This window comes from Juglans microcarpa x Juglans regia, chromosome 6D (genome assembly GCF_004785595.1).
Source record: "Juglans microcarpa x Juglans regia isolate MS1-56 chromosome 6D, Jm3101_v1.0, whole genome shotgun sequence".
Classification (NCBI taxonomy): Eukaryota; Viridiplantae; Streptophyta; class Magnoliopsida; order Fagales; family Juglandaceae; genus Juglans; species Juglans microcarpa x Juglans regia.
This window is the reverse complement of record NC_054604.1, coordinates 8,914,669-8,975,616: the sequence shown is the minus strand read 5'-3', so window position 1 is coordinate 8,975,616 and position 60,948 is coordinate 8,914,669. Positions and strand designations below refer to the sequence as shown.

Genomic DNA, 60,948 nt, shown 5'->3' with positions numbered 1-60,948 from the left:
ACCTTCTCTTTCCACTTCATTCATTTCAAATTTACTCCCTTTATTCTGGACATGTGTTCTACCTTTGTTGCACACACAATTTGTGCATTCCTTCTGTTTGATGGTTCACCTACCACCCCATGATTCACCTCACTTTGTATCGTGTAATCCGTTGGCTCGTCTGTCACATGTCTCCTATTGTAGTGTTAAATACAAGATTTGTTCGATGTGTTGTATATGCTTTTGACACATGTCATATTTTCTTTAGCTTCAACCATTGCGTTCTTTGTCGTCCCAACTTCTCATAACCATCATGGTCTCCTCTCTTTAACTTCTTCCATTCCCTTGTCTTGTGCCAAGTGTTTTTTGCATCTAATTAACCTTCCTCTTCCTTTTACCTTCACAGTCTTCATGCCCGCTTAAATCAATTTTCCAGCCTTTGAATATTTTCACTCCCTTACTCAAATAGCTCCCAAAAATTCTTTCTACTTTGCTTTTCGATCTTCTCAACCATGTAGGTCCCCAAACGATTCCATGATGATGAGTCTTTGCTACCAATTATTTTTTAGGGAGGTCATTGGACTGCGACCACTACTCAGGTGGAGTTGGATTCCACAAGGGATCGATATAGTCTCCCTAATTCGGTGGATATGATCCTTCCCCACTCCCGTTGCAGCATTGTCAATTTTGAGGGAATTGTCGAGCATGTTGGACTGTACATAGGCATGTTTGAAACATCTTTGCCTTTTTGGGCATGATCCCTACCCAACTTCTACCCAACGCCTGGAGGATTATGTTGTCATGCTGCATTGTTTGGAGGTTGTGGGATAGGAGAACCCAAACCTCACTGCTCACGAATTCTTCAATGTTCTTAATGTTAGATGGCATGATGGAAACTAGTGTAGCTTCTGTACAAAACGGGCTATAGGGTTGTACATTTGGAGTCACGTTATTCCCATGTAAAAACCTAAGATAGAATTTTTTTTTTTTTATTATTCCTAGAGTTCAATTATGACATGATCCTCACTCGAGAAAACATTGACCATTGCTTGGTGTCACCAGATCGGTCACTAGTTGTGGCCCATCAAATGCCTAGTTTAGTGGGTCCAAGGCCTCTTGTGGATAGGCGAAAGAAGTTTGCTCTTGCTCCGTCGAACCCTAAAGGAAAGATATCTTGTATTGGGGGTGACAGAGTCCGTGGTAGGTCACGAGTCCATCAAGACCCCGCTAGTCCAGAGAAAGGCACCGAGCATCCTCAGTCACCTACCATCCCTTTATCCAATGGCTACCGAGAAACTCAACACTCACATCCATCGGCGCATCTTGACCACATCGAATATGTAATTAATCAAGGAGCCCAACACTTCGATTCAATTCCTGATGTCTTCCTCCTTTCTCGAGGCCATGTATGAAAGGTTTGAGTCGTTGTCTTCCTCTTTGATGATAGGTGGATCTATTGAAGTTTGGAGGTTGGCAGGGAAGAGCTTGCTCCCTCCACCCCTAAGACTGTGGCGAGGGATGTGGAAGTTGATGTTAGCTTACCCTCATAAGAACAAGCCAACATTTCCAATGGGGAAACTCAAGATTGTTAGGGAGGTGACCACTTCTCATGTGAGTGAATCTTTGCCCATTGCTACTTTTGGTGAGGAAGTTCTAGGGGCTTCTTCCCTCAGGGGTGAGCTTCGCCCATCGTTACTTCTAGTTAGGAATCTCATGGTTCCGTTGAGCTTCCAGGGAATCAACTCATGGTTCCCTCGCCATGCCCAGGGGCACCTCCTGCTATGGCCTCTTCGGTTGCTTAGTTAGCAACTCCCACCAAAAAAAGGGTCCATCCTTTACCTGGTGTAGCTTATCTGGAGCGTGGTCTTTGCCCGGAGATGTTTGATCCCTCACTGACTCAACTTTCTTCATCTATTCTGCAAATGGGTGACTCTTCAGATCCTTTAGTCATCTGAATTGTTCAAGAACTTGAGCAGTTTCATTCTCTGGTACGTAACCTCACCATTGGTTTTTGTTATTTTTTTCTCTATGTGTCATTATGTAACCCAAGTTGTTCCTCACAGGGTTTACACTCTTTGGCCCAATGGATTGCTCATCGCCAATCTGGTGAGAAGCAAGTTTAGTCTTTCAATTCCTTCTTCTAACAAACCATTTCTGAGGCAATGGAGAAGGAACAATAGGGGGCCGCATACTCCCAATTGGGTTCTCACTTGCACGTCCAGGAGGCAGCAATTGTCATTTTGAAGGTCGAGGTATCTGGACCCCACACCTTGGCTTTGGAGAAGTCTTCTCTACAAAGGGTATAAAGTGATTTGGACCAAGCCTTGGAATGTGAATGAGAGGCTAGCCGTACCTCAACAACCTTGGAAGACGTGTTGGAGATAGAGTGCTATCGTAGTTACATGCTGGAGGTTGAATTGGAGAAGGCATTGAGGTATGCATTGGAGGCAAGAGAACATTGCTCTACGTACACGAAGAGAGTTTCACAAGTTGAAGAGGCTTGCTGGCAACTTCATTCAAACTTCGATGTTGCCCAAGGGGAGTTGGCCCAAGCTGAGACCAAGTATCAGTCTGCTAGAGAGGAGTTTGGTAAGGCTGATAGGTACCACTTTAAGCTCCAACTCATAACTGAGAATTTGCCGGAGAAACTTGCATAGTCTCAATGACGTGTTAACAAGATTGATACCAAGCCTAGATTTTCTAGGGACGAGGTTGTTTGCCTTCCCCCCAACTCTTTATAGCCCCTCAGGTTCGCGATCGAGCATGGGGGCCGGATACGACCTTGGACTCAGGACATTAAAGAAGTTCTTGTTGGCTTATCCCGAGGAAGATTTGAGGATCTTGGGACTATGGACTCTCCTCCATAACTCAACAACCTTAATCTTCCTTTATTTTCTTGGGGAGAACGTGATGCAAGACGCCTTCTTAAACCAGGTGCCTCCCCCTCCCACAAATAATGGCTCCACTCCTTAGGCTGGGGCTTATTCCTCATGTGACTTTGTGTTTTTTTTTTGGACTTGTAATGTTTTTCTTTGGATCTATATTGATAGATTTTTAACTTGAAAGACACTTGCAATGTTATGTACATATTCCTTTGGTGCTTGGTGTCTGCCATATTTTGTTTTGTATTGCCTTGTAAAGGCTTTTTGTTTATCGTGATTGCTTTAAACTAATTGATGATGTGTAAAGTCTTTCACCTTTTTCATATTTCTTTTGTTGCTTTTACCCTCTTGGTTCGTTGAGCAAAGCGCCGATTGTCAAGGTCAGGAGAGCGCTGGTCACCAAAGTCATGGTAACCTTGATTGTTGTGGTCATGATGGCTTTGGTTGCCAAGATTGAGCTAGTACTTAGGTTGGGCTCTATCGATTGGGTGCATGTCAGTTGCTAAGGTCATGGTATCCTTGATTCACCACAATGATGCGTTGCTCGCCAAGGTCATTAAGCCAGTACTTAGGCTAGGCTCAATTGATTGGGCTTATGTCAATCCTTACGGTCATGGTAGCCTTAGTCATCGAGCTGATGCGTTGGTCACCAAGGTCATTGTGGCCTTGGCCACTAGGCTCAAGTCAGTACTTAGGATGGGCTAAACTAGTTGGGCGCACGTCGGTAGCCAAGATCATGGTAGCCTTGGTCACCAAGGTCATAGTGGCCTTGCTTGCCAGGGTCGAGCTAGTACTTAGGCTGAGTCCAGCTGATTGGGCGCTTGTAGGTTGCTAAGGTCATGGTAGTCTTTGGTCGCCAAGGTCGAGCCAATACTTAGGCTTGGCTCAATTGATTGGGCACACATCAGTTGCCAATGTCATGGTCACTAAGATGATGCATTGACCCGACTTTTGCTATATGAAATCTCACGTGCATTGTCATAGAGAAAAACAATATTTATTCATCATTTATTGGTTACATGCGATTTGTCTAAGAAGAAAAATTTCCTCGAGTCTTCTTCCCCTATTTTAATTCCTAGACATAACATTCGCGTTCAAATACCTGCTCGCCACGAACCTCCCAGATACTCGCTTCTGTTGAAGATTTCATATTTAGGTGGTAGGTAGAGGTAATCACCCTTATCTTGTTTGGAGTCGGGCAATCAACGATGTCGTTGTATGATGAGTGGACTTTCACCATAGAAAGTACATCATTAAGGTTGTTGTACGAGCTCGGTGCCTATTGTGAAGGGTAATGTGATTGCTCTAATAGGCTGCATGAGCTCCCCTGAGAAGCCTTTGAGGAGCATGGGTGCCGGCGTCAACCGGTCTTGGTCGATGCCCATCTTCATGAGTATGTCACAAAACAGAATGTCGGTCGAGTTCCTATTATCGAAGACCTTTCATGTGGTATAATTGGCAAACAAAAGGGTTACCACAAGTGCATCCTCATTCAGGTACAAAACCCCTTCGCAGTCTTCATCATTGAAGGATATGAAGGAGGCTTTTTCCCCTTTGTTATGATTTTAAGGCCTCTCCACAACAAGAATTTCCTCATACCTGCCTTTCTTAGCATGTGCTTTCCTGGCTAACGACAATGCGCCTCCCCAGTCAAATTCTCCTACGATCGTTCGGGCCTCACTGTAAGGTTGGTGTGGTAGCAGTGGGCTGCCACAAGGGTTTTTCCCACTCTTGCTATTTCTTTCCCTTCTTGGACTCTCTCTGATGTCTTCTTGGTGATCTTTCTCTTTGTTTTCTAGTTGCCAATCCCTCTAACAGGCGATCTTGATGGGCAACAATACACCCCAACTCCCCATCCTCCTGCATTCTTTATATGATTTGCTTGATGTGGTGACAGTCTTCTAGGTTGCGATTCCCTGTTCTATGGTAAGAGCAGTAATGTCTGGATTCATGTCCCTCGTTGCTCCCATTCTTTTCATTTTTCACCCTCATTTCCTCATCTACCTACACACTCATACTCAAGTGGGCCATTCGGGTGCTTGAGTGGATCGCACATGAGCTATTTTCCCACTTTCGATCATTGTGCCCGCTATTTTCTTGTTTTCATTCCTCTTTTCCTCACCCCTGCTTCCTTTGGCCTTTATGTCTGCCTCATTGACTTTCCATTTTCATGGGTCTGTTAGTGCTCATATAGTATCTTTTGCATTAACAAAATCATCTATCTAATCCATAAACTCACGCAAAGTTGTTGTTTTTTTCCTTGCTAACTTCGTCATGAATAGACTTATGGGCCAGATCCCTCCTAGGAGTGTCGGTAGTGTTATTTTCTCATCTTGGTTGCCCACCTTTAGGCATTCCTTGTTGAATCGAGTAAGGTATGATTTTAGGCTTTTATCTTCCTGTTGTTTCATGGTAAGGAGGTATGCGGCAAGTCGTCTCTAGCGCCTATTGGCCATAAACTGCGTTAGGAACTGTTTATCGAGCTCCTTGAAGCTTGTAATATAGTGTGGTTGTAAATTTCCGAACCACCCTCTTGTCATGCCCTTGAGGGTTAACGGGAAGGCCTGACATGTGATCTCTCCCAAAAACTTGTGCAAGGTTACGTGGGCCTTAAACATTTCCAAATGGTCGACAGTGTCATTAGACCCGTCATATAGGTCGATTTGCTTTAAATTTTAAGGGGAAGGGTACTACCATAAGCACGCACTGTACGTTAGATTAGTGCTATTGAGCAAGTTATCGATTGACGACGACGTTCCCAATCGCTTCACCATCTCCTCATACTTGTCCACGAGGTTGTGCAGGCTATTATAATCCCCTTCTTTTTCTCTTGGCCGTTTGGAGTATGCTCCCTTCACTCTGAGAATCCTCATCAAGTTGTTTTGTGTAGTCTTGGCCTACGCCATCTTTAGACCCTGCATCCCTCCATTTTAATGCTTCATTCTTCTTTTGTAGGGCTTCCATCTTCAAAGACATTTTCTTCCGCTTCTCCTCCATCTCCATGAACCTCCTTTCCATCTTGTTTCTCACTTGCTCTTCTATTGCAGTCGCTTCCTAGCCACAGATCGTATTAGAACACGTAGTCCCAGGCATCTTGAAGACATTTTATGAACAAATCAATAAATTCCCACTGACGATACCAAATTGTTGATGCAATTTTAGTATACCTACAGCGTGCCCTAATGACCTGCAACCAAAAAAGAAAGCTCGAGGAGCCCAGTGGGGGATGCCTGCGATGTATTAAGGTCTTACTATAACCAATGAAAATTGTGTCTCAATAGTACGTACTTGGTAGCCTATTTAAAAAGGTTGGGGTGACCTAATATGGCAAGACATCTCCATAGGTACGATTCTCAGTACCCAGTTTTGCATATTATCTTCCAGAGTACGATTAGGCCGTTGATAGCACCCATCTAGTGCGGATATCTCGCTTGAACTTATTTGTATAAATCTGTATCTTGTTGGAATACATTGGTCAGGTTTTCATAATGGTTATGATCTTTTAGGGTTTTTATTTCTATGTACTATCCCCGATATTAGAAGAATATGGGTGCTTCACTTTATCCCTAAACTCATACAGTGCATTTGATATAGTTGATCCTTTAACAGTCCTCTGTCACATGAATCTCACGTGACCATACATTTAATCGCATGCGGCGCTTTCCTCATCTATTAAACATATTTATACCTAACAATACACAAACGAAGTTATAAGTTCATGAGCAGTAAGAAAGTCTCACAATGTATTCTTAATTGACATTAACACTGACATTTCAATTGCACTAATATCATTTAAAGTTTATTCATGCTTTAATTCCATTCAATTACTGTAAGATCGAATCCAAGTAGTTTCTATTAACTAAATCAATGCAAAATCATGCTCAAAAGCTTTCAAAGTATAAAAAATCCCTCCATGTAAATGGAAAATAGATATTGACCCAAAACACTATTAACTCATTAGTATCTGAAAACTAATAAGGTAATGTGTACCCTTTGTCCCCTTTTAAGGTCTAAAATGATCAAATTGCCTTCACATGAGTTTTTGTTGAGAATAATAGGATCATTTCAAGTCTTAAAAGAAGCAAAGATCATGCACAATGCAGCAATTGAAGTTTCAAGTTACATTGTAAATTATCAAAACTTTGTAATCCAGAAGTCACATTGCCGAATGAGTGCCATCAAAGGTAATGGAAAAATACGCGTCCCAATCATATGCTACCACGTGTGCAACTTTAATTTATTTAAATGATAATAATTCTTTAAAGTAAATATAAAAATAATTTTTTACAATAAAAATCCAAAAATTAAAAAAAAAAAATAGTAGGAGGAGGTGAGGAGGCCGCTGATGCTATCTTTAGGTTCAGTTTGGATTGAGAAATACTCTCAACCCATCTCATTTTATCTTATTATTACAGCTTTCACAAATTCTTACATAAAACACAAAAAATAATTCAACTTTTTCAAATATCAAAACAATAAGAATATTAAAAAATAATATTCTAATAATATTTTATTTAACTTTTAACTTTCATTTCATCTCAACTCACTATCCAAATCTAACCTTAATTATATTCTAGGACTCGTTGGGGTCAGAAGTGCACCGTTGTCGTGGTGGCTGGTGGCCAAAAATGGCCACCATATGGGTCACTTCGTTCAAGCCATCCCATGGAGGTCGGGGTGGCAATTAGAGCTGCTCCACCACGGTTTTGGTCACCTCGAGGGTGGCAAGTACGTGGCCAAGCACATATTTCCATTTAGTAGTGATAAGAGATGGTTTTTTTCTCTAAATAAATATTATTTCTTAGAAAAATCACAGAGAAACTTAATTTTAAATTTTCCATTTTGAAAAAACAAAGCACATTATCATAAAATCATAAGTTCATGGTTGATTTAATTTTGAAATTAAACTCTGAAGTTGTATAATGTAACCAATCCAAAAAGTTTCTCGCTAATAAACTAAACAATTACAAGGAAACTCATTTTTTAATGAAAAAATAATTCGGTCCTCTCGGTTTAGCAAAAATACCAACCCTTCACGTATAATTTTCCACGAGGCCATGTAAAATTTTATGAACAAAAATAAAAAAATAAATTATTTTTTAAAGTTATTTGGTGATTTTATTTATTTTTAAATGCTGCTGCTATTCAGTTCCATGAATTTGAATTATCACTAATACATTCTTAATCATTAAAAAAAATAAAAATAAAAAATATATAACTTTATTAATAATCATTTTCTTAACTATTAAATAAAAATAAAAAATAAAATATCCTCTCAAATTCACGGAGCATATCATTTTCCATTCTAAAACCCTCGTTTTCCATTGGTAATATAACTCGTACTCGTAGCCGTAGGTGTATTTGTGTGAAGATAACGGGACAACAGGCCTTATTCGTCAAGAGGAATCCAATCCGCGAGATTCAACAACATCGTCTTAGAAAGTTGGGTCTGTAAGATTTTTAAAAGTAAGCCTTTTATTTCGAATGTCAGAATCGTACTGAGCCATTTTGACATTCTTGTTTCTTTTTCTTTTTTTCTTCTTTTACACATCGTTCTCTTTTCTCTTACGGACGTCAGAACTTTCATCAACTTTATGGTGTTTAGGTATTCGGCTTAATGTCTGTAACATGATTGCTGTTCGTGTTTGGGTATAGTTTCGCGGTTTAGGATATTGGTTTCTGCAATTGATTACTACTAGAAAAAAGTTGGAATTTTAGTATGGTTCATTCTGAGCTTAGCGCATAGTTTCCTGTTTCAAGAATGATGGCATCCTTAGAATTTTGTGCTGAAAACTGAGACACAGGAAAACATTCCCTTGAATTGGGTTTTTGGTTCTGAGAAAGTGGTGGCTTTAAGTTTTCAGCACCTATTTTGAAGTGCAAGTTTTGGAGGTTTTTTATTGTAGATTCAGGGTTTTCAATTTTGGATTCATGGAAATTGTTGGCTTTGGGATCTTTATGCTGAGGATTGAAACGAAGAGGAACATTTCTGTTGTGGAATTAGGTTAGTGTATTTTCTGTGGAAGGGAGAGAGGAAATGGATTTGTGGGTGGTTGCAGTTGCTGCTAGTGCTGGATGTTTAGCTAAGTATTGGCGAAATCTGTTAAAGAATACTAATAGCTTACCCGAGTTGTCTCCTGGGGACTCTAATTGTGGGAAACCTGAATCCCCAGGTCATCCCTTCCACAGATTGGCACATAGAATGAAACTGGGAGATGGTGTTTCAACAGAGAAGAAATGGATTTCTGATGAGAGAGTTTCAGATATATACCAAGCAGATGGTGCTTCAGCTGCAGAAGTAGCTTCCACCAGTGGGTTTGATGTTGAGAAGTTGGGATATTTAGACGAATATAAAGATCATAACGTACTCTCTGTATTAGGCGTACTACCAAAAACCTCAACAAATGATGTTTTAGAGCATGACGCTGGAAATGGGCTTTGTGGTGATAATTGTGGTAATTCATTAGTGGGTCTTTCTGCTGGGATGGGTTCTTTTCATGGTTCTTCAAGGAATAGAAGCTCTCTTAGACCTAAATGCAATGAGCATTTTATTAAACCCCTAAGTTCCCTGGAAAGTTGTCTTATGGCTCAGCTATACAAGGAACATACTAAAATGGAAAATTATGTATTTAGTTCCCTTCCATCACCATCTGCACCAACTACAAGGCCACTACTTGGTACTGCTGGAAGCCAAATACTCGGCAGAGGAAATGATCGTTGTTTCAGTGCACCAGTTGGATTTGTGGAAGATAAGATGCTTGAAGAAGCCTGTTTGGTTAGGAATGAAAATGTGTCTGGCATTCCTCCACTACCGAAAATTGGGTCTTTAGAGTTCTTGAGTCAGATGAAAAGGACAAGAAATGATGGAAATGGAAGATTGAGCAGCTCCATCAAAATGGTCAGTGTAAAGAACACCCTTTCACAAGGTGGTATGGATCTCATTTCCTTGAAATTTTGTTCAAGTTTATCCACTAAATGTTTTTTCATTCAATGAGGAAAGCATTCTTCACTTCAATTGCTTCTTATTAATGCTAAGATTTTTCTCAGCTCTAAAAAAAAATGTTTAGTCTTTTTTTTTTTTTTGTTGGTAAAACTCAGGTCCCAAAGAATGGCACGTCTAATTGTTAAGTCTTGTTTTTTTCTCTATGGTTTTGGAAACGCCCCACCCCCCCCCCCCCCCCCCCCCCCAAAAAAAAAAAAAAAAGAAAGAAAAAATTAAACTCTTTTATGAAAAGGAAAATAGTGGAGCTGTTTATTTTTATTATATGAAAAGGGGAACAAATCTGCCACCATAAAATTATATTTACATGTACGCTTCATCAGTCGACAAGCCCAAGAAATTAGGAAAAGAATGCAAATGTAGAATTTGCATCCATCCCTGAAACAATAAATACTTCTGGTAGATTTTGAGTATCCACTTTAAGTAGAAATTTCTCTGTCACCAGGGAAAGGACTGTTAATGTTTAGTAGACCAATCCCATTTTTCCGTTTTCACTTTTGGGCAGACCACAAAATAATCCAAAAGAACATATTTGAAGACATAACAGAGAAATTCAGTCCAAGGTTTTCTAGACTCTTGGTTGTGTCTTAGAATCTTAGTTTATGTCCATAAGTTTGTATGAAGCTGGTTCAGTTTTATTTATTTCTTTTTAAGTTTTTACCAGTGGTAGTTTTTTAATTTGCAAAACCATGGTATGTGCATTAGCCATAGCCCATGAGTTTCGGGTCTTTTTTTTTTTTAATAAAATAATGGTGTTTGAAGTTTCCTAGTTCATTAGTTTCCTGATTTGCAGAAATTAGGTACTGTCCTTAGGATGGTTGTTAGATTATGTAATTGTGCTGAAAAGTTTCCCTTAGCTATTAGAGTCTGAAAATATCAGGTACACACTTTCTCTCTCTGACTTTCCCCAAGGGGAAGAACTTGCCACAAGTTCTTGGCAAGTTCTTTCCCTAGGGACCTATAAGCATCATTACTAAAGGTGGTTTAGAACTTGAAGCAACCTCCTCTGAAGATGAACTGGAAGCCCCCACCGTAAGGCGTAAACCAGACACCTTGACTTTGACCTTAATTCTCTGCATTGCCACAGGTTTCTTTGCCTCTGACACAGACAACATTGAGAGTCCACTGGGAAGAAGAAGCTCTAGCCCTTGTGATTATCTGTGAAGATCAGTAGATTAGGACTTCAGAATTCAGACCTTAGGATTTTTGGTCGTTTTCTCTAGATATTTGAGATTATTTATCAGCTTTTTATTTAATATTGAGGGCTTACAGATATGTGAAATCTTTAGAACTCAGCAAATCAATGGACTTGTGCCTTTTAAATTGTAAGCTCTCTTTCCCTCATTTACTTCTCTGCAATTTGTTTGCAATAAAGAGGTAATGCTTTTGTTTTGATGAATCCATATTTTCTTTTTGAAGATCAAGAGCTGTCAATGGATGAGCTTAGAAATTTCTTTTTCAATACTTTACTCCATTGGTCATTTGTAATTGATTTTCATGTCATGACTTTTCATAAATTCCTTGTATTACTAAACTAGGACGCTTAAGCGTTGCTCTTGTATATGTCACATATACTTGGGCTCTGGCCTATTCGTATAGTCAATAAATCTTGTTTACCGAAAAAAATTGAATCCATATATAGCTATGCTTGAAGCTGCTTCTAGGCTGTTTTTCTTTTCTCTTTTTTTTTGGGTAAGAAAGATTGGATGCTGTGAAGCGAAAATTATTTTAGCAATAAAGCTAGGGAATGGGATTATTTATTTTATAAACTCAAAAGTTCACTTATCAAAAGAAAAGAAAATCTCAGAGGCCTGGAAATGACGTAGGTTCTGTCCACAAAATCTCAGAGGCCTGGAAATGACATAGGTTCTGTCTCTTAGGCAGTAGAATTGTTCCATTGTGCTGACCTACCAATGGTGGTACAGCTTAGTTCCTAAATGGCAGCCTTTTCAAACTCTTTTAGCCTGTCAGTTTATTCAGAGATTGAGAGTTTTTCCTGCGGAGTGTTTTTAAGGTGTGATTGCGTTTGCATAGACATTTGTCCATTTGTTGTTCTTCTCTTTCTTTTCCTGTTTTAGCTGGATTTGTCTCCTAGAATCTTGGATTCAAACCTCCAAATCCCTTCAAGTCTTTTCCACATTTCATATTTAACTAAAACCCCAGCAATTCCTGAAACCATTTTGCGACAAGCCACAACCAAATAATTCTAATCAGTTAAAATCAAATATTCTATATCAGATGTGGTGACAACAATCTGTCCGGCATTGCTCTTCCATTTAAAATGCCTAGCTGTAGAATTTAGAAAACGTCCTGTTTATGCAAATATGGTCCTTGCTGTATCTGCAGCAAAGATTTGACATACCTTTCATTCATACTAGACAGTGAGTCTTCATCTGCCTTTGGCACACACTTGCTAGCTGATGGGAGCAAGCTAGTGGGAATGCTTTCTTTTATTGACATGCATCCTTTACTGACAATGGTCCCAATAAAATATCTGATGGAACTCTCTAAGCTAGAAAATAATTGTATTGGCCTTCCAGTGAATTAGGTTACCTGTTATCACACTTATTGATTATCTTCAATATTTATTTAATTTCATATTGTCTTAGTATTTTTATAATGCCATTATAATTAATGTCTTGGCATTAACGCTTTTACATTCATCAGGGTCACAAGATGGAATAAATCTTTTCTGTCTTGGGATTTATTTTGGTATGTTATATTCTTTCAAAACAAATAAAAGAGAAGTTGACAGCCTGAAAGAGAAATTGAAGCAGACTCAGAACTTCGTCCAAGATCTACAAGATGAGCTAGATATGAAAGATTCAATGATAGTGAAGGAGCTAGCTAATGAAGGCTATAAATCACAGGATACTTGTGACAACTCCTATGACAGGACACTAACTGCAGCTTCCCCTGAACTGTCTATAGATATTTCAACTAAATATGATGGTAAAAAATTATATGATCAGAGTGTAGAGGAGAGCTCAGAACCTATGAGTAAAATTGAAGCAGAGCTTGAAGCAGAACTTGAGAGGTTGGAGCTAAACATGAATGCATCTAGTTTGGACAGAAGATTCTCTGATCTTGTTGAGGTAAGCCTTCTTATCTTTGAATTCTTTGTAACTGGTTGATAACTTGGGTTCACGACTCTGGTGTGCAACATATGCATTGGACTGGATGTTTAGCTGTATCATTGCCTTTTTTCTGTATATTTGTTTTTATTCTATTTTGAAAAAAGGTATTTCGAAAAAAAGAAAACCCTTTTCGATAAGCAATCATGGGAATGGACGTGATCTTTCAGTGAAGACATATATGCCAAGAAACTTTTGCTATGAAGTTACTTAAACCTGCATTCTGTCCATTTAGTCAAAGTTTAGAAGCAAATTCATTATTATGCTGATACAATAAGCTACTTTCATCTTTTGAATCTAATACGCCTTATTCAACTTTCTCTCTTTTGATTCATAGACTCATAGATATGATATTTCTAGCTTTTTTAAAAAAATTATTTTCTAGATTTCTAAAGTATTCAAAATTTCCAGAATGCTTAATGTTGGGGCATGACTTGTCGAGTGTAATCAGATGATCTCTGATTTTGAAATTCAAGTAATAACAAGTTTCCTTTCTGTAAGTGTTATTGACCTAAATTATAGGCATAATAAATCACTTTAACTTGGCACTACAAAATCTGTTCAAGATTCATCTTCCATTATATAGTAGTTTAATAAATAAATAAATAAAACTGAAGTACAAGATATGGTGAGGTTCGTCTCGTTAAGTCCTTGTTCAATGGGTTCAACCCTAGAGCTATCTCTATAAAGAGAAGCAAAGGACACCCTTAATGTTCTAGCATCCACTCTATAGCTTAGTTTCATTTTGATTTCATTTGCCACCATATGCAGTCCAAAATGCAGTCAATCGATGTGGTAACATAAAATTAGCCACTTGTAGCTAGATTAGTGTTTTGACTTGATGAATGTCAAGTTTTATTATAACCATGTCCCCATTGCTGGTTCCGGCCTTTGCACGATATATTTGCCTTACAGAAGCAACCATGTTTTGCATATGGGAACGTGCTTAACATTAATCTTGAAGAATGGAAACACAAATCCAGAAACTATTCATCATCAACGCCATGGATATTGCTCTTTACTTGCATAGATTGCACGATTTCATGTTATATTTTGTCTACAAGTGTTGACAGAGCTTAATATATATGCAGCTTGATCCGGAATTTGTAGCAGATTTTGCTCAAGGTGAGTTGAGAACAGATATGATCCATGGCCAAGCTGTTGCACAACCTAAGTCAAATCAAGATGTGGGGGACACCTCCACCCCTCACTCTGGAAACTATGCTATTTCACCACGAGAATTGAGCCTGCGTCTGCATGAGGTTATTCAATCTAGACTCGAAGAACATGTACAGGAGCTTGAGGCAGCCCTTCAAAATAGCCAGGGACAGTTAAACCGCATGGAATCAGTGCGGACAAGTCCTTGGAATGGATTCTCAAGATATGAACGAGGATATTCCTCTAGCCCAGAAAGTTCAATTGCTCAAGAATGCAATCCTGTGGCCCGGCCTTTGATTGTGAACCTTTCAGGGGAAACTCCAGATGCATACAATGAGGCTTGCATAGAAAAAATCAAGACAGGTGATTCAGCATATCAGGATTTACCATCAAGGGTCAGTGAAAATAAGCATCAAGAGGGCTTCAAAATGTCGGATCGACGTGCATACACCCCTCAAAATGGTGGCATAGACGGTTCCATGCCACATCTTGCAATCGAAAATGAGATATCATCTATGGAGTTCTTTTCTTGCGAGGAGAGATCATTTGGAGGTCACACGACTGAGGTTCAAGAATTGAATGACGTCGGTGCAAGTGAAGATGAAAAAAGTGATTGGGATGATGAGTTTGAGAAGCAATTGATCAAGCAGATTGTGGAGAAAAGCAAGAAAGGTTCTCCTGTTATTCTAAACGCACAAAGAGTTCTGTTCTTAATGGACGAAAAATGAGCATTGAAATGAAATGAAATCAAGTTTTGCTGTGTTTAAAGAATATAGGAATCTTTACATTGGCTGGATTCCGCTTTATTCTTTAAGATTTATTCCCATATTCCTTTTTATTTCCGCTTGACTAACTGTAATTCCCATATTACTCTCATTTTATCTCATCTCTAAATATTACTCATACACAATACAATCAAATTAATCATTACAACTTTCTCGAACTTTCAAACAAAAAATAAAAAACAATTTAACCTTTTTCAAATAATAATAATATTAAAATATATATTTTAATATTTAAATTTTATAATATTTTTTATTCAACTGTTTTCTCTTTTTTCAAAATCCCATAAAATTCTCTCATCTCACTCTTAATTTTATCTCATCTCACTCTCCAAGAGAAGTAGATGAGTGAAAATTGAAATAAGAACGCACTACTTTACTTCCGATATGAAGGATAACATTAGGCTATATTTAGGTTTGATACAATACCTACAAAAAAAAAAAAAAAGACAAATAAAGGTCACACAATAGACCACACTATTTTAATATTAAATCACCCTTTACCTATCACAAACTCAAAGGGTAACATGGTTTGCCTAAAGGTTTCAAAGAAAGAAAACTGCAGACAAACGAGTGTCTACAGCAAGAGTATCAAATTGCAGTTGCAGGCTTATTAATTCGCTTGACTACGTATGTCTTGAAAATGGATCTCCTTTAATGAACATGTTTGCCTCCATATGCAAGGCAGAAAGCATCCTTTCAGACAAATGCACATACAGAAACAAAAGCAGACACGCACCCAACAGAATTGAGAAAGAAAGAGGGTCCTAGGGGCAATTGCAATGAATGCTTAGGCTGGCAACTATTTGCTGGAAAGTTTCTTTTGTTTATCATTTGGGAAAACACAGTTGAGAATGCATCAAAGTCAAGATCTCAGAACCAAATCCAACAAGAATAAAATAAATTGTTCACTGTGGAGAATAGGGGAGGACTAAAATACTAATGCAAAAAACAGTTTACTCATAATACTGGGTGGAGAGCAAGTTAAAAGTCCTGCTATCAGAGGCTTTTTTCAGGCTCTTTTGGCGAAATCACCAGTCTCATCGCCATCATCCCTTTGGTTTTCTTCCAATGGATCATCCTGGTTAAAATCTCCAGCTACATCACCCATGCTGCTACTCTCATTGCTACCAAATTGATTGACACCATCTGACCCCTGTCCAATACCTCCATCAAATCCACCACCACCAATGTTAGTGCTGTTACCAGCACCGACATAGTTATCACTACCACCATCACCACCAGCAACACCGTAATTTCCAGCAGTACTGCCATAGCCTCCACTGTTCACACCTTCGTAAGTGTTTCCACCTGCATAATTACCATCACCGCTATAGCCAACACCACTTCCACCAAAGCCACTACCAGCAGCACCACCTCCATAGCTGTCACTACCGTAGTTACCACCACCACCACCACCACCTTGATAATTCCCACCAGAACCATACCCACCTGAGCCATATCCACTACCACCAGCACCATATCCTCCACCACCACCATAAGCACTGTTACCATAGCCGCCGCCGCCACCACCATAGCCGCCGCCACCCCCACCATAGCCGCCGCCATAATTGCCACCTCCAAAGCTGGGGCGAGCCCTATCAGTAGCATAATTCACCCTTACACGACGACCATGAAGATCCTAGGAAGAAAGTTATTATCAAGAAGAGTTAAAAAAAGGGCCAACTAAAAATTCTCAACATATTAAAACGTGGAACTAATCCATAAAACATTCATAATTAGTGGGAATGAGACACAGTGGAGTTTGTGAACAGAATCATGATTCTTGTAATTTTTTTTTTTTAAGACAGGGAAACCATCCCACGAGCAGAGCCCTTAGGACTCACCCATGGAACTTAAACCTCTGGGGAGACTAGCACAGCAACCCAAGGCCATAGCCTCCCACTTGAATTGCAGTTTGATCCCAGGGGGAATCTAGTGACATGTGGCTCATGATTATTGTATTTACTATTCATTTCTATCCCACACGTCGCCAAAAATAATGGGTAAATACCAAAATTAACATCAGACTAGAGGTTAAAAGAATTATAAGTTAGCAAAGTTTCACTACAGTAACCATTTAGAGATTAGTTGCACTGCCTGGAGTCTCTCAATAGGAAGGAATTCTAACATTTGCCAGACAAGGCCTTTTATTTCCACAGGGATTTTCAAGCTTCAAAGATCTCCACGTCAAAAAAAATCAAATATAAAACTTGAAAGTCCTGTGACATCACCAATAATCTTCCGGGTTTTTCAATTCAAATATCTTAAACGCAAGTGAAGGTAGCAGTTGGAAAAATCTGGCATGCAACGAAAGTTACATTGTAGCACTACAAGTGAATAGGGCAAGTTAAGATATAGCCACTAGATGATATCATCGGAGGCAACAATGGCTGTCACGGAATAATTTCAGAGATGTAGAGTGAAAAGGTCATGCCCACACCAAAGAACCCAACTTCATCTGCTACAGGTCATAGACAAAAACACCCATAAATAAAGAGCACCAAAGCACTAACATTACCTGTCCATCCAATGCCTGGATAGCACTGGAAGCCTCTTCACTAGAAGTGTATGTAACAAAGCCAAATCCTCTGGATCTACCAGTCTCACGATCCATAATGATTCTTGCTACAAAAGCCACCAGATTAATCAGCCTGTATTGCTAGTATTCAAGCTTGTCTACCAATAATACAGTGGATATAATTCAAAATACAATGGGGGAATTCAGAAGGGGAAACAGCAATCCTCTACCAATTGCTCAAATTCATCCAAGCCAAGTGTACATGAGAAAAAAAGAAGAAAAACACTCACCGAAGATAATAAGACACAAAAAACCCCCCTTCAAAAAGATATTTCAATTTCCATAGTCATTCTTTTTGGATTTCAAAAAATGCAATTACATTATGCACAATATTTTTTTTATCAGTGTACAATATTTTATTTATCACTAGTGCAAAAGGAGACGGGAGGAACTTGAACAATAAATTTGAAATCCTATTTCCAGAGATCAAGGCCAGAATGCCATAAAACTTAACTTAAAATGTGATAAATGTAAGTACGGACCTTCAACAACTTCACCATATTTTGCAAAAGCTTCCTTAAGACTTTGCTCATCTGTGGCATATGAAAGACCTGAAATTGACAGTTATGAGAAATCTTAACACAAAGAAACGACTTCACAATTACAACTACAAATGAAGTATTGTTGCACCTCCAATAAAAAGTTTAGAAGTTGACATGGACGACAAACATCGTATAGCTTGATAGACTGACGGTTTCAAAGCACAAAATTCAGAGCTGATCTGCTTGCTCGCTCTCTGTCTAAGCATATTCCCAATTTTACTTAGGAAAGCCATTGTAAAAACCTACAAAAATAAGATGCAGGAAATTGATGCCTCAATATGGCAGAAATCATAAAATGCTACTCTTGATCCATAATTTATTACATAAAGAAAGATGGTCTTAAGTTCACTTCAACTTGTCCGGAGAATATTTAGAAAAAAAAAAAAAAAACACCAAATACAAATAAATTCTGGTTTAAAAAATAGATCAGCATCTACATTTAGTGATGATAAAACGATTTTACAAATAAGCATAAAAATGAAAAATGAAGGCGTGTTCCCACAAGCCAAAACAGCCATACTCTGGAATGAGTCAATAGAAAATATAAATAGGCTTCGTTATTCGTAGCCATCAGAAATGAGCTCTGCAGCTATGTATCCAAAAACCTTGAAAATGAAAAGTCAATTGAAAAAAAAAACCAAAGATATAAAACGTCAACAGCAAGAGTCCAAAGCTTTCTCATCTCCGCACGCATACCAAGTTTAGAAAAACAGCCATGTTGAATTTGATGAAATAGGGCTAATTAAACAAAACAACTACTATCTCGGACGACTTCACCTTACACTTTGGATCCTCAGAAGAGTAATGAGGGACACATTGATCTCCACAAAGTAATTCGTTTCCTAACATTTTCCTTTCACCACAGAACCAAACAAGCAAAACCGACGCTTTTGGTTGTGGAAAACAAGTTACCCAAAATCGTATCAACAAAAAACAAACAGAAGTCCACATATTTGTTCCAAATAAAACCATTAGGCCAAAACAACAAAGATTCAAAAGAGTGTCTTCCCCACATCCCCACGAGCCAAACAGAGCTTGATCCAACTTACAAACACATCCCGAAATGTGTGTGTGTGTATCCAAACACATGCATGGATATACGACTCGCACGAGGAGATTTATCAACAGAGATAAAGCGAAATTTTAAGGTGAACATAATCGATTGATTCGAGTAAACCAAATAGAACCATGGAAAAGGGAACGAGACAACAGTAGAGGGAATCAGCAGCTATAGAAATAGGGAAAGAAAGCACAAACAAATGGAAACAAAGAAAACGGAAGAAGCGGTAGCATAATCGATGGAAGGCAGAGTACTTGGTAGCGTACCTTCTCTACTTCGCAGTGAGACTATAAAACCCTAAGGTAGATTCGGGGAGGGTTTTATGAGAAATAAGTTTGGGGGAGAGATATATCATATAACGAGGAAGGGAGAGACCTGGACTGTCGGATTTAATATGGGAGGGTGATAGCCGTTGGATGAGGGACGTGACGGTGAGTGGGAGATACTTGAAGTGCGAGGGTGGAAGCCGTTGTTGTGCGCTACGTCTCATACGTGTGAGGTATAGATTGGATTGTGCTTTTGTGTTTCTGACAGTTCAGGCACCCAAATAGTTGTTTTTTTTTTAAAATTTATTGTTTAGTTCGGAGAATTCCACTATAGGTTATGTTTGTATTTAAAATTTACTTCAACTTATCTTATCTTATATTTACAATTTTTTTAAATTCTCACACAAAATATAATAAACAATTCAACTTTTTCAAATTCTAAAATAACTTTAATAAATTTTCACATAAAATATAATAAATAATTTAACTTTTATTTTATTATTCACAAATCATCTCAACTTATCTATGAATCCAAACCACTCCATCTTACACTTACAATTAATTCTTTTATAGTTATTTTACAGTTTATTTTAAATTAATACATTGTGACACTTTATTAAAAATAATTTTACATAATTAGGATTGTGTAAAATTTTGACTGCTCTGACCGCGACTTTGAGAGAGTCAAAAAATTCAAAATTCGGAATTAGAGTCGGAATTGCTTCGAAAATTTTGGTCGGACTCCGATATTTATACTTAATATATTGAATATTATTATATAATAATATGTAGTTGAGTGGCCTAACAGTACATGCATGCATTTTGCAAACAAGCTGATCCGCGTTCGCCCCCCGTCCCCACCCCCTCGAGTACGAGATAGTATTTTGCAAACTTTTTTTTAAGAAACTCTTAAAACGATACCGTTTACACCTCCTATATATTCATCTCTTCCTTTCAACTGAAACCCTACTTCGTTTTCTCTCTTCCTCTGTTTTCTCATTTGTCCTTAGCCGACATTAGTCTCTCTTTCTTTAAGTCTCTCATGCTTATCTTCGTCGATGATCTCAATTTCTCTCTAAAAAATTTTGTCTAGGCATCCTGATTTGTGGGAGTTTTTTTCTCTCTTATGCCTTTCTTTCTTTGAGTCTCTTCGCTAATGCGGCCATGTGGCAAGGGTGCAAATACGAGAATTTTTTTATGTTGTTTAGATGCTAGGAAAGTAAGAAAATTGAAAAAAAAAAAAAAAAACCTAACTCCTTTAACCTCTAACTCTGATTCTAGCAACTCCAATTGGAGTCGGAGTCTGTCTCTCATGGTTGTCTTCGTCAAGCTTTACTAGTTGTCTAGGCATCCTAATTTTTGGATGTTGTCTTCGTCAATGATCTCAATTCCTCTCTCAAAAATTTTGTCTAGGCATCCTAATATCTTTGAGTTGTTTTCTCTTTCATGCTTATCTTTCTTTAAGTCTCTCCGCACTTTTTCCAATGTGTCCATGCGGCAAGGGTGCGGATATAAAAATTGTTGGATATTATTTGGAATCTTTGGATGTTGTTTGGAGGCTGAGAAAGTGGTAAGAAAATTAGAAAAAAAAACCTAACTCCGAATGGCCCTCTGACCTCCTACTCCAATTCTGGCAACTTCGATCAGAGTCGAAGTCGGAGTCAGAGTTGGACCTCCTACTCCGATTTCGGCAATTCTAGCAACTTCGATCGAAGTTGGAGCCTAGCCCTAAATATAATTATCCTTCATTTTAAGTAGAGTGATAAAATAGTTGTAACGTAGAGTTTATCTTTCTTTTATACACTTTTGGACGCCCTTTTGGTTTGAATATAGTTTTTATGCTTTTTTTTTTTTAATAATCACACGGCACTACTGGGTAGTGCCACGTCAAGTGGGTCATCTTAGTGATAAGTTTCAGATGACCTAATAGTAGTACTCAAACTAATTGTAGGTTTATTATTTTCAAATAATAGGAACCGTTTATCCTATATTTTGTTTGATAATAAAATGAGTAGTTTAATGAAATCTAATATTAAGAAAATACATGGCGGTCGCATCACCATTCAAAGCCTAGAATATCATTTTGGGTATTTCCAATTACCATGTAGGTTTTGTTTGGTGCCACTTATATTTTGTGAAAAATAATAATAAGAAAAATATATTCTATAAAAATCTTATATTATGGCCACTGGAAGAGCTATGGAATCTTACAATTTTATTTATAAGAATCATTTTATCAATATATCAATAATTGACACATAGACCCATCAGTTTTTTCTGAGTTTTTCTTAAATATAGCTAACATTTACCTTTATGGAAATTACGGTTCATTTTCAATATCTTATTTGGCCAATCAACATAACCTAAATGAATTTTGACAAGATTCTCTTCCAGTCTAATGTGTAATTTGATTTGATTTGATTTTTTTTTTTAATAACGGTAAGTGCCATGCATCATAATTCAAGATTTAGTAAATAAGAAATAAATAACAAGGATAAATGCATAAATAAATAAGAAACTTCTAATTCTTTTAAAAAAGAATTAGAATTTAAAAATATAATAAAGACACATATTGCATTACTCTAAAAAGTGTTGTTGATGAGTTTAAACCCATTAGTTTATGTAATGTGTTATATAAATTCGCTATAAAGGTGTTGGCAAATAGATTAAAGAAGTCTTGCATACAATGAATTAGAGGGAGAAGAGGTTACATGGTTATAAAATTAAACATGTCAAAAGTATATGCATGATGGGTGGAATGGTGCTTTGTTGAAGCAGTGATGAGAAAGATGGGGTTTGATGACATGTGGATCAAATGGACAATAGAATGCAAATGGACAATGGAATGCATCAGATTGTAACTACTACATTTCTTTCTTTCTCTTTTTTTTTTTAATAAAAAAAAACTTGTATTAAATTAAATAGGAGAATACAAAAGGTGAGAATGAGGGGCCCCAATATAAACCCCGTTTTAGAAATTATAGTGGTCCAAATAGAATAAACAAAAATAAATAGGCAGTGGGATCAATAAATTGGACTCGGGCCCTTGTTCCTTGGCCAAGCCAAGAAGGGGACCACTATAATTGTGGTTTTGAAATCCAACTGGTGAATTTGTTAGACGTGGATATGATCCGCATCGGCGAAGGAAGCACTAGTACAATAATCTATTTTAGAGTTGTTGAAGAAGATCTTCATGTCCTTTTTCCCTATAAGAGAAAGTAGAAATATAACTAGGTATTTAGAACTGGATGGTCCAGATCAATGGTGGCTCATGGTTAAGTGTAAGGCTAGGAAAAACTTCCCCCGACTCCAATTCTAGCCAACATCCGCTCTGGTTCTGACTCTAACGGAGTCAAAAAAGTTAGAGTTTGAAGTCGGAGTTAAAGTTCCTCCAAATTGTTTTGTTGGAGTCGGAGTCGGATATGGGCTCCGACCCCCAAATTTCGACAAATTTGTTATTTTTTAAATCGGATGTAAAATAACGTCATTTTACATGTGATACTTTAAATTAATTAACTAAAATGACTTCATTCCATTTCACGTGGAACGAAATTGTTTGGTGCTCATCAGGGTCGAAAATTGGAGACCCCTCTTCTCCCTCTCACTCTTTCCTAAATCCTATTCTCTCCTCTCTATTTATCTTCTCTCTACACCTCCTGTGCACCGTGTTACAACTGTCGTGACGTCATCGTGAGCCTAGCCCCATCGTGTAGAGTAGTTTCTGGTGCGACGCCTTAAGTAGATTTTTCCCTATTAATTTGATTTTTAGGGTTTGAAAATATTTAGGATTTTTCGATTATTCTGTGTTGCTGTTGATTTAATTATTTATTGAGTTCATTTTGTTGTTTGATAGTTGCCTAATTGTGGCATTTCGATTTTTACGGTTTGAAAGTTTTAAGATTTTTTGTCAATTTTGTGTTGCTATTGATTTGAATCAATGATATCATTTATTTTACCCATGAAAATGTTGTCACATCTAATATTTTACCCATGAAAATTTTTTATACCATTTCAAAGGAATGGAATAGAAAAGGCAGGGGGAGAGGAAGAGGGAGAGAGAAAGAGCATTTCGAAATCTGTCAATTGTTCGAATAAAAAAAAATATTGAAATTTGATGTGGAATTAGCATGTTGAAATAACTTTACCAATCAAATTTTTATGTCGTCAAAGTAAGAAGAAGAAGAAGAGTGCTCAGTTGTTTATAACTACCTTTTCAATGCAAGGGTGGTGTTAACTATGGTAATTGAAAGCTCAGTTGATGCCCCAAAACCTCCTAGTTCATTGGCCTTCTAATTTGTATCTTTACTTTGAAAATTGAAGGCTCAAGATCCCTTATATTCACACATTTTAATTTTCCAGTAGGCAATTGCTTGTGTGCTTAAAGCATCTTGGAAGTTAGTTTCTAAGTCTTAGAATATGCATGCTTAGTCCTTTAATTTTGTATAGCTTGCCACTTGCAAAACTCTACTTTGGACCTTCTTATTATGTTGAACTCTTTATACTTATATAGACCTTCATTTCCCTATTTAAATTGAGCCATAGGTATGATTCTATGAATATGCTTTTGAGTGATTTTTTGTTTTTTTATTGAGGAGAATATAGATAGAACTTCTAAATCATTTTCTTTACAACAGAAGGGCAGCCGAAAGTTTCTTTTCCTTTTAAGAGGCATGGGTAACTTCTAGAAATACCTATAATTTAATTGGATTTCATTAAGGTTAATGACTTACATTAATTGCATTAATTGTCACTATTTGTAGTTTCTTTAATTAATTTTCATATTGATTTTTTTTAATAGTTGTTGTTGAGTTAAAGAATTGTAGGATGTTATACCTAATTACCAATCGAAGATTACGGTAGTTTATATGATTAAATTTTTTAACTTGTTCCTTTAATTTTTTTCAGAGCAAGTGATATGGATATGAATGCTACATCTACTCCGGAAGATCGTCCGCAAAGGGATGTTTCAGTTCCTACACCGACGGCAGGTACTTTCACCCCTAAATCCACAATTGCAGCTACTTCTTGTGCAAATAGTCAAGTACCTATAGATGTTGAAGATATTGAAGATAAAAGTATTCCTAATGAGGAGGATGAATTGGAGATTGACTCCCATGACCTAATAAGAGAAGGTCGTGGATATGAGACTATTTCACCAAAATCCCTGATGATTGGGAACCCTCAAGTAAGGTGCCACCATTGTGGGCAAAGCTTTGGTTGTCATTCGAAGAAGCAAGGCACAACTGTTTTGATAAAATATTTTATGGATTGTCAACGGTATAATATACACAAGAAATTGGTGGCCAAAGATCAGACGAAGTTAAGTTACGAAACAATGACAACCACTGATGGTAGTCAAAGTAAAAACATATTAGTTCCTCATTATAATGAGAATAGACTGAAGGAGTTGCTTGCAGGTATAATTATAATGGATGAGCTGCCATTTCTCACCGTTGAGGAACAAGGATGTGTAATGTCTTAAGCCCTAATTTCCCATTCCTTCATGGTATACGAACATTAGAGACTGTTTGAAGATGCATGCCAGGGAGAAGGCCAGAGTAAAGGAGACGTTTATCATGACTAGGTAGAGAGTTTCGTTTACGACTGATATATGGATGTCAATCCAGAATCTTAGTTACATGTATATCACTGCTCACTTCATTGACAACAATTTGATATTACATAAGCGAATTTTGGGGTTCAAGAAAATTCAAAATCACAAAGGTTTATCCACTGAAAAGAAGTTGGATGATTGTATGACCGATTGGAGGATTAAAAAGTTTCTGACCATCACAATTGACAATGCGAGTGTCAATGACAGCGCAATTGATTGGTTTAAGCAAAATTCTACAGTGAAAGAAGATACAATTATTGACAACAAGTTTATATATATTAGATGTTATGCTCATATTATCAATCTTATAGTCAATGAAGGTCTGAAGGAAGTTGATGAGTCAATACTCAAGGTCCGCAATATTTTCAAGTACATGAAGGCTTCCCCTTAAAGGCTTGACAAGTTTAAGTCTATAGTTGAGCAACTAAAACAATTCCATGTGGTAGTATGTTCCTTGGACGTTCTCATTAGATGGAACTCGACATACACAATGTTGGAGGTAGCGCAAAAATATCAGAGAGCCTTTGAGAGGATGGAGGTCGAAGATAGATGTCTGAGATATGCTTTGTTGGAGGACACAACGAGGAGAAGAGGGCACGAACCGCCAGACACTGTTGATTGGATGAATGTGAGGTACCTTATTTAGTTCTTGAAATTATTTTATGATATCGCTATTCGCATCTCTAGTAGCTTATATCGTATTGCGAACATGTACTTTGAGGAGCTTTTGGGACTTTATGACTATTGAATGGTATGGCTATAAGGATGGTATGACTATGAGGATGAAATCCAAGTATGATAAATATTGGGGAGATGTTAAGAAAATAAATAGATTATTATTTGTGGCTACAATTCTTGACCCCCAATATAAGTTGGAAGTTGCAGAGTTTGGATTACGGATGTTCCCGATGATAATAAGGTTGAGCAGTTCATTAAAGTATTGAAGCATGATATTGATGCCTTGTATAGCCATTACAACAACAATGGTGGTCAGTCTTCAAGCGTAGGTGGGAGCTTCTCAAGACCGACATACTCAACATCTTTCGTAGATGACACGCATTCAAGGAGTTCAACAGTTTTGACGCCAAGTTATCATTGAATACAAGTATCGAGGAATATTATGCAGTGTAAATATGAGGTTAAACAATATTTTACAGAGGATGTCGAGATACCTAGTGAAACATTTCATATCTTAACTTGGTGGAAAGTTAATTCCACTAAGTTTCTAGTTTTTTTCCAAGTAGTCCGGGATGTGTTGGCTATTCCTATCACTACGGCTGCCTCACAATTGGCGTTTAGTACCTTCGATCATATGTTGGATGCTTATCAGAGTTCATTGGCTCCGAAAACTGTAGAGGCTTTCATTTGCACACAGAATTGGCTAAGGTTAAAGTCTATTGGAATAGATAGTGTTGAAGATGTCGAGAGCTATAGGCTTGAGTCGGGTAAGTTTAGGCTTTTAGCCTTTATTTTGAATTGACTAATTAGATATTTTTATTGATTCTTTAAGTTATAATTTTTATGTTTTTGTAGACCTATCTGTGAATCCCACAATAATTGAGGAGGACTGAGATAGACGCATTATGGAAAAGAGTCCAGTAGATAAATCATGAATTTAATTCTTTAGCTTTTATGTTAACTTTATTGTTAATATTATCCTTTACTTAAGTAGTGCAATGTCTAAAATTGTTTAATTTCCAAAACAACATAGAATACTTAGAGCTGGAGTTGTTACTTCGTGCCTAGTAGTGGACTGTGGTGGTGGTGGGGACTATGAATTTGGATTTGTTGGAGTTGTTAATTTTATGGATTTGGAGGAATTGGATTAGGGATTATTTGTTAATTTAATATTGATACTTTGTAACATTGGTTGTCACTTTGATGGTGGTGGTGTAAGCCTATATTGTAAATTGTAATATCCGTCTAATGTAATAAGAACTTATTAGTATGTGTTCTTGTGTAATTTTTATTGTTTGCACTTGGCAGGAGTGTGCATTTACATATTGTGTTGTTGCATGCATGATTGTGTTTTAATGTTTATGATTATATGGAATTAGGTGTTTTTGCTTGCATGGCAATATCTTTAATTTACATTATGGATTTATGTATTTTTTTAAATAATCATTCATTATGGCTTTATTATTGCTTGTTGGTTCTATTAATAATCATCCAATTTTTTTTTTCGTTCGTTGAGTTTAAATGTATAAATTGTATACATTTTTTAGTTTATGGATTTAAATTAATTCTATTAGTTAATACAAATTGTATAAATTCTATACATTTTTTAAGTTATGGATTTAAATTGATTCTATTGATTTATTTAAATTGTGTTTAGCTTCTTTTTTTCGACCTAGCCCAAAATAGTAGCCCATTGGCGTTATTGAAGTCGGAGCCTGGCCCTAGTTAAGTGCTCATTAGATTCAAATAATTAATGACAATGAATTTGATATTCTGGTCTTAGTAAAACCTAGAGATTTTAAGTATGTATAGTTTCTAGTTATTAGGTTTTGATTAATCCTCATTTCAACTATATATGATTGTTGTCAATTGTTTAGTTGTGGTGAATAATTATTAAATTATCACTAATTTTAAAAGTTTAAATTTATCGGAAGATGTAAATATAATTATTTAAATATATTTTAACACCACATGATAAATGAGTCCAATATATTAAATTAATACATTGGACTCATTTATTTTCAAGAAACTAAATTGAAGGCATAAATGATTTGTTTTCAAGAAATTAAATTGAAGGTCGTCAAAAAATCAGTGGTTCATAGTTTATGGAGTTGTAATTATGTAGGTTAGGTCTAGTTAGTCTCTAATGGAGCTTCGAGAGGCATTATTGTTATGTGGGATAAGAGGGTTGTAGAGGTAGTAGATCATTACATGGGAGAATTCATGGTGGCATGTCACTTTAAGAATGTGGATGATGGCGTCGAATGGTCTTTTGCTGGTGTTTATGAGCCAAATTCATATTCTAGTAAGAGTATATTGTGGGAAGAAATGACGGGTCATTGTTGTTGGTGGGATCTTCCATGGTGTTTTGGATGAGATTTTAATATTACTCGCTTCCCTTGTGAGTGAAAAGGAGACTCGTTAGTTACTAAAGCTATGTCTTAATTTTTAGAACTCATTTCTAAGTTGCAGCTGATTGATTTACCTATGGCAGGAGGGGATTTCACGCGGTCAAATAGGAAAGCGTGCTTCTGTTTGGACAGATTCTTGGTTTCGGTCTCTTGAGAAGCATTATTTCCGAAGTTAAGTCTGAAAAGATTGCAGAGAATAGTTTCTAACCATTATCCTATTTTGATGGATTGTGGGGGGCATTATTAGTGGGAGAAGACACTTTAAATTTGAAAATATGTGGTTGAAGAATAAAGGTTTTGTTGAAAGATTAAGAAGGTGGTGGGCCTCTTATCATTTTACTAGTACTTCTAGTTTATCTTGGTTGGAAAATTTAGGGAGCTCAAAAAAGACTTGAAGAGATGGAATGCAAAGACTTTTGATAATGTTGAAAACGATAGAAAACTTCTTATGGAACAATTGCATAGTTTGGAGGGAAAGGAGATGATGGGTTCAATTTCTTTAGCGGAAAAGGAGATGGAGAAATGGGTGATAGCACAAATTGAAATGCTTATGAAAGAAATTTCATGAAGACAAAAATCCAGAATTCTATGGCTAAAGGAAGAAGATAAATGCACGAAATTCTTTTATAAAATGACAAATTTTCATTGAAGAAATAATGACATTGAAGTTCTTTATGTAAGTGATAATGTGATTTGTGACAAGGAGGAGATTGAAGATCATATTGTTAATTTTTATGAGAAGCTTTTTCAAAAAGAATTTTCAGGAGACTTAAGTTAGATGGGCTGGCTTTTGAAACTATTGATCATCTTACTATAGATTGGTTAGAGAGATCCTTTAAGGAAGATGAAGTTCTTGATGTGGTTAGAGGCATGTCTAAGGATAAGACTCCGGGCCTGGACGGTTTTTCCATGGCGTTTTTTCAAGCATGTTGGGATATTGTGAATGATGATATTATGAAAGTCTTTGAAGAATTTCATTTCTTCCTGAAATTTGAGAAGAGTTTTAATACCACTTTCATTGCTCTCATCTCTAAAAAGGCGGGTGTTATAGAAATGAGGGATATTCGTCTTATTAGCTTGATAAATGAGGTGTATAAGATCATCTCAAAGGTGTTAGCTAATCGGCTAAGTGTGGTTATGGATAAGATTATAACAAAGTCTCAAAGTGCATTTGTGACGGGAAGACAAATTCTTGATTCGATCTTAATTGCTCATGAGTGTTCAGGAAGTAGAAAAAAGATGGGGCAATCGACATGAAAAAACTTTTGACCATGTCAATTGGGATTCTACTCTACTTGCTTGTTAGATTTGGTTTTGGGGAGGTGCTCTTGGATAAAACATTGCATTTTGACGGCCATATTTTCTATATTGGTGAATGGCTCTCTGGTTGGATCTTTTAACAGCTTTCGTGGTTTGAGGCAAGGAGACCTTTTATCTCATTTCCTATTTGTCTTAGTTATGGACGCCTTGAGTCATATGATTGAAGCAGTTGTGGAAAGGGGTTTTGTGTCGGGTTTCATGGTGGGTGATGTTTCACAGGGTAGCATTATTGTTTCACGTTTACTCTTCGTAGATGATACTCTAATTTTCAGTGATACCAACTTAGATCATCTTCGAGCTTTAAGAGCCTTATTGTTATGTTTTGAAGCTATCTTCGGGCGTAGAATTAATTTAACTAAGTCTAAAATTGCTTCAGTGTATACAGTCAGAAATATTTTGGATCTAACCAATATTTTGGAATGTAAGGTAGCTTCTTTACCTATGAAATATCTTGGGTTACCTTTGGGTGCCCCTCACAAATCAGTTTCTATTTGCGATGGGGTGATTGAAAAGATTGAGAGGAAGTTAGCAGGTTGGAAAAAGTTTTATTTGTCAAAAGGGGGTAGATTCACATTGATTAAAAGCACATTGTCTAATTTACCCATATATTTCCTCTCACTCTTTCCTTTACCTGCAGGGGAGCTACAAGAATTGAGAGGATTTTTTGGAATGTCTTATGGGGCAGTAATGGGGAGGAAAGAAATTTTCATTTGGTGAGTTGGAACAAGGTTTGTATCTTAGCGTCATGTGGAGGATTGGGAGTAAGGAATTTAAAACTTTTTAATAAAGCTCTTCTTGAGAAGTGGTTTGGAGGTACAACAACGAAAATAATGCATTATGGAAGAAAATTATGGATGTTAAATATGGGAGGGTGTGCGGGAATTGGTGTACTAATGAAGTAAAAGGGGTGTATGGAGGGAGTTTGTGGAAGTCCATTCGGTTGAGATAGAGGGATTTTGTCAAAAACATTAATTTCAAAGTCGGGGATGAGAGAAATATTTATTTTTGGCATGATAATTGGTACGGGGATTCAGCTCTTAAATATGTTTATCCTAATCATTTTAGGATTGCTAGAAACAAAGGGGCTATAGAGGCTAACTCTTATCAATTTTCTAATAATATGTTGCATTGAAATGTGGGATTCACCAAAGATTTACATGATTGAGAAGTGCGTGAAGTTACTGATTTCTTTGTAAAATTATATGATACGAAGTTCGATCAGAATAGAGAGTCTATATGGGTGCATGATTATAAATCTAGATTCTCAATGAGATCTTTCTACAAGGTGTTAAATAGTCATGGTGATAAAGTATACCCCTGAAAATGTATATAGAGAGTAAGGGTACCTAGTAAAGTTGCAACTGGCATCTCTTGAGAAAATATTAACCACAAATAATTTGAGAAAAATAAGTTTATTTGTGATTGATTGGTGTGTTATGTGTAAAAAATATGGCGAATCTATTAACCATCTTTTTCTTTATTGTGAGGTGGTGACGAAGTAGTGGAATGAGACTTTTGCAAGGGTAGGCATTGCATGAGTTGCGTCCCATGCTGTGGAAATATGGAAAGAATACAATTTAATAATCAAAGTGAATATGAAATGTATATTTAAGAATACAATGAGCCATATTAAAATGAATACATTTTTGCAAAATAAGGATTCAAGTCAGGACACTTGGGCAAATTTATGTAAAATTCTTAATTACTTAAATGATCATTTGGTATGGATTGTGACATAAACATAAGTGTAACCATTTGTGTAGTGAAGCTAATACCATACTATTTTACCTTTGGGATTAATTTCCCTATTTTTTCTTCTCTATTTTCCTCTGTTGCTTGTCACCCAATATGGTGCATATATTCTATGTTTAGCTCCTTAAAAATGTGTTTGGGAAGAGCAATGACCCATTATATTGAAAGCTCCCTTTAATAACAGCTACCGGTCATCGGATAATGTTATTCAACTAGTATCATCATGACAATGTTTTATCATGCAAAGATAATAAATAATACTACTCTTCAATCTTTATTTTGGCATACCAAATAACGTGTTTAGAAAGAGCAATGATCCATTCTCTCAAAAAGCTCCCATTAGCCACATCTATAAGTTGTCAAATGCAAAGTGATGTAATGGACCCATAAACTCTTGACTATATTCGAGACAATCAATCTCATGAGATTAAAAAGAAATGAGAAGCAGAGAGGGAGAGAAGAAGATGATGATTTTGAATGAACTTCAATGATCCTTCCCTCATTTTCTCTCTAACTATTTATTCTTCCCCAAATGCCAACGTATTAGAATTACAACTAAAGACAAAACACAATGTATCACTTTTACAATTGAAAGACGACACCGTATCACTTATTCAAAATGACATCGTACAATTAAAACACAAATTCCCTCTAGTTATAAAACAACTATGCTGCACTCCAGACTAACTACTTTAACAAACCCTTCCTTCTGAACCCTTCTGAATATGCTAAACTCCACTTCAACTCAGTTGGCTCTTGTTACCTTCCATAGCTCGAGCTCCCTTCCACTAGAGGATGAGTAGATAAAGGTGAGACTTACTGGCCCAATTTCTTCTTCAAAGCTGAGACATGGAAGACATGATGAATTTGTGTATTAGATGGTAAGTCAATTTTGTATGCAACCTTCGCAATTTTATGAGTTATTAGAAATGGCCTAAAAAACCTTGGAGAAAGCTTCAAATTCCTTCTTACTATTACTGACTGTTGTCTATAAGGTTGTAACTTCAAACACACCCAATCTCCTACTTGAAATTCCCTTTCAGTCTTGTGCTTATCATACTGCATCTTCATCCTATCTTGAGCAGCCAACAAGTTTGTCTTTAATATTTCTAATATATGTTCCCTTGTCTTCAACACCTCATCCAATGCTTGATTACTACTCAGCCATAGCACATAAGCCTGAAGCTTAGTCGGTGCAACACCATAGACTGCCTCATAAGGGGTCAATTTTGCTGATGAGTGAAAGGTCGTATTATACCACCTTCAACAAGTGGCAACCGATCAAACCATAAATGTGGTTTATCACTTGAAAAACATCTCAAGATCTCTTCCTATGTCTTTAACACCTTATTCACTGCTTGATTACTACTTTGCCTAACATATAAGCCTGAAACTTAGTAGCTGCAACACCATAGATTGCCTCATAAGGGATCAATATTATACCACCATTCAGCAAGTGGTAACCAATCAAACCATAAACATGGTTTATCACATGAAAAACATCTCAAGTATTACTCCAAATACTTGTTGATAACTTCTGTTTGTCCATCACTCTGAGGATGATAAGCAGAAGTGTATGAGAGATTCACTCCTTTCTGCTTAAAGAATTCCTTTCAAAAGGAACTGGTAAAAATAGACCCCCTTCTGGGCATCCAATGAAGTTTGAAGACATTAATAAGAAACAAAGCAACTTTAGAAGCTATAAATGGATGCTTAAGAGCCATGAAGTGAGCATACTTCGATAATCTATCTACCACCACCATTATAACAGAATACCCTTTTGAAATTGGTAACCCTTCCACAAAATCCATAGAGACATTAGTCTAGATTCTTTGTGGAATTGGAAGGGGATGCAACAACCTAGCTGGGTGAATACTCTCCACTTTATTCTTTTGCCATATGTCACACTCTCTAATAAACTTATTTAAATCACCCTTCATTTCCAGTCAATAAAAATCTACCATTGCCCTTTGTAGTGACTTGTGATTACCAGAATGGCCTGCAATAGGACTTGAATGTAGAAACTGCAATATCTTCATCTTCAACTCAATAGAATCTAAAACATAAATTCTGTCATTTTTAAACAGAACCCCGTGTCTAAGATTGAACTTAGACTTTTGAGAATCATCACCGTTTTGGAATAAGGCCAACTGTTGCTGGCTAAATTCATCAGTCTCATAAGCTTTTTTTAGCTCCTACAACCAAGAAGGGTTAGGAAAGAAAATAATAGATAAGAATATAGACTCCTCATTTTCACCTTTCCTCAACAAGGATCCAACTACCTTGTTTTCTACACTTTTTTTTTTTTTTTTTTTTTTATTCAATTGAGAAGTCATAGCCAATAAGCTTTGAGATTCACCTCTACTGTGCAGGTGTTCCCACTTTCTGCTCAAGTAAAAACTTTAAACTGTGGTGATCAGTATGTATGACATATGATCCCTCAAGCAAATAGGGCCTCAATTTTTTAACTGATATAACCAGTGCAAGCAATTCCTTTTCATATGTGGATAGCTGTAAATTTCTACCCTTCAAAGTTTGACTTAAAAAAGCCAAAGGTTTTTGGTTCTGCATCAACACAGCACCAACCCCACTGCCACATGCATAATATCCAATCACAAAAGTCTGAGTAAAATTATGTAGGCTCAAAACTGGTGGTTTTGTGACTGCCAAATTCAACTGCTTAAATGCCTTAGTAGCTTTTCATACCACATAAAACTGTCTTTCTTCAACAAGGCTATTAAAGGGACTGCAATCTAACCATAACCTTTTATAAACTTTCTATAATAACCAATCAACTCTAAGATGCCTTTCAATGACTTGACATTCTTAGGTATTGGCCATTTAATCATAGATTCTAATTTCTTATGATCTTCTCTCACGCCTTCCCTTGAAATTAGATGGCCCAAATATTCAATTTCTGAGCAAGCATATTGCTACTTAAACTTATTTGCATATAACTGGTGCCTCTCTAGTGTTTGTAAAACAATACTGAGGTGTTTCAAATGGGACCGAAGATAGGGGCGTACAGGAACTTGGGACCAGCCGTCATCGACTGGAACCATTTGCTAGAGTCAGGAACTGGTCGAAACCAGTAGAGAAGCGGTCAGTCGACGGTAGGGAATATCAGAAATCGACGTCGGCCAGTTCAATCCCAGTCTGAACCAAGTTCAAACCGCTGAACCAACTGATAATATATATATATATATATATATCAAGGTAAAAGATGACGTTTCATTTAAGTGATTTAAATGATGTCGTTTTACACCAAAGGTATAGAAAAAAAAAATATAAGTGAAACGGCGTTGTTTGGTTTAATACACCAAACAACGTCGTTTAGCTCTAGGGTTTAATAACCCCTCCCCTCCCTTCTTTCTTCTTCATCCTGAGTCTTTCATATCTTTCTTTCTTCTCTCTTCCCTCTCACTCCGCAGAGCTGTGCCACATCCCTCCCCTTCCCGCCCCTCCCCTCCTCCTTCATGTCACTCGGAGCTTGGCCTGGCCTCATCTCTCCAAGATCTCTCATCAGACTCATTCTCGGCTTGTCCCTCACGGTTTTACCTCTCCAAGATCTCTCCTCTCTAAAACATCTCTCCTAGGTCGAGCTCTTTGTCCTTCAACTTCATGCCGAGCTCTCTCGTTCTCCTCTCATCTCTCCCGTTCACCTCTTCACTACCTCCTGGTGCTCTAAATGTATTGTTCTTGAATCTTAGCCAACCCAAATACATCATTAAGGTTGGTAGGATTCAACATCCTCACTAGTAATCTGATCTCATCACGTAAACCACTTAAGAAACAACTCAGTTTCTTTCTTTCTGAGATTCCTCGAATTTTGTTGGAAAGAACTTCAAAATCAGCCTCGTAAGTAGTGACTGTGCTGGCCTGTTTCAATCTTTTAAGTTCATTCATTCAAAATCATATCGAGATGACCCAAATCGAGTTTGCACTGCCTAAATGAATTCCTCCCAAGAACGGAACACCCCAACTTCACTAGCATCTTGAAACTATACCAATGTTTCTTCATCCATGTGGAAAGAAGCAATGAAAATTGTCTGATCAGGTGGGACTTGATGGAACAAAAAATATTGGTTTGCTCTATATATCTATGCAAATGGATTCCTTCCACTGAATCTGAGAAAATCCAGGTTGATACCCTTGGTAATGCCTCTATCAAAAGTGTCACGATGATTTACTTCCCCCACACCTTCATGCACATCAACATTCTGTCCAAAAGTATGGTTATTCTAATAATTCCTTCTAGCCACATCGTTCCTTGTTGATGCATTAGCATAAATTCTTAAGATTTGTTGAAACAAATCATTAAATCTCTTGTCTTATTTTTCCTATCAATTATTGCAGTTTCTTGCTGTTGAACCAAAATGGCAATTGTATCTTCAATCTGCTTTTGCTGTCGATCTTGCTGTTGCCTAAGATGATTAAAAAAATCCACCAATTGAGCGTAAGATCGCGTGCCTTCAGCCATGACTACAGATACCACTTTGTAATGGACCCACGAACTCTTGACTATATTCAAGACAGTTAATCTCTTGAGATTACAAAGAAATGAGAAGTAGAGAGGGAGAGAAGATGGAAGAAGAGGATGATTCTAAATGAACTTCAATGATCATTCTCTCATTTTCTCTCCAACAATATATTCTTCCCCAAACGACAGCGTATTACAATTACAACTAAAGACCAAACACAACGTATCACTTTTACAATTGAAAGATGACACCGTATCATATTCAAAACGACATCATACGATTAAAACATAAACTTTCTCTTCTTATAAAATGACTGCATTGCACTCCAGACTAACTACTTTAACAACATTTTCCTTCTAAACCCTCTGAATTTGCTGAAGTCCACTTTAACTTAGTTGGCTCTCGTTACCTTCGATAACTTGAGCTCCCTTCAACCAATGACAAGTTATAACAATGCATTCTCTTGACTACCATTATACAATCAAGCCTAGGTTTTAAGCATAAAAAAGATAATGAACAATATAATGTTACTCTTTATTTTTTATTTTGTCTTTTCCCGTCACATTGTGTTCAGAAAGAGCAATGATCCATTTTCTCTAAAGCTCTCAAAAATTTCACTTTGAAATGGTATAGCCTCAGCTGATGCGAGTGAAGATGAAGATTTCGTGGGTTTTGCTTACGCAAAAATCTACTGGCCGGGGTGGAGTAGCTCCGCTGTTAGTGGTGGATTTCGGTGGATGAGACAGTCGTGTAGCATATAAATTTTGAATGGATTTTGCTTAATGTGTAGGTAAATAGAAATAGAGAAGAACAAGTTAGGGAAAAAGGTGACATCGGGATTTGGGAGTGCACGGGAGAAATGTTAATAGGTGATGGGGGAAAATCTGATTAATTTTCTTGCGTTTTGGCCACCTTAACATTAAAAGGGTAATTGCAGCGAAATTGTCTGTCGCAACTCGGTTTTCACCTTTTGTTGCGCTTTTTAACGCCACAATTGTGATAAAAGCACTACAAAAGCTAAAAGATTATTCTGAGCGATTTTTGTACTTCGCAAATGTAGTTAAAATCGCTGCCAAAAGTAAAACTAAAAATATACGGTTTGGAAGCTGCGCATCAACCAAGAAATCGTTGAGAATAATGACTTAATGCGGCAAAATTATTTCCAACAAACAATAAATCACCGTAATAGTCTATATTTCTTGTAGTGTCAGACAGAGAGGTATAATCGTGCCAGCTTCTCAGAATTGTCGTTACTCAATCATAACCAAGTGTGAGCATAAAATGATAATGAATAGTGTTACTCCTCGTTTTCAATTTCTTCATTCCCATGCAGTCACGTGTATTTGGAAAGAGCAACAATCCATTATCTTGAATGCTCGCTTTAGCCATAGCTACAAGCCAGTTGGATGTAGAATTATAACTATGCATTCTCTCTATGATCGTTACTCAACCACAATTACGATAAGGAATGATACAAGATTATAATTTCTGATGAGATATATTTTAAGTGATTTTATATGTCAAATATTTAAATAAACAACCACTTAAAAGTTGTTATATCATAAAATGTGACTAGGATAAGATAATGAGAAATGATTTGTACAAACTCCAAATAGACAAGTTTTATACAAGTCATTGTAAAAAAGTAGACCCCATATTAAAAAAAGTGTAAAAAAAAATTATTCTTTATTAGTGGGACTTACTTTTTTACAAAAGACTTGTATAAAACTTGTTTATTTGGAATCTATATCTAACATTACTCTAAGATAATTTAGGATGAAAAATAGTATTTTCAGTTTTGTAAAGTCTCAGTGAGATAAGCTTCACTAATAGGTAGGAACAAACTTGGCTTAAGGAAATTGAGTTATTTTTGTGAGCAACTAAGCTCGTTTGTTTTCAGAGATGAGATGAGATGGGATTAAAGTTAAAAAGTTGAATAAAATATTATTAAAATATATTTTAGGGTTATTATTTTTATTTTTGGATTTGAAAAAGTTGAATTGTTTATTTTATTTTGTATGAGGATTTGAGAAAATTGTAATGATGAAGTGAAATGAGATGAGATGAGATGAGATGTTTTCTGAAAACAAATAAGGCCTGTTCCATTCATTTGATTCAAATGTAAATTGCTTAATTATCTATGTTTTTTTTTAAGTGTGCGACCTCAATGAGTACAATACTGTTTATAAAAGTTTAAATGTTCATTTGGACACTCCGGTTTGTATTCGTAAGTTATCTCAATTCATCTTAATTCATCTCATTACTATTCATTATTATTTATCAACTTTAACTCATAAATCTTACTACTATTCACAACCCATCTCACTATTATTCACAACCTATTCAATTCATCTTTAAATCTAAACGATATCTTTTAATATCTCAAAATTTTATAAATAATAATAAAATATAAAAAATAAGACCAAAATAGACCCTTACGACCCAAATAGCAATGGCGGTCAAAACTTAGATTTTTCTTTTTTTTATGGGATTAATTCAGTTTAGGTGTGTTTATTTTACTATCGATTGGAAAATTGAATTGTCATGTCCTTTGTTGGAAGGGTGAAAGAGGGATTTAACCTAGGTCCTCATTAAAGTTCAGTTATTTTTATTTCTTGTTTTTTTTTTAACTTCAATTAGTTTTTTATTTTATTTTATATCATTTTTAAAAATATTCTAAAAAACTAATTTGTTTAGCGAATGATATATGAGGTTAGCATTTCTAACAATATTGATAATATTGAAATATCGAATGAAGAATTAATTTGATGGATCTTAAGTCATAAAGAGGTTGAATTAAAAATTAGAGGAATGGAAGTACTTGAATTTCGGAAGATAAATACTTTAACTATAAAAGAATTATATAAAAATAATTTTATAAATTAACGTGTTATAATAAGATTCGTCAAATTGTAAAATTATTTTTATTATAAAATAGATTTAATGGATCACATAAAACTATATCAATTTATAAAATTATTTTATGTAATCTTTTTATATGTAAAATAATTCTCATTTGGGAAATAATGCTAGACAAGAACGAATAAAATAAACCTAAAAAAACAACTAAAAGAAACAAAAATTATATAAAGTGGAGAAAGGTATTTATTTTGGTAAAGCGTTTAGACCGTTAGATTGAAACTCGTGCAAGATGTACGGTTGAAAGCTCATCCCCATCATCACGATTTGGTTGACCATGACACCAGTCGGTCATATAGCCAAACCCTGGAAAACTTTCTTTACACCTTCGCATCCCTGCCAAATCTCAAACAGCCGTGAAGCAGATCACCCCCAAGAACCGAAATTAATTCAATTTCCGAGCACCCAATGGCCCAAAACGCAAAACCCACAGGCATTCTAGATTCTCTGGGCGAAGAGATTATCAGAATCATAGCACCAGTCTCAATCTGCATGTTCATGGTGGTCATTTTGGTCTCTGTCCTCGAATCAAATTCTTCATCTTCCACTTCAGCATCGGTCAACTCCATAGCCACCATTGCATATGCTGAAACCGGTTCGGACTCTTCCTGGGATAAATTCGTAGGTGCCCTTTTGAATTCCCTTGTGTTTGTGGCTGTTGTCACTGTTGTCACATTTATTTTGGTTCTCCTTTTCTACCTCAGATGCACTAAGTTCTTGAAACTCTACATGGGTTTTTCTGCCTTTGTTGTTTTGGGATTCATGGGTGGTGAAATTGCATTGTTCCTGATTGAAGATTTTAGTATTCCTGTTGACTCTATTACGTTTATGGTGGCTTTGTTTAATTTTGCCGTTGTGGGTGTTTTGGCTGTTTTCATGTCAAAAATGGCAATTATTGTGACACAAGCCTACTTAGTTGTTATTGGGATGTTGGTTGCTTATTGGTTTACTCAATTGCCTGAATGGACTACTTGGGTGCTATTGGTTGCCATGGCATTGTATGATCTTGCTGCAGTTCTGTTGCCAGTTGGGCCCCTAAGGCTCTTGGTGGAGCTTGCAATATCAAGGGATGAGGATATCCCAGCATTGGTGTATGAGGCTCGGCCGGTAACTTATAACGACTCAGGTGCAGTGGGTCAAGTAGCACAGAGAAGAGTATGGAGAGATAGGAGCTGTGAGAATTCAGATCATGAGTCAATCAATAATCCAAACGCAAATTCCGTGTTTGTTGAGAATTTGGATTCCAGGTCAAACTCCACCTCGAATGCCAGTGTTGTTCCGGATTCAAGTACAGAATCTAATACCTTAGTTAGTGGCCACAATGATGCTACATTGGTTAGAACTGAAGAAGGTTGGGTTCCAGAGAGGGACGCAGAGCTATCTGCACCATTAATTGACCCTAGAATGAACATTCAGCCACAGCAATCAGAACTTGAAGGAATTGGGTTGGGGTCTTCTGGTGCAATCAAACTGGGGTTGGGTGACTTCATCTTCTACAGTGTATTGGTTGGTAGGGCAGCCATGTATGATTTTATGACAGTGTATGCTTGTTATCTTGCAATTATAGCTGGTCTTGGAATCACTTTGGCACTCTTGGCACTATATCAGAAAGCTTTGCCAGCTCTTCCTGTGTCAATAGCATTGGGTGTATTGTTCTATGTCTTGACTCGGTTTTTACTTGAAGTTTTTGTTGTGGAATGTTCTTTGAACCTCTTGATGTTCTGAATATAAACCACATTGTAAAAGTTTGCTACTCAGTCACACAATATATAGCATTGGAAAGTTTGTTGTGTGATTTCCTTTTATGTTTTAACTTAAATTTGCTCCTTCCCACAATTGATTGCTCATTATTTTTTAGTTTGGTTTCAATTTGATGGCAAGTGATTCTGACAAGATATATTTGCTTGAGCCTGGGATTCTCTGATTTGACACTTTGTTTTGTAACTTAAGATTTTGCATTCTGTAGGAAAGAACCGAAAATAAGATACACTCTAACTTAGGGGAATTTGGTGAAATGTAAGCTGGTTTCTGGTTAAATAAGTCAATATGGGACACAGGTTGGAAGACAGAAGGTTGCAAAGTGAAATCCTGATTGGTTGGAAACTGGAAACTGAGGTTGGTTGCACTATTGATCAAAGAGGAGGTGTTTGAAACGGTTACATGGCTAACAAGTGTAGTGGTGCTAGCTTGTAAGTGACTCATGCTTTCATTGACTACATGCAGCAGGTGCAGTGCGTGCAGCATGGATGCAGAATTACTAAAGAACAAGATTCTGTCTAGGAATTTGGACTAGGATTTGTGTCTATCTTGCTTGTTGCTAGTTTGCTTATTCTTAGGAACTCTTTATTATGTTAGTAGTGGGAGTCCAATCAGTATCCGTATTATTAGCAGGTTGCTTTTCATTTACCTCCTGTTTCAGAGAGCATATATGGTCCAAAATCGCTCGCTGCTTTTCTACCTTTGGGTGGCCATAATTCCCAGAAAGTTGCCACTCTCTTGTTGTTCCTATTTTCTCAATCATTGTGTCCACATGAAATCGAGAATGAGAATAGCTCTTGATCGAAATCGATATATTCCGATTCCATAGAAATGCTATTCCTCCATTCCTTCAGTCTGCTTGAATACAATCAGAAAACCCAAGATGAATTTCAATCTTTCTGCATGATTAGAACTCAGTTAGGCTTCCATCAAGAAGACCACATTGGCAACCTCCATCGTACAAGTTGATGAAGAGCGGGAACTCCCTGTGGGTGGAAAGATTCACTTTGTGCATGTCTGAAGTTTTGTGGCAACAGTTGGATCAATGGATAAAGCAAGCTTTGGAAATGTACAGAAACAACTTCATAAAAAGAGGAAGTACTGCCACAATTATTGGGTAAACAAGCAAATGAGGAGATTATAAATGGTTGGCTGACCTATCAAAAAAATAAAAAATAAATGGTTGGCTGGAGAAGGTGGAGATAATGTGGAGTCAAAGATCCAAAGCTCTATGGCTCATTGAGGGGGACCAAAACACTCTGGTTTTTCCACACAAGGCCTCACACAAAAGGAAGAAAAATCAAATAAAAAGGATTGGATACTCAAATGCTTCATGGTATGAGGGAAAACATAACGGCTGAGGAAATAGTAAGTTATTACGGGAATTTTGTTTTCTTCATCTGGGCCTCAAGATTGTTTTAGGAGGTTCTTAATTCACTGGAGATTCTTGCGACGACAAGAATGAATGAAGATATTCTCAGAGCAGGGCTGGAACAAGTAGAGCACTTTAATTGGAATAGGCAAATGCAAATAAAATCAGTCAAATGGCTAATATTGGACCAAAATGTGCTACATTGGAATTGGATTAGGCAAGTGCTGATAATAGTAACTTTGAGGTATAGTAATTCTCTGCCTTCAGGCATATTTGATTGGTAACTATAGCTTAACTTTAGGTTGTGTTTGGATAGTGAGGTATTTTCAAGTATTCTGTAAATAATAGTGAAAAAGTAATGATAGAATATTAAATAGTAATGAAAAGTAAGTGAAAATTAATAATAAAATAATTAACAATAGTGAGGTGCTCAGTACCCAAACTAGTCTAAATGTATTGTTTAATATTTTCTTCCGTCCAGAAATACTCTCTTCCCTCCATTTTTCCTCTCTGTTTCTACTCGTTGCTTTTTCCCTCGGTTTCTTTCTCTCGCGTTGGACTTTATCTTTGTTTCCCATCGTCTTTTCTCTCCGTTTCCCCCTCGTTTCCTTTTCCCTTTTGCTCTCTTGTCATTTCCAGCCCAAAGAAGCATCACTTCGCAGGTTTCCTTCCCCCTTGTTTCCTTAAAATCCACCATTTCTTTCAGTTTCAGAAAAACATTCCCATTTCTCTTCTGCCCAGCTCTCACCCTCTCTCTGCCTCTATGACTCTTTGGTCGGATCCTGTAATTTCTTCTTCACTGACTACGGTTAGGGTCAGGAGGTTTATACGTTTACAACCTTTTGTTCACCACCTTTTTTTATTCACTTCTGGGTTTTCGTTTTTTTGGAAGTTACTAAGGTGGGCGTTTGTTAACTGGATCTGGGAGATTCACTGTTGTTTGCTTTTCTGATTCTGTATTAATTTTGAGTTTTTGTGAGTGGTGGATTAATATTGAGCTGAATGTGGGCTTTCAATGTGGCTCTTAATTTACTTGTTTCTTTTTCTATATGCTTGAACAACGCTTGAATTTGTGGAATTCTTTGTTAATTTTGGTGAAGTCCAGTATTTGAAGTGAGCTCCTTAGGATTTTTTTCTTTTAAATTTTTTTACAACAATTCTGCTTCAAATTTGTGTTTCTGTTTTTGAGTTAAGTAAGGCTTTTAGGATTTGTGGGGTTGGGGGTTTGAAAATCATCAGTCTCTGATACCACTTGTTTGAGCTCTGCAACTCCAGCAGTCTTCAATATTTCAGGTAAAAATGAAAAGAAGAACATTTCTTGCCAATTCTGTTCAGTATCGTTATTAACATCATGTAGCACCCCTTCTCATAGATCAGGAATATCAAATACATTAATAACATAATGCCCAGTAAAGAAATTCGAGATCATAAAAAAAATCTTATTATTGATTCATAAAACTAACTTATCATAATAGAGTTTCATAATACAAAAGCTAAAACATACAAATAACATAAATTATTTCTATGTATCAAAATCCTTTATTCAACTGCCTAATCATAACTAGACCCATGTGGTACTAACAATTATTCAAGGTCTAAGTCTCTGGAAGGATAATCTACTCATGGCACTCCTATTCTGAGTCCATGCAATCTTCATCTGGGATATTAAAACATAGAAATAGAGAAATGAATGAGTAATAGCACATTATATTGTAAACTTTTTTTTTGATAAGTAAGCACATTATATTGTAAACTTAACTTTAGGTTAACATTAGACTCAATTTTGAAAACTTACATCGTCATACATACACAGCATATAGATCTCGTTAATAACATAAGCGGAATAAAACATAATTATGGCAATACATGGTAACATGGATGCACGAATGATTGACTCCATGCATTTCCTATCATTCGTGCATAACTTATTCATCTTGTCTTTCCCTTACTTAGTGGCCATCATAACATACGCGCATTGGTCCAATTGTTGTTGACTACATAAATCATATGGTGGTCCACTCTTAGGTCCGTGGCACTGCATAATCATAGCCTAATTCATATGGTGATCCACGATTAGGTCTGTGGCCCCACATAAATCATATCATGGTAGATGATGAATCACGCTTAGGTCCATGTCACCAAATACATCATAGCATACTTACGGTGGACCACGCTTAAGTCCGTGACTTGCACATCTACATATAACATAAGACCAATTTTAAAACTTATCATATATAACTTCTTACTTATCTTTTCTTATCCTATCATGATTCATGTTAACTTCATGGCTTTCGTGGCGTGTAATACTCATATGCATGACATGACATTAAATATGGCATATTGACATAAGCTTTATATGACATAACATTACATAAGCTCTGCATAACCTAATCTAAGCATTTCACAACAAAACTAAGTATTACATGGCATAAGTGTTATTTTCACAGGGACTTAGTTTATGATTAAGACATTTGAATCAATTTGTAACACCCATTCTTGTAGGTACAGAATGTTACTTACATTTGTAGAGTAATGCCAGGTAAAAAGATTCCACATCATAAAATAAAATTCTAAAATCCTAATGAATAACCGGGCGTTATATAATGTACTCCAATCCTTTCCAGCACGTCGAAATATCTCGGACTCATCAGGGTGCACATTGCCTCTTGTGGTTGGTGCCATTCTAAACTAATATCACACAATACAATTCATGCAAATAAGCAAGTAATAATACAAATATTTAATCAATCACACAATCAATCGAGAACATGGCAACAAGCATCAAACATGGTAGTAAATAAATTCTCTTGAACTCTCGAGCTGGCCAGCCGTCATCCTAGATATTTTCTTCCTAGAGTCATTTCTTCTAAAAGTTTACAGAATCTCTCGATCTGGGCTCTGAAACCAATTTGTAACACCCCTTCTCATAGGCATGGAATGTTACGTACATTTGTAGCGTAATGTCCATTGTCCGGTAAAGAGATTCCACATCATAAAATAAAATTCTAAAACCGTAATGAATTACCGGGTGTTACACATCATCTTTTGTAGTTTTATAACAATGGGACTTAGATAGGGCCCTTTCTTATTCATAGTAAGGTAGGTTGTTATTATTATTGTTATGATGATGATGATGATAGCACCGATAAAAAAAACAATGATAATAATGATAGCATGTTGTTTTTATTCTTGTAGCTATTGTTTTAGTTGTTTGTGAAATTAATGAATCTTATTCCCTGTATTTGGTGTTATATTTTTCCTAAGTTGGGACTAAGAAACTCAAAATTTTCAATGAACCTAAAGCTACTATTTAATAGAAGCCAGTAACTTCACCCTGAACCGAAAAGCAAAAATTTAATTTCTTTAATGTTTCTTTTGATATACGGATTATGCTATGAATTTTTATTTTTTATTTTTATTTTTTTGCTTTTACCAATGAGGCCTCATATCTTTGTTGAAGTTATTCAAGTGCGTTTGAGTTCAGCAGTAAGATCTATTTTCAGTAATTGAGAACAAAGTTCAAAATATGTTTTTTGTTCCTTTTTCTGTAATCCCCTCTCCCTACCCTCAGCTGGATTATTGCACCAGACTATTTCAAGTTTAGGAGATGGGGTGAATTAAACTTCGAGGTGCTCCTATGGGGTTTGCAAGTTATCCAAGCTTGACATCTTGTATTCAATTTTATGGGCTAGAAGCCATTGCTAGAGCTGTTGGTTGTTTTGTGTATGATACAGAAGAATGTTTGCCTGAGTTGGGTTCTTAATTGGGTAATGAGTTGTGGTTTCTATTGTGTCATCTAATTGAGCTAACTGATTTGGTGTAATTACAGGAATTGATTAATTATGTTTGTTGTCACCCATGGTCAATTTGAGATTTGGTTGAATTATGTGATTATTGCCAGTGTTGGATTGATGTAATTATTTGGTTGAATTGGTGCAATTAGATGAAATAATTTTTTTTTGTCTCTAGTGTAGGATTGATGTAATTATTTTTTCCAGTCTTTTCCCTCATCAAGTCAGTGGCCTGGAATCATTTTTTTCCGGTCTTTCCCTCATTAGTTTTATGAAATCAATTCTTTAGCCCCGTTTGGATTGTGACATGAGATGTGATGGTTTTAGATGAGTTGAATAAAATATTGTTAGAATATTATTTTTTAATATTATTATTATTTTGAGATTTAGAAAAGTTGAATTGTTTATTATATTTTGTATGAAAATTTGGAAAAGTTATAATGATGAGATGAGATGAGTTGAGAGCACTTCTCAATCCAAATGGGACCTTATGGTGGGTTTAGATACACAAAACATTTCATCTCATCTCATTTCATCATTACAACTTTCCCAAATTCTCATATAAAAATATAATAAATAATTCAACTTTTTCAAATTCTAAAATAAAAATAATACTAAAAAATTATATTCTAATAATATTTTATTCAACTTTTAACAAAACATCTCATCTCATATGTACTGTCTATCCAAACCCACCCTTAGTCTTTCCCATAATCATTATTTTTTGTCTTTAGACCTCGTTTGGATGGTGAGATGAGATGAAATGATCTGTGAATAGTAATAAAATGATTTGTGAATAGTAGTAAAATGATTTGAGTTATAATGTTTTATGAGATTTTGGGAAAGAAGAGAAAGTTCGAATAAAAATATTATAAAGTTAAAAATATTGTTAGAATATAATTTTTTAATATATATCTTTTTTTTGTTTTGGGAATTTGAAAAAATTGAACTGTTTTTTGTGTTTTATGTGAAAGTTTGAAAAATTTGTAATGATTAGGTAATGAATAGATGAAAAAGTTGAACATTTGAAATTGAAAAATGTTTGTATTTGTAGTGTTTGAATGTTGAGATGGGATATGATGAGAGCATCTTACTGCAAATGGGCCTGTCTTTCCCTCATCAAGTCAGTGGCGTGGAATTTGCAACACTGCATTCTTGGTCTGCACATAGATCATACAAAAACAAGTTTACAAACTAACATGTCATGATGCATTACATCATATAGTAGGTTTCATATCAAACCACATCATTATATAAACTTCATTTTATAAAATCTGTGTAGATTTTAATACTTCCCCCCTAAAACTTTGATCTTTTATAATTTTGCCCCTTACTGGATTTTCCAGTTCTGCCCCTGGCTCAGAGCATTTAAGCACAGATGAATCCCACAATGGTAAATGTGTGTGTTAGTAGCCTCTGAAGTTGTGATTGTCTCATTTTTTGTCCAAATTACCGTGAATGAACTTCCTTATAGTCCAAAACATTTTCTAGTCTTGCTTTTAGCAACATTTGCTGGTCACCATTAGCAGAAACACCCAGCTCAACTGAGTGTGAATTCACCCTAATTATCGGCTTAACGTTTCCAACTATTCGAAACCTGATCACTGATGTTGCTGCTTCATTTGGCATCACCCCCAAAATGGATTAGCCTCTATCTACTTCTCAAACTCCTGCAACGTGATTCCAAAATATGCTTACAGGAATGTATCAAGAAAGTGTAAATTTTGAACTTGCTCTCTGATGTGTTGTGCAAGAGTCTTCTACATGCTACCAACAAAAATTAAAAAAAAAATTAGTAGGCTCAGGATGTACATGTTTGGTACAGACCCTTTAAAAAAAAAAAAAAAAAAAAAAATCTACCTGAAAAAATTTACATTTTTATGTTGAGTTTCACTTTTTTTTTTTGGAGGGGCTCAGTTTCGTTTGGATACAGAAACGGTTTTATCTCATATTATCTTATTATTATAACTTTATCAAATTTTTATACAAAATATAATAAACAATTCAACTTTTTCAAATTTTAAAATAATAATAATATTAAAAAATAATATTTTATTTAATTTTTAATTTTTATCTAAAATTATTTCATTTTATCTTACTGTTCAAACCGGCTAAACTCGTAGTCTTGTATCTTACGTTACTATGGAGAAGAGAAAATAAGTTTCTTGAACAAATTCAATGTACCACCTAGTCAAATGCACACCCAACTGGACATTGAATTGTCGAGGTCTTGAAGTCTCCTCCGTACATTTGAGAAAGCCATGCCCATTCAAAGGTTGCACGTTTTGCATTTATTTTGCCCTACGTGAACTTTTCTGGATGCGAAGTGTTTGTTCATGTATTGTTCAAACCTAGTTCCCCGACCCCCACAATTGATGAGAATATTTTCTTGACTATCAATATATTAATTGTCTATAATTTTTGTCACAAATAATTTAAAATGTAAGAATATATTTATAATCTTGATTAAGGGCAAGTTTTATACTTCAATATATCAAAATTTATATATCTTAGGGCTAATACCCGTATGGTATGGTGCGGTGCGGGATGGGGGTACCCTTCCCCACACCAGGGGGTGGGGGAAAAAATCCCATCCACCCCGCCCCCGTCTAGGCCAACATATTGGGTCTAAAAAATTTTTATTTTGGTCAAAAAATATTTTTCAAAAAATATTTTTTTAAACCTAAATTATAATATAATTTAAATTATAATATAATTTAAATTATAATATAAAATTTATATATAAATATAAAAAGAACTTAAACTCATTAGAGTTAGATTTTGGATTGTCTTGACTTTATAGGCCAACTTTTATATAGGAAGTCAAGGCAATACAATAGTCATCCTTAAGCAACGCGAGACTTACTACTCCAATGACTTGAATACAATTTCAAGTCTTTAATAAATTATAATATATCTATATACAATATATTTATATATATAAATATATAAAAAAAATTTATATATGTGGAGCGGGGGGTGCGGTGGGGCGGTGCCCTGCTGGGGTCATCCCGCCCCCACCCCCGCCCTTGCTAGGCCTTCTCCATGCAGGGCGGGGGGTTGAGGTAGCGGGGTACGGGACCCCACTGTCCACTCCTAATATATCTCAATAAACATAAAAAAATAATTGGTGAGCATATAAAGAGTTTAAAGGAGCATAGTTAAGAATTAAAAACATAATAATAAAAGAGCTCTTCTACGTACAAGCGGATTTGCAGACCAATCTGTGCACTAATGTTGATGTGAACTATTTTGTCAAATGTTCATTTTCAAATCCGCACCTTTCATTAAACTCTACCTTTCCACCTTAGCATTAGTGTACAAATCCGCTTACAATTAGATTTTTTCATAATAAAATGATGAGAGTTAAAGGGGGTGGGAAAACCAAATAGATATGGATTCTGGATATCCTTAAATTTTTAGGCTTTGGATTGGTTTTAGGAATTCTACAGAATGTATAATTAAATTAAAATGATATATTTTAACTTAATTACTAATTATTATATAAATTAACAATATTTAAATTTTCTTTTAGGCATGCTTTTTTGTTTTCTCCATTATGCACATTTTTTTTATACACTATATAAATAGTTCTTGGTGTCTATATTCACTCAAAGAAACAGTAAATATGATAAAAATCAGCATGTTATTATAATCCAAGAATTTGCCATATTCATGCCTAGGAAATTAGCCCAATTATCCCAGAAAACCAGAAAAGTTTACTGGAAAGAAACTAACAGCTAATTTAACTTGGACTATAGGCACATTTGATATAATACAGACATTTACATCGATTACATTCATGACATATCTATGAGAAAAAGAATAGAAATCTTCAGTTCCTGCGGCTGCGTGATCTCTGCATTGATTTTGGTGAGCCTTCAAAGAGATCCAAGATATATTTCTCCAGATCATCAGTGTTGTACTTGATGTACTTCTCACCGATATCGGCAGAGTTTCTCCCAATGAAATTCCTATATGCGAGGACTACTTTCTGTGAAGTTGAAATTTGCAAGTCTTCCCGGAGTTGAGAATCTGGGATAGACCACCCTGTCTGGCTCTTGTATACCTCCTCAAAGGCAATAATGAAACGCCTGCACTTCTCTTTGAGAATTGTCTTTGAAGTAGAACTTGACCCTGCTCTACCACCGCTAAGCAAAGAAAGAGCTGAACTCCAAGTGGCTCTTTCATAGCTTGTTGCATGCTGCTTGAATTTAACAATATGCTCTCGGATCCATTCATCACCAAAGAAAAGTTTGAGTTCAGAACTCTTAGCCTTTTCGACCATGTAATGATAGTTGTTCATTAAGAAAATATGTTGCAGAGCACAATCTTTGTATAACTTGGAATTGCTATCAAGTTTGGGTTCCAGTATACATGTGATGGACCGAAGGTGGCAAGCCATTGGACAATATGCCATAGAAGAAACTTCCAGCTCATTATCCAGCTCAACAACTGGATTTGAAGCAGCTGCATTTTGGTCCTTGAGAAGCACATTAAGGATACTGCAGTATATAGGAAGGGTCTTGATGTAATTCATGACATACCTAGTTAAGGGGTGTATTTCGCCTCGAGGAACAGGGCTTGTTGATGCATTGGCCGCAATGGCATTTCCAAATGTCAAAAGTGTTGCCCTTGCAGAATCAGCCAATCTCCTTAGCAGCTGGTGGAACTCGATCCTAACACAAGTACCAGCCTCTTCAGAGAATAAAGTGTCAATATACAGAAGATTATCTACCACAACCTCGTACATGTCAAGCAAGCGAAACAACTTTTCTGGTTTATGTGTTCCCATAGCAATGGCCTCCCCAAAATTCAAAAGGTGCAACAATGAAACCTTTGATATCTCCACAAAGCAAAATGGATTAAGAAATCCCAGGTCTCCAAAAACTTGGTCACAGAGCCGTTTCTCACTTGCAAGATACCGGATGATGACATTCAAAGCACGAATCCATTTTTGGATTTCAAAGTTCAAGCTATCCCACTCCATTTTTAGCACATCCTCAATGCTAAACTTTTCCACTTTGAGAATGACCAAGTACTCCTCTAATGCATCTCTGCGCACACTAACGAAAGCCTGGCAGAACTCCTGATGATAATTTGAAGCAAACATGACAGTTGCAATTGACTTTAGATGAGGAATTACTTGTGGATGGACCAAATCTGGAACACAGTCCACAGATTCATTGCCACTATTATTTCTCTGGGATGCTTCTTCAATTCTCATGTCCTCGACTGAAACAAAGGATTCGTCATAAACAACATCCTTTCCGTAATATTGAAAAGACATGTTTCCAAGGTCAAAGTATTGCTTGTGCTTAACAAGAATGTGAACTAGCTCTTCCTCGAGCCTCGTCATTGCAGTCTGCAGAATGCTGTCAGCTCGATTAAGAAGTTCCTTCTGCTTCCTACTGCCACTCATGGACAACCTTGGTAAACCCTCGACCAGTGTCTGAATTGCAACAACGGCTTTCAAATATTCGGATGCTTCCAGAGGGTCAGAGTCCCACATCAGTGATTGATTCGACTCCCAACCCCTGATCTTCTCCTCAGCCCATTTGAACTGCTGCTCTAACTCTCTGAATCCTGTAACCCTGCTTTCAGGAGAGAGTATAGTCATGGCAGACAAGTGGCTCTCAAGCTGTGAGAGGATTTTTCTCAGATCATCATCAAGGTTTTTACTTGCCCCTAATGCCTTGACCAAGTGCTGAGTTGCAGCAATCATATGCTCTTCTCCTTCACAAAGAGGGAGTACAGATCTAAAATCCCCCATACCAACAAAGATTAAGTAGCGAACAGGGCCACAACAAACCAAAACCTCAAACTACCACCAAAATGATCACTGAAGGGAGCTCAAATCACGTTACGAATTCCACCTCATTATTACAGGCACCAGGAAAGGTCCAGTTATTTCAGATTATACAAACCCACAAGGGAAGGAATAGATGAGGGCTGAGAAGATTTCACTTCCAAAACCTCAAACCCTAGATGTGATGTTCTACAAAAATGATTGGAAGATAAGAGGCTCTAGAAAGCAAGCAGTACTTCAACTGTCTTAAACAACAAACAAAACTGAAGTAAATTAAGAGAGACAGAGACATGACGGGTGTACCAAATGCAATACACGATGACTGAAGCTTCCTGGAGCCACGAAGTTCAACAATAGCTTTCAATAAACTTCAGAAGAACATGATCAAGGACTTGAATTCTGCCAAAATATTTGTACCGCAACTCACAAAAATTTCAGTATTTCTTTTCTCTTGAGCCCTCTCATTCCGTTTCCTAATCCAAGCCTAAGGTTTAGCATGATCAAACAAAGATAACCTTTAAAATCAAAGATCCCAACATGGATTTACAAGAAATAGAGAACTTAAATTCAACTAAAAAGAAAGTTTTAGCTCCGTAGTGAAGAATAATAGTCACAAACTTAACCAATAAAACTCACAGAGAACAACAGAAAGTCAAACCTTGTATTTGAATTCTGATCAAGAACAGCTGTAGATCATTTAACAGACAACAAAACATGCGACCTCAGATCAGAAATAAGGCAAACAACGCTGATTAACGCGTTTTCTTTGAGCAGAGATTATTATACTTTTTGATTCTTTTGTCTGAGAAAATGAAAGTGCTAAAAAACCAGGGTTGGGAAGGAAGAGAGAGAGAGGGTGAAACCGACCGAAGAAGAAAAAATGGTCGAAAAGATCGAGAGAAAATGAAGCCGAAGCTTCGGGGGCCCTGAATTTGGAGTCTTGTGGGCTTAACTCCTTCTCTGCAACTTCTATCAGGCTGGCTGTCATATCCCTTGCATATCTTAAGGCGTGCTTTGACTTTTGACTTTTGGTTTTTGACTAACACCAGCCTCTGAAAACTTGACCAACCAGAAGATACAAGTGGTCTCCCCTGCTATACTGGCTCGTTCAAATGAAATTTGTGTGACGTGGCTCTCTCTCTCTCTCTCTCTCATAGATCATTGATTACGTAAGAAAACAACAAAGAAGGAAACAAATAATTTATACTGTGCGAGCATGGCATGTTTTCTTAAAGAATACGATAGGCTTAGTTTGCATCTTTAATTATTCTGAATTTATTTCAATTCATATTATAATTTTTTTTAAATTTTAATATAAAATATAATAAACAATTTAACTTTTTCAAATCTTAAAATAATAATAATATTAAAAAATAATATTATAACAATATTTTATCATTTCAACTCAACTCAACTTAACTCACTTCAATATCTAAATACACCCGTAACTTTACTCAAATAAGAAGTCAATAAACATATAAAATAAATCTTAAATATTTATAATTATTTAAATAAACTTTTTGAGCTTTATTAAATATTCACCGGTTATTTTGAGATTCACTTTATATATTTATCTCTTTTCATTTTAGACCTTAGATAAAAAAACGTGTATATATATATATATATATTTGATTCCTCTTTGGTCACTTTCTGTTTAGATTCAGAGATAAGTTGAGATGATTTTAGATGAGTTGGATAATATATTGTTAGAATATTATTTTTTAATATTATTATTGTTTTGAGATTTAAAAAAGTTGAATTATTTATTATATTTTATATGAAAATTTAGAAAAATTGTAATGATGAGATGAGATAAATTGAGGTGAATTTCCAATCTAAACCGGGGCTGTTCTTTTATGCAGCAGAAGGCCATGCTAGGTTACCTTAAGTACTTGTGCAGGGGACACAATCATCATAGTAGATTGATAACATCGATCTTGGTAGATGCATGTCTTCCACTTCTTGGTAGTAGACAATTTGTCATTTTGTCCTAAAGCCACACAATTGGCATACATGATTCAACTACATCCGGACGTGATATTGTATAGAAAAATTTTATTTAACAGTTCTATACTAGACACCTGTTTTTACTTTTTTATTTCAATAAATATGTGGTGTAGAGCTGCTGAATAAAAAAACTATATTGTATATGCATTCTGACATGTCAGAGTCTAACGCATGCCCATCAATTACACCATGCTGCATCTTTCTCAAGCTTAGAATGCACGATGTCTCTTGCGCTCACTATTCGAACCGTAATCATGCTTTGATGTTGTAAGTCGTTAGTAGTGGCTCTCAACTTATACTTTAGGAATGTTTCCTCCTCATGAAAACATTGATATGCAAGCTACACTTTTCTCTTCACTAATTCGCTTCTACTTCTAGTGAATAGTATTGTCCACAAAGTTTAGATTCCAACTCTAATAAAACGTGTTCACATGACCAATAGATTCTTTAGTCCACCTTTTTTTTTTGTATTTTCTTTAGCCTTTTCCATTTGTTTTGAAAATATGACCAACCGTATCCCATAGATAGGTAAAGACTTCGCTGTCTACTCTACTAAGTGACAAAGCCAGGAGCGGAAGGAGGGACTCACTCAACTCTCTTTTGCCACCTTCATTAAAAATTGGTGCATACACCACGCTCTTTGAAACTTGAAAGGAATAGGACCATAGGGTGTAATTTTCTAGTGTCAATACATAATTTTCTTGGAATACCTTTTTAAATGTTATTTTCAATCAACTCTTTCAAGATTTTTAGGCCTATAATTCTTTATTTAAACATATAAACCAAGACTTCTTTAAAGGAATCATCGACTTTACTATTAGCACTTGCTTGGAAGATGGGATGGTTTCATCTCATCCCATTTTATTTAATCTCATCTCATTTCTTTTTCTAACATCATTCAAATACAAATATTTTTTAATTTTAGATTTTTAAAATTTTCATCTAAGTATTACTTAATCATTACAACTTTCCTAAACTTCCAAACAAAACACACAAAAATTCAACTTTTTCAAATTTCAAAACAAAAATTATATTTTAACAATATTTTAACTTTATAATATTTTTATTCAAAATTTTCTCTCATTTCCTAAAATCTCATAAAACATCACAACTCAAACATTTTTACTACCATTCACAAACTATTTCACTATTATTCAGAAATTTCTCATCTCATCTGATTTCCAAGCATCCCTGTCTCTTTATAGAAGTCTAAATTGCTATAGTCCAAAACTGAGTAGATTTTGTTTAACAAGTACTTGGAATGTGGTTAGAAAATTGCCTATACCCTACAACAAAACTCATTTTTTTGTCCAAAATTACTTTTTGGGATGAGAAAGATTCTGTCCCAAAAAGTCCATCCCAAAAGACTTTTTGGTATGAAAATTGGGATTTCATCCCTAAAAATACTTTTTTGCGACAAAATCTAGTTAACCTGTTCAAAGACAGTTTAAATGGGTAAAAGATCCTGGGATGAAAAAATTTCATGACCCTAAATCCAGTTCGAATGTCTTGTGAGGCATACGAACATAGAAACATGTTCGAGCACTTATGAGATGAGGCTATCATTTGAATAGTATATTTCAATTTGAATTGTTTGAAACTCGTTTGAAGAGACTACATGACGTTTGAATATTGAATGTGCATAGTTCGAATAATAGTATGCATCCAAATGCTGAGAGACCATATGGTGTTAATACCAGTATTGTAACTATTAGAAAATTACATTTACACGCTATATCCATTCGAATATGAAGCAATCTGTTAAAAAATTAGAATAGTATATTCATTCGAACACATAAAATAACATTCAAATGACTAGCAGTAAATGTAAATCAATAAACTGAAATAAATTATGAAAGAATTCATTTCATATGTTTTTAAATCTTAATTAACATACCATGTTCTGATTAATATATGTAACTAATATTAATCAACATATCGTGTTCAAATTCTTGAGATGCTGATATTCTCGCCTCACTAGGTGAGTTCAACGGGGAGTCAGGAATGAGTGAAGACAAATAGATTTCTTTACATTTATGTGGCATAGTTTTCTTAAACCATTAGGAAATATCAAGGGTAAATAATATTAAAGTATCATTCAAATTGATATTTCTTAACCTGCAACAGTCAATCAGTATTAGTTTCTCTTGACCATTCTTCCTATCATCAGTGGATACATACAATGATTCACAACTTTTTGCAGTTGGTACATCAATAACTTTGGGCTCAATGTCTTCCCTAAGAAGTGGAACTATATGTTATTGACTGAAATTTATAAATAATGAAATAGTAGGTTCTTTTTATTGATAAGTTTCAACGCTAGATGCAACTTTGCATTCTTCATTGTGTTTCTTAGCTTTTAGGATATTGTCATAAATATTACGAGGGGAGAATTTTTGCACCACTCGCTAAGCACCCCCATACTCAAGATCATCCAAGTAAAAAACTTGATTTGCCTTGCAAGCAAGCAAAAATGGTCATTTTCATACAATTTTTGAGATGCATGAACACTAATAATATTTTTATCAGTATGAATTTCTAATCTCGGATCGCCTACATCCAATTGCACTTGAACAACTAGACAATGTGTTCTCCCGAGTACTTTAACCCAATTATATTAATGAGGACTCCATAAAAATCGATGTTTTGATCCCTGTGACTACCTTCAACCACGACACCACTATTATGCGTTCTTCTATTCCTTTCCCTATCAATTTTGTGAAATCTAGTGTCGCATAATACATCTAGAGTACCGAATGACACATCTCGAAGGACCACGTGCCAAAGCAAACAGTTCATCCGAGATTGTCTCAGAATTATCACCATACATCTCTGCAATTTACATTAACAAATATAATCTCAATTATTTGTGCATTACAATAAGAAGTTAATGAAACACTATGTCTTAGAAGTACGAGTTTTAAAATCACCCCTTTATTCACAATGGAAATGCTTGCTCGTGTTTTTTCTCTACATCAATGTCACCCTTGGATTTTTAGCTCATTCATATGTTTGCTGCACATGTGATATTATATAGCTAATTATTATTATTAGTAGTGAGCATGATTATGAATAATATATGAGGGACTTCTTATAAGTAATAGTAAAATAACCTCAAGTAGTTTTCTACTTCCATGCAGTTATTTAACACTACTATCATGCTCTATACAACTATGTTCCATATATGTCATATCCAACTTGCCCACCTATGGGATGAACACTTTGTGCAAAAACTGAAAGTAAGAAGAATTATCTTTGATCCTCGGTGTCATAGTTTCTTTCTAGCCTGAAAAACCTTAATCCACTCCGCGTAAGTACACATACAAGAAAGTATGTTACTCATTGTCAATATATGTCTTTGCAATTAATCTTTCTAGGTAGACCTAATTCCCCTCTGATTACTTTAGTTGTATACAACCACATATACTATACTGGTCTGACAAGTAAAGCTTTACGGGATAGATGTACAAGTAAATGGACTATTATATCAAAGAATGATTGTAGATATATACTTTTCAATTTATACAATATTGCAAGTATGCCACATTCCATCTTCTCCAGCATAATAGTTCAATATTCTACAGCATAAATTCCAAAAAAGACATCCAATTATGTCAATGTTATATGTACATCCTTGGCCAACAAACCACAAATTCCAACTTCTAACAAGCGCTATAAAAACACATGAAAATCATGACTTTTGAACCTAATTATTTTCCAATCGTGACTTTTACACCACTGAAAAAATATTTTCCGTTCAGTACTTGATAGTGTATACCATCTAAGATGCATATAAACTGAGTTCTCATCTACTTACAAGTGTAGCTCCCTTCTTATACCCATATTTAAAGAATCTTTACACGAGATCATTGTATTCTTAGTTTTCCCTTCAATTGACATCAGGGTACCCAACAAGTTCTCAATGTGCATAACATCGAGATTATGTAGTAAGTTTAACATGGACCAATGAGGCAACTCAAAAAATATGCTTTTCTTCACCCAATTTAACACTATAGCTTGTTGCTTCCTTTTTCTACCATGTAGATCTTTGCCAAGACAATTCAATGGAATTTTGGATAACTGATCTAAAATATATTCTCCTAACAACTTCAATAGAGATAACCTCCATAAAGATTTTTCATCAAACGTTGTTTGGCTCCCATGCCATCTATAATCAATTGGTAAATAACGACGATAATCCTTAAAACACAGTTTTCTTCCATGTGTCAAACACTCTGATTGAATCTCCTTATTACATGTTAGACATGCCATTTTTCTTCAGTATTCCGCCTAGATAAGCTTTCATAAGTTGATGTCGACAAATCAAAAGTATGTACGCCAAATTTTCATAATTCTTTCAACTCTGCAACTAATGGTTGAAGATAAACATTTATATCATTCTCCGGTGATCTGGGCCCTGGGATAATAAAACTCATCATAAAATATGAATCCTTAATGCACTTCCAAAGAGATAGATTGTATAATATTAAAATCATAAATCAAATGCTATGTGGGAAGTACTCATTACCAAAAGGATTGAATCCATCTGTAATTATCCACAATCACACATTAAGAGATTCCTGTGCGAACCATGCGTACTATTCGTCGAGTTCTTTCTACTAGATGGAATCTGCAGGATGTGACTTCAAAGTATTATTCTTAACTCTATAGAGTTCATGCTACCTCATATCTACAACTATTGCGCAACACATAAATAGGCGTCGCAATAATGAGAGCAAAGGAAAATGCCCCTTCTACGGAACATTTCGATTGCCATTAGTCTATCTTGATTTATGACAGACCGATCACTCTTGAAAATTCTCATCCGCTGGCAAAAGAAGATATATTCTTTTTTGCATGCATGGATCATGTTATAGTCAAACTCAAGCTCTCTTTCAACTATTTCACTTCATAAAAAGAAAATGAGATAATACACTATTTGTCAGTAATGCCTCCATAAGTAGATCTAACAACATATTTATTGTCTTTATGAAAATGCGACAAATTTACTTTAGATGCAGCAGTCTAACTGTAAATTATAATTTATTATGTCGCATATAACTCGTATACAATTCTTGTTGGGCATCCTCCCTCAACCTTGCATTATCATTACGAGTAAGGTTATCATAGCTTATCCTTTTTGTATATTCATTCCCAATTATGTCCGCACCAATATCACCAAAGATTTCCTTGACATTTTCACCATAGTCACTATTGTCTAAATCATCACTGACATTCATTCCACTATCCTCGACCATGTCATACTCCCCAATGAAAAAACCAACTATTTCAAATGGTTCACCATGTAAGACTCATTGTTTGTAGCTCTGCTCAATTGCATTGACATAGAGATGTTCATAAACCAATTTCAAAGTGTGCCTACTCAAGTTTTTGTATTTTCAACATAGTCATATAATACATCCAGACGAGTCTGCATTGCCTCGTGCAAAGTTTATAAATTCCCTAATGCCACATGCATATGCTTTGTAGTCTCTACCAAGTCTCTCTTTGATAAACATTCACTCTTATCCATTGGTAATGCCCTATTATACTATCATTTAAAATAAGTAAAACATTGAACATGCAAAATAATTTTCTTACTCCATTCACACCAGCTTCCAAGGTAGTTGGTCTTATCCTATTCGAGATTGTATTATATATAAATATATGTTGATTTCTTTGTGCTTCTCACCCTCCCTCTTCTATGTATTTCTAACCCTATCCCTCGTCCCTTTTGTATCTCTCACTTTCTCTAGCCTCTCAACCACCTTCTAGAGACCCAAACAAATGGGTTTGAGAATTCTACCCAGACTGAAGTCAGGGACACATTTATTTATTTTTACTTTAAGACATTACGACAATATGGGTTCCCTTTTTTTTTTTTTTTTTTTTTTTTTTTTAAAATCTTAACCAATATATATGACAACGACATTTTCCGCTCTCTTCACCGCAATGAATGATACTAATGCTTAAACACTCACTTACCCGTTTGAACACAAACGATTTTCATCTACCACTCTAAGATGTGTGCGCTTTATTTCAGTGTCATAGTTGTTTGAATATAATTGCTTTTACGCTAGAGCCAATATTAAGACATATTCGTCTAGATATTCTATTCGAATTGTGCATTATAGTGGGTAATCTCCCTGCTCATGCAAAAACTCTGGAACTGGATGCATTTTGTGTTCGAAAGAAATCAACGAATCATGAAGATTCATTGGTGTTTGGTTTAGCAAGAGGATGGATACGAGGAGCTCATGGAGCAGATAATAATGGAGGGCAAAATTTCTGACAAAGAAGTACACCGGTTGATTGCCAAGGATACAACTCCTTGTCATGGCAGCAAGGCCATCAAATAGGTTGATTGCAAAAGATTCTTTCAAATGTTGATGAATCAAGCAAGATTTATTTTACGATTGGAAAAAGGCTATCTGATTGATTTGCCCATGTATTATATTACCCAAATTTGAGCATATTCATGATATCTACTGGAAGTAGTCTAGCATATACGTTGATGATCTCTAGACTACTTCAACCTACGACAATAGAGGCGACTTTGGCTGAGTGTCAACAATCACGGATCCAGACACTTAACCTCGTGACCATTGGAAAAATCAAGGGCCACCTGCATAGGCAGTAACGGTTAGAGGCTGGTGAGGGCATGGGTACTCCATCCTCAGTGAGACTTACTACACCAACAACAACAACTGGACATACAAATAACATCGCTGATATTGTGACCATAGATAACCATGCGACACTTGGTTGAGCAATGAACGAGTTTGATTGCTGATTTAGAGAGAATCATGATATCTATCATTGGTCAGCTGAGCGACATGTAGGGCCGTATGGCTTCTATATATGGAGATTCTTAGGGGTCTAGGAATGTAAAATGGATAACATGTTACTTTTGATACTTTTGTATATTTTGCTATGTTTCTAATTTTAGTCCATGGAATTATATAATGGGCAACATTCAAAAGTGTTTCTACATCTCTTTTCCGTTTTTGGAATGAACAATTAAGTTATTAGCTTCTTGCTTGCCGTAAGTACGTTGTTATTCACAATTTTTCAAAACAACTTTTTAATCATTGTTAACCAATTAATAGTAATTTTAATAAATTATATTTCATCATATATATCCTTTAAAATAAATATGGTATAAAATCTCATAGGTTTAATTTGTTCAATCGGTGTCCTTATCATTTTAAAGATTGCAAGGCGAAGTAGATACATTTTTTTCATTGAAACTTTATCATATCAGTCAAGTCAAATTAGTGAAATACATGTTTTTTTTTTCAAAAAATAGATTAATTATTCTCTTTAATAATTATCTCGTATGAGTAACATTTTCATATTTTTAGAAATAATAAATGATTAAATTACATAATATTCATAATATAATTTTCTTCGTAGCATATTTTATTACATTGTCAAGAAACTCAAATATAAAATAAGTATTGAAAATTATTACTTTAAGCAGATGATGCTTTTTTTTTTTCCCAAAAAAAGGGAGGTGGGGGCAACCAACATAGCTACCCTCTCTGAGCGTGACTATAGGAGCTCCTCTTTGCTGCAGAATGTACGGTTTGAGCCATAGCTACTGTCCCAAAGGCAAGCCCGTCACCACAGCACTACCAAGCTATCAGCCG

At 35.9% G+C, this 60,948-nt stretch overlaps 4 protein-coding genes across 7 annotated transcripts; 2 read left to right on the top strand and 2 right to left on the bottom strand.

Annotated features, from left to right (window-relative positions):
- Positions 1-8,167: 8,167 nt before the first annotated feature.
- On the top strand, positions 8,168-14,908 carry LOC121234755. 2 transcript variants are annotated; one of them, XM_041130845.1, is made up of 3 exons: positions 8,168-9,787; positions 12,529-12,956; positions 14,087-14,908. In XM_041130845.1, the coding sequence occupies exons 1-3, from the start codon at positions 8,899-8,901 to the stop codon at positions 14,879-14,881; spliced, it is 2,112 nt and encodes a 703-aa protein (XP_040986779.1). In that variant the 5' UTR covers positions 8,168-8,898; the 3' UTR covers positions 14,882-14,908. The 2 variants fall into 2 exon arrangements, with proteins under 2 accessions (XP_040986779.1, XP_040986778.1); XM_041130844.1 differs by having other exon boundaries at positions 8,168-9,790.
- An 832-nt stretch (positions 14,909-15,740) lies between these two features.
- On the bottom strand, positions 15,741-19,611 carry LOC121234743 (glycine-rich RNA-binding protein 10). The gene is made up of 5 exons (XM_041130821.1): positions 19,385-19,611; positions 18,147-18,300; positions 17,999-18,067; positions 17,457-17,563; positions 15,741-16,577 (listed from the first exon to the last, which is right to left on the bottom strand). The coding sequence occupies exons 2-5, from the start codon at positions 18,289-18,291 to the stop codon at positions 15,948-15,950; spliced, it is 951 nt and encodes a 316-aa protein (XP_040986755.1). The 5' UTR covers positions 18,292-18,300; positions 19,385-19,611; the 3' UTR covers positions 15,741-15,947.
- A 19,223-nt stretch (positions 19,612-38,834) lies between these two features.
- Positions 38,835-40,354, top strand: LOC121235306 (presenilin-like protein At2g29900). Its single transcript, XM_041131643.1, has one exon. It carries the CDS (start codon positions 38,968-38,970, stop codon positions 40,282-40,284), a length of 1,317 nt encoding a protein of 438 aa, XP_040987577.1. The 5' UTR covers positions 38,835-38,967; the 3' UTR covers positions 40,285-40,354.
- Positions 40,355-49,109: 8,755 nt separating this feature from the next.
- LOC121234994 (exocyst complex component EXO70E2) lies at positions 49,110-52,302 on the bottom strand. Of its 3 annotated transcripts, XM_041131171.1 has the most exons (3): positions 51,948-52,302; positions 51,593-51,773; positions 49,110-51,478 (listed from the first exon to the last, which is right to left on the bottom strand). In XM_041131171.1, exon 3 carries the CDS (start codon positions 51,251-51,253, stop codon positions 49,316-49,318), a length of 1,938 nt encoding a protein of 645 aa, XP_040987105.1. In that variant the 5' UTR covers positions 51,254-51,478; positions 51,593-51,773; positions 51,948-52,302; the 3' UTR covers positions 49,110-49,315. The 3 variants fall into 3 exon arrangements, with proteins under 3 accessions (XP_040987105.1, XP_040987103.1, XP_040987104.1); XM_041131169.1 differs by having other exon boundaries at positions 49,110-51,773; XM_041131170.1 differs by having other exon boundaries at positions 49,110-51,762.
- Between the last annotated feature and the right edge of the window lie 8,646 nt (positions 52,303-60,948).

Coding starts and splice junctions, on each gene's coding strand:
- LOC121234755 (XM_041130844.1), top strand. CDS start 8,899: ATGGATTTGTGGGTGGTTGCAGTTGCTGCTAGTGCTGGATGTTTAGCT. Junction 9,791..12,528: donor GAACACCCTTTCACAAGGTG/GTATGGATCTCA, acceptor TACATTCATCAG/GGTCACAAGATGGAATAAAT. Junction 12,957..14,086: donor GATTCTCTGATCTTGTTGAG/GTAAGCCTTCTT, acceptor ATATATATGCAG/CTTGATCCGGAATTTGTAGC.
- LOC121234743 (XM_041130821.1), bottom strand. CDS start 18,291: ATGGCTTTCCTAAGTAAAATTGGGAATATGCTTAGACAGAGAGCGAGC. Junction 18,068..18,146: donor TTCTAAACTTTTTATTGGAG/GTGCAACAATAC, acceptor TGTCAATTTCAG/GTCTTTCATATGCCACAGAT. Junction 16,578..17,456: donor TCCAGGCATTGGATGGACAG/GTAATGTTAGTG, acceptor CTTTCTTCCTAG/GATCTTCATGGTCGTCGTGT.
- LOC121235306 (XM_041131643.1), top strand. CDS start 38,968: ATGGCCCAAAACGCAAAACCCACAGGCATTCTAGATTCTCTGGGCGAA.
- LOC121234994 (XM_041131169.1), bottom strand. CDS start 51,253: ATGGGGGATTTTAGATCTGTACTCCCTCTTTGTGAAGGAGAAGAGCAT.